At 40.6% G+C, this 72,089-nt stretch overlaps 3 protein-coding genes across 5 annotated transcripts; 1 reads left to right on the top strand and 2 right to left on the bottom strand.

Moving 5' to 3' along the window:
- Positions 1–17,569: 17,569 nt before the first annotated feature.
- Positions 17,570–28,327, bottom strand: igsf5a (immunoglobulin superfamily, member 5a). Its single transcript, XM_079507999.1, has 9 exons — positions 28,250–28,327; positions 27,640–27,736; positions 26,087–26,401; positions 24,268–24,558; positions 22,880–22,999; positions 20,192–20,216; positions 20,001–20,095; positions 19,475–19,530; positions 17,570–18,205 (listed from the first exon to the last, which is right to left on the bottom strand). The coding sequence occupies exons 2-9, from the start codon at positions 27,710–27,712 to the stop codon at positions 18,101–18,103; spliced, it is 1,080 nt and encodes a 359-aa protein (XP_079364125.1). The 5' UTR covers positions 27,713–27,736; positions 28,250–28,327; the 3' UTR covers positions 17,570–18,100.
- Positions 28,328–39,525: 11,198 nt separating this feature from the next.
- On the top strand, positions 39,526–42,952 carry hmgn1b (high mobility group nucleosome binding domain 1b). 2 transcript variants are annotated; one of them, XM_079508210.1, is made up of 6 exons: positions 39,526–39,719; positions 41,153–41,179; positions 41,347–41,376; positions 41,492–41,536; positions 41,679–41,786; positions 41,914–42,952. In XM_079508210.1, the coding sequence occupies exons 1-6, from the start codon at positions 39,702–39,704 to the stop codon at positions 41,968–41,970; spliced, it is 285 nt and encodes a 94-aa protein (XP_079364336.1). In that variant the 5' UTR covers positions 39,526–39,701; the 3' UTR covers positions 41,971–42,952. The 2 variants fall into 2 exon arrangements, with proteins under 2 accessions (XP_079364336.1, XP_079364337.1); XM_079508211.1 differs by having other exon boundaries at positions 39,528–39,719; positions 41,492–41,528; positions 41,677–41,786.
- Positions 42,953–45,735: 2,783 nt separating this feature from the next.
- On the bottom strand, positions 45,736–58,748 carry slc37a4b (solute carrier family 37 member 4b). 2 transcript variants are annotated; one of them, XM_079508281.1, is made up of 11 exons: positions 58,208–58,748; positions 56,915–57,408; positions 55,652–55,884; positions 51,178–51,424; positions 50,639–50,785; positions 50,470–50,555; positions 50,269–50,382; positions 49,895–49,957; positions 48,490–48,555; positions 48,226–48,364; positions 45,736–46,777 (listed from the first exon to the last, which is right to left on the bottom strand). In XM_079508281.1, exons 2-11 carry the CDS (start codon positions 57,060–57,062, stop codon positions 46,611–46,613), a joined length of 1,410 nt encoding a protein of 469 aa, XP_079364407.1. In that variant the 5' UTR covers positions 57,063–57,408; positions 58,208–58,748; the 3' UTR covers positions 45,736–46,610. The 2 variants fall into 2 exon arrangements, with proteins under 2 accessions (XP_079364407.1, XP_079364408.1); XM_079508282.1 differs by lacking the exon at positions 49,895–49,957 and having other exon boundaries at positions 58,208–58,745.
- Between the last annotated feature and the right edge of the window lie 13,341 nt (positions 58,749–72,089).

The following is a 72,089-nucleotide window of genomic DNA, read 5'->3' as shown; positions in this document are numbered from 1 at the left end:
GCCAGATTGCGGCTGTATTGAGTTCACAAGTTCCCTCCTCCTGCCAGCATCTGGTCTCTCTCAAGCAGAAACGATGAAACCGAAGCAGCGGGACAAAAATCTGATATCTCCATAATAATTTTGAGTTGTAGTCCTGTTAGGTTGTGTTTACATTTGCGCTGTGGCACAGCTACAATATGTCACCAGTCTCACGTTGATCCCGCCTCTAGCGGCCGCATACGGCCGCATAATGCTCCGATCAGCATTTGATCGTAGTGCTTCGTCTCTGCCCGAGAGAGACCAGATGGGGGCAGGAGGAGGAACTCACTGCTGCTACCAGCTGGCGGTGTTCAATTAATAAAAATGGGTCCACGACTCAAAAATTGGTACAGAGACCCACTGTTTGGGAAACACTGGGTTTGGGAACGGTCTGTACAACCAAAGGCAATAGAGGTCAGGGAACAATTCTGTATAGCGTATATCCAAAGGGGATAGAGGTTAGGGAAATAAGGTGTGGATGGGATGGAGATCAGGGGCTGTTGGCATTGATTTTTATTTAATTAGTCTCAGCCCTAATTCTTTATAAGCATTGAGAGAGAGATCCATCATTGACAGGGAAAACAAGTACATTTTCTGAGCAGTTTGAATGTAATGTCTTATTTATAAGACTCTGGCATTCCTCTCCGCACTGTGTATGAGAGTTGAAATCGGTTTTGCTCTGTGACATCCAATATGAAGCCACAAGGCTGCAATGCAGATCCATAATGATGTCTGTGATCTTGCCCCTGCTGTTGTAGACAAATACTTTATTTATTTAATCTTTTTGGTTTCACTTGGGGAGGGAGGGGGGATTTACTGATCAAGAGCTAATGTTCCATCCTGAAACAGCCTGCATTGCAGTCCCCCCCAACCCCTTTCAGTATGTTTTGCTATGCAGGATTTCCTGCAGGCTTCCCCCACCTCATAGTGAGATTGCCACACAGCCTCTTCATTGGACCACAGGCTGCAGTCGTAGGGGAATACTGCTGTAGTGCAAACTACTACTAGCAGTAGCATCCCATATCTGTCAGCCTCTCCTATTTCTCTCTCTCACGCACGCACACGCACGCATGCACGCACACGCACACACACACACACACACACAATTTTACCGAAGCACTTTGCTTAGTTGTTAAGCGATGCCGACTGAGACAGTATAGAATAAGGTCTTAGATTAGAACCTCAGTTATTTCCACTTCCCTGTGCACACAGTGATAATGTGTTTATTCTCTGGGTCAGCAGCAGCAGCATACTTTGAATAATTCATTGTCTATGCTATTAGGATGTGCTCTTTACTAATACAGTTCTACAGAATTGATTCAGCCTGTGCTACATAATGTTTCTAATCTCAACTATGACAATGCGTAAGGGCACATACACACACAATGATTTAACTCTATTATGATGTTCTCAATGTGGGGTCCTTGAAGGGTTCCAAGGGGTCCCTGAGTACCTAAATAATTCCCATTACTAAATGTAAAAAGAAAACACACACACACACACCCGTGCCGTGTGAAGTGAGGGGCGCTCTTATCATCATCTCATTCCGGCCAATCACATCCTATGTCCAGCTTTTAATGTTTGTGTTTACACAAACACTCAAAACTGGCCATTCATTATCAATGGCATTTAATGTTTGTGTTAAGACAAAGTTTGTGTTTACACTTACACGCACACTTACACGTTACCAGACAGTGGCCTTGTGGTTAGAGTGTCCGGCCTGAAACTGGGAGGTCGGGGGTTCGATCCCCAGCCAGGTCATACCAAAGACGGTAAAAATGGGACCCAATGCCTCCCTGCTTGGCACTCAGCATCAATGGGTTGGATTGGGGGTCAAATCAACTAATGATTCCCAAGCGCGGCGCTCGCTGCGGCTCACCGCTCCAAGAGATGGGTCAAATGCGGAGAACAAATTTCACTGCGGTAACGTGTGTGACTAATCATACGACTTTGACTAAAAGCTGGACCTGGACGGGGGGGGTTCAGTTTATACCTAGCCCCTCAAAAATACAACTAGAAAACGTACAATATTGACTATTTTGATCAGAGATTATCTCTACAGTATATTAATCTCTCAAAACATATAAAAGCACCTGGGAGCGTCTGCTAAATGCCTAAATTGTAAATTAGTAGGATAAACATATAGAAGCAACTGGGAGAAAACGTATAATATTGGCTATATAGGCTATTGTTCAGAGATTCACTGTTATATATCTAGTATAAAGACAGTTAAGGATTTTTTTACCAAATGACAAACCATCAGACAAATCATGCCTAAAAATGTTTTTCTCAGAAAGAAAATCAAATGGGTGTCCTTTAAAAATAAAAATAAATAAAAAGGTTTGATTCACTAAGCCTATGCCAAATGCATACATCAGATGCATGCATTTGGCTGGTTAATAGGTGGAGTTTATTGTCTAGTCAAATAAGTCAATAATGCCACCGCATATAATGCCATACATTCATGCTGGATTAAGCATTCATCTCAAATCTCTCACAATCTCACAATTGTGTTTTTCAGCAACACTCGAGCAGCATTGCAATCATCATCTCGGAAATTAAGATCCTGTGCCTTTAATCGATGCAAAAGTAGAAACTTTGTCGAAACCTACATGAAGCCAGACAAACGATTAAAAAAACAAACAATTAGCCTAAACATAAAATCAAGTTCGGCAAGAAGTGACGTGGTTCTGGCACGTTCTTGTTGTTTTCTCTAATTAATGTAATTAGCTTAATATTCTGTTTAAAATGCTGCAAAATTGGTGACGGGTAATCAGTCTCAAGTCCGTTTTATAGCAGGTACAAACACCTACCTCACTCATAATTGTGATGTATAGAGTCTGTAGAATAGTCTGTGTCTGTAGACGCACAGCGCGTTGATTCTAGTGTCCGTCAGAGGCGCGCTCGGCACTCGATTGAAGTTCCAGTAGCAGGTCTGTGTGTCCTCTGTCTCCACAGCGTTCGTCCGGTCCAAACACACAGAGGCAGGGGGTGCTCAGTTTATACCTTGAGCAGTAACGCTTTGGTGTCATCACATTTCCATTAAGCCAATAGGCACGCGTTCCCATATCTCTCTATCTCAACACTAGTTTAAACCAACCTCTTTTCAATAATCTGCCACGTGGTTGCATATATATATATATATATAATTATTTATATAACACCATTTATTGCACTTCCTTCCACTTTACAAGTGGCTCCTGAATGTCTGCAAAATGTCAATAGTCAAGTGTATGCATTTGCAGACTGCTCAGAGCACCAGCATTATGTTTATGGACTTTCTGATCAAGTGTCTCCCAGTGAGGAACATATGCGGCACACAGCCTATAGGTTATAGGCCTATGTAACTTTGTCCTGTGTTACATACTTTTTGGGGGTGTTTTCACTATTTGTTTTGGTTACCCCAAAACAGTGAAAACACCAAAATAGGACATTGGGCAATGTGTTTCTGCAAGAAAACAGTGGTGTGCCGTCAGGGCCAGCAAGGCCTTCTCTGCTGGCCCTGCACTTGCCTGATGCAGAAATTTATATTTTATAACAAATATTATTTTTTCGAAAATATTGTATTTATTTTGCTGCCATCATTGCACTGTCTCTCATTCAGACAGGCTAGATGCGCTGCTTCCATTCTGTGCAGGTACAACAGCGCTTGTTTTTTTTTAACCAATGAGATTTTTTCCTTGTGTTGTCTCCGGGTAAAAATCTCCACCGTGAGGCTTGCAGGATTTCCACTGAGGGCCCTTGCTGTTGAATTGAATGGGAGCGATATAGATACAGTATATATATATTGACAGGTTCCTTAGCCAATCAGATTTCGAGTTTGCCCTGCTGGGCGTTTTCTTCAAGTGCCAGGGTACTCTAGCTGGCCTTTGATGACGTTAGCGTCTTGCCTGTATCCCATCGCTGGGGAAAAATATTGTCCAATGAGAAAAGAGAACTGGTGTTTAAACGTTTCTGCGCGAGTTCCCATCTGGGTTGACTTAGGAGCTAAATTAACAGATTTAACATGGATTTAACTCACAAACCAACGTGGAAAACGGCTGAAGGAGGAGAAGAAGCAGATTTAGTGGTGGATTTACAGTCAAAGTCTTTTTTGAGAAGGAAGGACTTTTTAAGAAAAGCTTGGAGGGTCGACCATGGTATGATGCAGGCAGCCATGGTAAGGATCTTTATATAATATTTATATACATGCGATCGCGATGCGACGCAGCTTATTGATGATTGATCGTTTTATAGGCTATGGTTGTGGACTTGTGGTTGTTGTTCGTGCTGACAGTGTGTGGCCGAGGCTGTGCGCTGCGGAGCTTTGTGTGTGTGTATATAGTCCCCGCCGGTGCAGCATGGCTGGGATATGTGACAGAGACTGGCTGAGTGTGGTTCAGTTCCACTTATTTTTTGCATGCTTTCGTGTTGTATAAGAACACATGACACTAAGGTTGTCGTTATGTAACGCCGTTGCCATTGTGTGTGTGTGTGTGTGTGTGGGGGGGGGGGGGTGTTGAAGGCCTGGTTCATTTCGACACCGCCCGCCACTGCAAGAAAATAACACCACCATACTAATAACTGCTGGTATGAGGGAAATAATTGGTCAAACTTAAATTTATTTATTGTTTTTTTTAGTTACATACACAATGTGACCATCAACACAAGTAATATTTAACATGCACTGCAGGGAGAAGAGAAGCTGATCTCTGATTCATCACAAATGTGTTCCCCATGTCCTTATTGACCAGTGACCACCTTGTTCACAGCACAGCAGCAGCTCCTTCATAAGTGCCTGTCACTGCATGTTTACATGAGATCATGGTAGAATCACTGCCCAAAACATAATAATATGATGATGTTTGCCCCAGAACTGTTGACATGCACTTAAGCCTGGAGGACCTGGAAGCTCCACCTGTGGTTTGGCAGTCAATAAGAAAATGCAGTGCTCTTGTGAAAATATCTCTGTCTTAAAGGGTGACAGGTTGGCAAAACCCCCACAAGCTAAGCTAGTGTTGAATTATATGGTCTAATTTATAACTTTCAATGCTCCCGTGACCTTTATTGATTTACCTGAGACATTTGTATTGTGTGTGTGTGTGTGTGTGTGTGTGTGTGTGTGTGTGTGTGTGTGTGTGTGTGTGTGTGCGCGCGTGCGTGCGTACACAGGTACATGTGTGTTGGTTTATGGCCACATGGATGTAGTATCTAAATATATCTGCATGCATATGCACATGTGTGTGCGTGCATGGGTGCGAGAGAAAGAGCACATTAATCAGACTGCAATTGGCATACTTTAAAGTCACAGATTCATCAGAGCTATACTGGCTGCCTGCAAAATCAGCAGGGCCAGTGTCCCCCAGGAAGCCACGTTTGGGAGCCAGTGCTATATGCCTCAAATTGATCACCAGTCACTCCAAGCATGGATTTATCTGGGTTGCTTATGGATACAGAATACCCAATCTCACCAACTTTGAATTCAACCTTAAACCAGAGAAAGTCCCTATAGGACTTCATTTATCACAGAATGGTATATACTTATATTATATTATAAATATTTATATTGCAATTCCTCACATATAGTTTTGAATGCTTTTTTCTTGGTTTTATTTATCCGCACATAAAAAGGTTAAAAACAGGAGAAAATTACATAGATATTAATATTGTGCAGGAGAAGTTTAAAGCCAGAAGGCTTATCGAGAACTTCCCCTAATTTGAAGAATCAAACATTAAAAATAAACACAAAAATACAAGTAATACATACAAATAGATATGCTTAAATACAAAATGACATGCAGTACAAATACACAGTACACATTATATGTGCATAAGTTATATATATTACAAACAATATTATATATTACAAGCATAATAACAACCTGTCTGCAGATCTACTCAAATATGTAACCAACTGTAAATGAAACTACTGCGTTTTGGAGTATTCTTCTCACAACATGCATGCATGCTAGTTAACCAATCTAAAATGGTATTTTGTCTACATAATTATTTGGAACATTATTTCCACGAACAGCTCTTAATAAGAGGTTTGCCTGTTTAAACTTGGAAAGCCAATGATGGCCACTGGATGTGAGATTAATTAATGTTACAATTTGCACTGACTTGCCAGGATTAACAGTGTATCTGCAGCACATGGATGCGAAGTAATGCTGGTTGTGCATTCTAAGCATGTAGGCTACACAATCCCCTCTGCAGAAATACAAGCAGAAAATGTATTTTTCCCCCTTTGTATTACAAATGTATGTATGTAAAATAAGTCTGTGTTTTCAAGTAATAGTGAATAACTGTTTATGTCAAGCTACCAAACGGCATTTCAGAGAATCAATGATGAATTGAACATGGTGGACCCTCTTGTAGACAAGTGTAATGCTTAATTGGGTCGTCCACTCACAGTTAACAGCCTTTGTATTGAGTTTGTGCTTGTACTGTAATTCTGCAAACTGTTAATAAATATTTCAATCAATCAATCAATTCAATCAATCAATAGGCCAGTGGTTCGTGGGTTCCTTGGAGAGGGGTTCCAAAAACTCTGGGTTCCTTCCAGTTTTTAGAACCCTATTATTGAGGATTACTTTAACATCTTTGGTCAAGATATAGTCATACAGTTGTTTCTGAAAATATCTGCCAGCTCTTTCATTCGTAGCATACCGGTATTTTATTAAAAAAAGCATGTTCATTCAGTTGTTTCTGAAAATAGAATATTTTATAAACAAAAACCTTTTCAGTGGGTATTTCCTGGGGATGTCTACAAGTGTTTATGAAACAACAAAGCCATGCCCATGCAGTTTATATTGATATTGAGTTTATATTGTCCCTGAAATAATATCAATAATAATTTATTCCCCATGCACTACTTTGGGGTTTGCTACTTTGGGGTTTGCTATAGGCACATCCTATAGCTTAATGGGATCATGTAAGTTCTTAATACGCCCAAACATGGAATGTGTTGTCTATCACCTCAATGTGTCATTTATGGCATCAGGTGCAAATAAAACTACTTTGCCAAATTGTGGATTGAAAACCTACAGTATAGTCACACATGTGGAAATATATGCAAACGAGCAACCACAATTAACCTTCAGTTATTGTAAAGTAATCATTAAAATGTTTTAAACTTATTCGATATGATTATTTCAGGTAATATGAAGGAAGATTACAATACCGGCCAAATGAACAACAGTCATGTAATTCAACAGGGGGTTTGGTGTCTGATAGGGTAATCTAAATTGTAAATTGTAATCTATTTTAATGAGTTGGGTCTTTGGCCTGGATGATTGCAAACAACCAAAATGGGACCATATTCACTGGTTTCATCTTATTGTGGCACATTACTCATTTTAATAGAGGTTTGTTAATTAAGCAGGGAAATGAATGGCCCAATCTATAACTGCAATAATGTAACCCTTACTGAAACAGTGGCTTGCCTTGTGACTTTGGTATTGTGGTTCTGGGATGCATGTGCTAGTGTAAATAAGTGTAATGTATGACATTTAACCATGGTTTTCAAAAGCATATTAATTAAATTTTGAATTTCTTGCTGCGACTTTATATTATGTAGCACGTACTGACCCAGTGACCCTTTAAGGGTAGTGCATAAAAGGGGTGACCAGGTTTGAGGCCTCATGTTGATCGAGTGGAAGATGTCTTGAGAGTGAGGAGGAAATAGAACCTGAACCTGAGTTGGAGGAAAGACAGAGAGAAGCATAAAAAAGAAAGAAACAAATAGTGTAAAAAGTGACGAAGAAGTTGAGAGTTTTGTGGTTGGGATGGTAGCGGAAACAAAAAATTATGGAGCTTTTAGTGATCCACGGGTAGTGGGAAAGTCTGTGGAAAGAGTGAAATCAAATCAGTAAGGATAACGAGGAGTGGGATGGTGATCATAGAATGTAAGAACGAGGAACATGTATAGAGGAAGCCCTGAGCGTTATGGTTGTTTGCAAATGCATAGTGAATACGTTTAGACTGGGACAGAAACAAATTACGAGAGGAGTGATAAGTGGCGTGCCACTGTCAATGGATCCTGAGTTATTCTGTGAAGCTGAAGGAGTTTGTGAGGCTAGAAGTATGACACGGATTAGGGAGGAGAAACGGGAGGAAAGTACGTCCATATGCTTGAAGTTTGAAGGAGACATGCCAGAAAGAGTATGTTGATTACTCAGGCAGTATGAACAAGCACCATTAAGATGCTATTGTTGTCAGGAATATATAGGCATGTTGCGGCTGTGTGCAGGGGAAACAAAATATATGGGTGGTGCGGGAGGATACATGTAAGTAAGACTGTAAATATCAGGAGGAGAAAGCAAAGTGTTTGCATTGTGGAGAAGAGTCGGTCGGTGTGAGCTTGCCACCATTGGTGTGTGAATGTGGGAAGTGAGGACACTGGCGTTGACTGTTCGCCACTTCACCTCCCAATGTATGAATGAATGAACCATTGTAAAGCGCTTTGAGCACTTGGAAAAGCGCTATAAAAATGCCATTCATTATAAGAGCATTATACAGGGTCAGCTAAGTGTCCAAGGAACATCAAGAATGAGAGCAGATGAGAGCAGAAAGGAGGGGGATTGGCAGGACAGCAACATTAGGAGGAAAAAAGGAATGTACATTGTAACATGTATGGACAAAACAAGATTCTTAGGCCCTCATTTATCAATGGAGTGTAAAATCTGCCCCAAATTCGAGCGTCGGTTTTGGAGTACACTCACGTCGGCATGACATTTATGAAGTGATCCCAAACAGCTGATCCTTCCTTAATTTCATTCCTAGCAGTGATAAATGTGACGGCTGAAATCAATCTGGCACGCCCTATAAAATCAAGCCTCGCCCCCTCGTATTTGCGACATGAACAACTGCAATACGACCAAACAAGTATGGAAACCATAGTTACATGATGGAAAATAAAATAAAAAAAACTCCTCCGCTTGCCTTGCTGTGCCCCCCCTCTCATACACACAGACGCACGCGCAACTTACAAGCCCAACTGGTGTGTTGTATCTTAAATAAATAAGGAACGAACACCTGCATGAATTAAATAATAGCTGTAGGCCTACCCTACACATGTTTCCCTCTCGCCTCGCTTGTCTGGCTGTCATGTCCATGCATGCACGCACGCACGCACGCACGCACGCACGCACGCACGCACGCACGCACGCACGCACACACACACGCACGCACGCACCAAGGCTACATGACACATCACAGTGGAATACGTTTGGAGACTACTATATTAATTTGACCCATTCGTGTGCAGTGCCTTAAAGCAGTCATGTAGCCTAGGCGAAGGCGATCTCATGCTGCTCACTGCTGTGAGTGCATGCTGTAGTGTGGGTGGGTGAGTGTCGTGATGCCTGCAGCCCTGGACCGCACGTTAATGAGAGATAACCTGGCTGGCAAGGCGGTCATAAATAATCAACGTTTATGGAGTGAATCATAAACCTATGGATGAAGGCTGGTGTGCTGGTGTCGCTGTTTAAACGGCGCCTGCCACGGTCCCATCCCGTCTCGCATAAGCACTCATCCTGACCCAGATGACCAGATCTGCCGTTTATCTGAATGACTGTTAAAGCACTTATTTAAATGGGTGAATGATTAAGCCCCTTACACATATAGGCCTATAACCTACTACAATTGCAAATAGGCAAGCTATAGACCTATGCTTGTCATTGTCACTTGGAAATTAAGGCGTGCAGTCCATTTATGCCTAAATATATTTTTTAAATATCACAGGGATTATAGGCATCTAATGTCACGCTGCGCTCCCGAATCATCTCACAAGTGCGCTCGCATATATATGTTTAACAAGGCCAGTAAAGCACTGTTTGATTAAGCATAAACGTGTACATTGTAAACATGTTATATTGTTTTTAATTGCGCGATTTTAATTGCTTGTATGTAAAGTTGGAAATCTCTCTTTTTCTTTTCTTTTTTACATGTATATAGTATACATAATACAGTTTTATATTAACATTTTAGGAGTGAATATGTTTAGATGCCTGTGACAGCCTGTCAGCTGGTCAAACAATGCTGCTCCGCTTTTCTAAGACAGAAAAACAGGTGAGGACAAAGCCTACGACAGCTCCCGACCTGACGTGATTTTTGTCTTGGCGCACGTTCAAGTTCAAGGTTTTGCGGAAATGATAAATGCCGAAAATTGCTGTAATTCCGGCGTGCACCCATATTTTGGCGTACGCTGTGTTGATAAATGAGGGCCTAGCATTTATTGCAATGGAAGGTGATACTGGAAGAAGCTAGAAAGTATTTAGATGTTGTGGACGTCACTGGGGAGGATCTGGACAATGTACTGAGGGAAGTATGCAAGTCAATCCAGACTCAGGGTCTGGATGATTTAAGGGACTGATTGGGAATCACATTGGGATGGCCACTATAAATAGTTTGCACAGATATGATTGCTGATATACAGCAGAAACACTTCATACAGTAGGTGGCGGTATGCACCTTAACGTTGGTTGTGATCCTCCAATAAACAGAGAGAAGAAGAAGAGGCCCCTCCTATATACAGGTTTAATGTTTGTCTTTAGTTCAATGTTTGTTTTAAAAACGCCATTGACAATGAAGGGATTTACGCCATCTTGTCCCTAACACAAACATTAAATGCCATTGGCAACAACACTTCTTACACCATGGTGTAAGAAGTGTTGTTTGGGAAACCCAGCCAATAACAATTTTTTCACTGTTTGTTTTACATCACCATTACATCACCTAATCAACATGAGTTAGACTTTAATATATTAGCGCCCCTCACTTCACACAGGTGTGATTTTTATCTCACGATTTCATTTAAAAAAAGATCACCCAGTGTCAATTATCTAATTATGTAATCCTGGGCTCTGCACTCCCTCTGCCAATATAACTGGGGAGAGCAACGGACTGACTTCATACTTCATTCAGTCCTTTACTGTCAGACAGTGGTTCCCAAAGTGAGAACCACTCCCTTGAGAGAGTTCCAGGGGGTCCCCAGCTAAATGATAGTTAGGAACCAAGTGGACTCAGCCATCTCTATAGCTCCAATCATCACCCACATAGTAAACCTCTCCATCAAACAGGGACAGGTCCCCCAAGATTTCAAACTGGCCAAAGTAACCCCCTTGCACAAGAAAGGGAGTAAATTAGACCCCGGCAACTACCGCCCTATTTCTATTCTTAGTTCCATCTCGAAAGTGATGGAAAAAATAGTCTATGAACAGGTTGAAAAGTATCTTGCCACTAATAAATGATTGTACGAGTTCCAATCTGGCTTCAGAACATCCCACTCCACTGACACATGCCTTCTCTATTTGAGCGACCACATCAAACAAGAGGTGGACGCTGGCAAATACTGCGGCATGGTCATGCTGGACCTCCAAAAGGCTTTTGACACCGTGAACCACTCCATACTGGTTAACAAGCTAAAAGCAATTGGTTTCGATAGCACATCAGTGAGCTGGATGCAATCCTACCTGGAGGGGAGAGAACAGATGGTGGAAGTGAACGGAACACTGTCCCCCCCCCTCCCAGTGAGCTGTGGCGTTCCACAAGGAAGCATACTAGGGCCTCTACTGTTCCTAATATATGTAAACGACATGACTTCAGCCTGTGACTGCAACTTGTTCCTGTTCGCAGATGACTCAGCACTGCTGGTCTCGGACAGGGACAAACTGCAGGTTGAAAATGCCCTCAGCTCTGAACTCGGTAGAATCTGCACCTGGCTCGCTGATAACAAACTATCTTTACACCTGGGAAAAACTGAATCCATTCTCTTTGGCTCTATTAGTAATCTCAGCAAGGCAAATGGCTTCTTGGTTAGAGTGGGTGACAATGTTATCACACGTAAAGATGAAATTACCTACCTAGGTTCCATCCTGGAGGCTAATCTTTCCGGTGATAAAATGGCCACCAACGTAATCAAAAAAGTCAACCATAGAACAAGATTCCTCTACAGGATCTCCTCACTGGTCAACAAAAACACCTTGAAGACCTTAACAGGAGCCCTTGTACAGGGTTTCTTTGACTATGCATGCACCTCCTGGTACCACAGCACCTCAAAGGCCCTTAAAACCAGGCTCCAGACTTCCCAAAACAAACTGGTCAGGCTCCTACTTGATCTAGCCCCCCGAACCCACCTCACCCCTGCCCACTTCGACAGGCTGGAATGGCTTAGGGTCGACGACAGAGTACAGCAACTTGCAATGGGTCTGGTCCACAAGATTCGATACACCACCAAGATACCCATGTACCTGTCTAGATACTTCCTTAATGTTAACGAAGTCCACACCCACAACACCAGAGGGAGTGCAACGAACCATGTACAACCCAGATTCGGCACAAACAAGGGACTAAATTCTTTTCGCTCCTATGCCACCAAAATGTGGAACGCCCTACCAACTGTCATTAAGACATGCGAATCCCTTGACTCCTTCAAAACCGCTCTCAAAGGGCACCTACGGATGGCTGCAAAACTTTGATTTTACAATATACATTGGGGTCCCAGAGATAGAAATGCCATTAAATGGGGGACTGTAGCCTAATTCAGGTCAAACCTGGGGGTCCTTGGACTGAAAATGGTTGAAAGTCACTGCTAGAGCCGTAGAAATCTTCTCTTATGGGGTGTCCCTGGCATCTTTTCAAATGGGGGGTCTGCGGGCTAATTAGTGTCAATTTGGGGGTCCTTGACATGAAAAAGTTTGGGAACCACTGGTCTATGGGCAGTATATGGTCATCATACATCTTTGGGTGGGCAATATGGAAAAATATATCACGATTACGATCCACAATATCACGATTCTTTTTCATGTTGGTTTACTTTTTAAGAGTACAACCAACTACAACAAGGTAACAAAAACTAAAAGGAAAAGGTGTAATAGACCATTTAGACCAAAATACTTGACGATCGAAAACGTTCTACAGAAGTATAAATTAAGGTATAGAACTTCAAATCACAGAATGTGCATTCACTGTATCACAATACGATAGTTCTGAAAAGGCATATCGTGGAGACATTGAATCGTCTCGATGATATTTATCACCATATCGCCCACTCCTAATTCAATGACATGATTATATAAAGCCATCATCATTTACATTTATAGATTCCTAGCATTGTGTTATGGAGACATATCTTTCAAATCCTGATATTTTGGAAAGTGCTTCTATATTTAGGAGCACATTAACATTAGAAAAGTTCATTGTATTGTTGATTTTTATGCTTACATAACCATGCAGCTTGACAACCATCATCATGAAATGAAAACATAATTGAATCTGAAAATGATGAAAAAAAATCTGTTGTATTTGACTACATCACATGCAACATCACAGGAATAACATTACACTCCTCAAATGGTGTTAAAAAACACTAAACGTATCTGTCAACACTCAATTTAATTAGTAATCATTGCTAGTCAAAATAATGTAAACCTTAATTTTGGTCTTTCAGGTAAGCCTGGTTGTCAAAATGTATATCAACAAATTAAAACAACAATATTCATGTAGCCTACTCAGTGAAAACACTGGTATATTAATGTCAAGAGTCAAGACTGTCTTTCATATTTCATACAGTAGCTCACATTTATAGACATGAAATGATGATGAAATGATTACTATATTTACCCAGGGTATCTGGGCTAAGCTCAAGAACTTGTTTCAGCCATCAAAGGCTGGTATTCTATTTGTTTTTGTTCTACTTGAATACACATTAATCTGTTGCTAGCATCCAGTTCACTCAACAGCAGATTCTGTCTGTCCCTGTGATGTCCCTGATGCTGTGTCTAGCTCCTGGTGTGTGCCAGGAGCTAGACACAGCATCCCTGCTCCCTCCATGCAGCCAATTTGATGATTAAAGTCTGCTTTGGGAGATTAATTTACTAGAAATTCCTTATGTAATGGTAAAACTGCTTAGGGAAGGGCCCTGAAAGCCAGGATGAGTTGAGAAGCCACATTACAGATGGCTTATCAATAGCCATTACTAAAGCTCTTTTCATTATTTGTATTAGTTCTATTCATTAACTCTTTCAGCCAACCCCCTGCTGCCTAAGTAATTATCTATACTTAGAAGAGCCAGAGCAGTATCTTTCCCTGGATCAAGCCTTGTCCATAGAGTTAGCACATACATAAGGTGGTTCATGGAGTTATTACGTATTATAGGGCATAGCAGTGGGTGTGGTTTTCTGGCACCACTGAAACATCAGCCATTCATTTTCCCATATAGATTTACTGGTGATTCATGACCATAAAAGCCTTTGATTCTGTGAATGTCTTTTTTGAATATTTAATTATATGATATTCATTCAAGTTTTGTTTATTCTCGAAATTACACTGAGTAATCAAACTCAATTTCAGTGTCTATACTACATTGTTTCACAATATAAAAGGTTTTATGGTCATGATTCACCAGGATCCTGGATGGCTTGATTCTAAGCTTAAAATAATTGATATAAATATTTTTGTAAATCTCTATGGGAAAAAATGAATGGCAGATTTTTCAGTGGTAGCTACCAGAAAACCATGCCAACTGCTATGCCCTATACTATAGGCTTGGGGTTAGTGTCTGTTTTGAGAGAATTTAGTATAGGGCTGAGGGTACATAACTATAGGCTCCCTTATTCAGAATAAAATGACAAACCATGGCAGACAAAAATGATAGGGGATGAACAGATTCACTTCCACACTGATCTTATTGTTAGGCCATATTCCATGTGAAAGGAACCAAATAGGGTTGAGCATTACTTGCAGTAAGGTCAGTAATGTAATTTCAGCATATGTTCAGGCATTAGTCTAGTCTAGGGTTTCCCTCACGCTGGGAGTTGCTTATACTACAAGCAGAGACAGTCTGCCTGTTAGCAATGCTCCGTTGCCCATCATGCTCAGGATTTTGAGAAGGCAGCATTGAATTATTCAACTTCAAAAATGTCCTAAAGTAGATGTAACAACAGCCTAGTTTGCGATGTATTAACACAATGTTATGGTAATAGTTTGGTAAAGTACAAGGCAACTCCCACACCACTTGCAAATCAAATCAAATCCCACAGAGATCATATTCCAAAGAATAAAGTAAATTCCTACACACACTTATCACGTCTGCATTGATTTAGAAAACAAGGTTGACACTTTTTAAATAAATCAATGCAGAGGTGATAAGTGTCTGTGGGAATTGACATTATTTCTTTGCAAGTTTAATGCAAACATCTTCACCAGAGGCATTTGGTCTTAAATCATGAATGGGAATCCTGCCAAAGTGATCCCATAGATTCTCACTATGATTCAATTCCCCATGAAAGTGTGGATTATTTTCCCCACAAGCTTAATTCCTTGTGAGCTGTAGTTTCTTTCATCACCACTGAATCCATCTCATTAGAGTTTCTCTGGACAGACAACAGAACTGCTTTACATAATAAACTTTTAACAGAACAGACATGCACATTGTCAGACATTACCAGACAAACTTAGTTACATAAGTCCGGGGCGGGGGCGCCCCTCCGTGGACTTGTCTATAGCTGGAAGCCTGGAGGAGAGGGGCAGTGACTTGGCCAATCACTGCTGACCCGCCAACTGGAGAGTGTAGTGGTTGAGGGTTGAAACACTCTAAGAAGGTTGGAGACCACCTGATGACCTCTCTTCCAGGCCAAGGCTTCATCCATTAGAAATGGATTATATTCGCATCTTTGATGTATTTACAAACTGAACTCCCTGGGCAACCAGTGACCTCCAGGAAAGTCTGGATGGCAACCATGGAAGGTCGGTGACGCTGGAGAGACAGCTGACCTCCAGGAAAGACTGGCAAGGCAACAGGGGTTAGCATCTCTGTTGCAGCACTCGCAAGAGGGCACCACACAAGCTACAGACCGTACAAATGAGCAATACCCCAGAGTCTCCAGAGAGGAGGGGAGGAAGAGAGACTCGATAGGACAAATTCAACGACAACAACTACGACAGTGACACAGACGCAGAGAAGGCTCCCTTGACTCAAATACACCAGAGTAAGGCCAAGTGTGGACAAGGACGGATACATGCACACCGCACAGACGAACAGTCTGGAGGATTGAAACACTCTAAGAAGGTTGGAGACCACCTGATGAACTCTCTTCCAGGTCAAGGCTTCATCCATTAGAAATTGATTATATTTGCATCTTTGATGTATTTACAAAGTGTATTGTTATCACTATTTATCCAAACATACTAATTGGTGAGTTAAGGAAGTTGTATTTTTTCTAATGCCTGTCAAATGGTACAGGGTACCGATAGTCAATCAATGTCAGTCAATCAGATAATCAACAAGAAAAAGTACTCCTCGGAGCACAGGTCTCTGCCAGGTCAGGTAGGTTATTGTGGGTTTAGCAATGTTCGGAATTCGACAATCAGGATGGAATATGAAAAATCGGACAGATCCGTCTTGATCACATGACTATAGATTATGTGTACCGATTTGCGTAATGTTTGGACATCTGTAGGAGTAATATAAAAATAGGTGTTTTGCAAAACTCTGCCTCCTGTGGCACAATGGGAAAGGGTGGCATTTATTTATTATACCTAGTGGGAATGTGTATGCAACGTTTCATGACATTTGGACAATGCATTCATGATTTGAGGCATTTTGTTAAAAATCCTTCAAACCTTAAATGCCAATTTTATCCAATCAGGATGGAATATGAAAAATCGGACATGCTTGTTTGGTTTAATGACTATATAGTCACCGATTTGCATGATGTTTGGACAAAATCTGTAGGAGTAATATAAAAAATGTGTTTAGCAAAAATGTGAAATATTTTGTGCTAGTGAAAATGTTGGCCTTAATGTGGCACTAGACTAGAGGAAAAGCCACAAGTGAACACAATCCGTAGGGGTTTATCCTTAGTCCGAAGAGCATGAAGGTGCACTGAAAAATCTGTGACAATCCCGCTAATAACTTGTGATGATGTTGTGTTAGACCCAAGTGTTGGAAAGATTGGGTTGAACAGAAGGAACTGTTTCCGGTGCATTATACTGTATCTTATAAAACATGATACTTCCATTGCAGAGTTTGATTGAGGTACTTCATTGAACCTTTGGTAAACTATTTGTGCTTAAGTTACTCATTGCTATACAAATAACAAAAAGGAATAGTTAGCCTCATTTATGTAATGTATTTGTCTTACTTGAAATATTGAGAAGACCTATTAAATAAAATATGAATGGCAGATGTATTTAGAACAATAGTCTATTTGCTGTAGAAAAGTGCTATGTTAAATATTTACTACAGTAGTTATAATTTATATATTAATAAACAAGGCTTAGTGATTACCAGTCACTAATTCATACATATTAACAGTAGTAGATCCCATATCCTAATAGCACAGTAGGCCTAATATAACAGTTAAAGCAAACCTTTGAGATGGTGGCTTGCTTATTGGAACCTTGATCTCTTTGTTAAGGAGAAGGTGTATTACAAAGAACATCATTAAGAGGACTGAGTATAAAACTAGACAAATATAAATTCAGTAAAAAGCAACATTGCATGAGAACAAATGTAACCAAATGAACCTGTGAGGAAATTGAGGATTTTACTGTCTACTTTAGTGCTGCTCCTGTGCGGGGATGACAGCAGAGAAAAGTACTTGCAAGAGCGTGCTTAATGCTCTGTTCCACTATGAAGGGTGACTAAGAACCTTCCATAACTTGACACTTCAAAGTTCTGTGATGTTTTCTTTACGTTTCCATTAAAATCAGAACCACCCCTCAAGGGGGAGGCATGCCATTAAAAAAACATATTAAAAAGGCAAAAAAATAGCTGATCTACAAACAAGCTCACAATGTTGTGAACTTATCTGCTATTTTAGATTTACATTATATTTACAAAAAACATATATGAGTTCTCGTTAGTACTACCTCCTGAACAGAGTCCAAATTAGATTCTGAGAACCTTATCTGAAACTGAGCCGTAGCATGAGGAAACAACTCCAAAACCATGAAATACGTTTCATAGCACAGCAGTTCTCTTAGATAGTAGTTGTAGTAGAAAAATGCTAAAAGTAACCAATACCGAAGTTCCAAGGTTCAGTGCAGCAGGTTGTTCCATAAGTCTGTAGAAGATGCCTTGATCCATTAGGGGTTTTCCTTAAACAATGGTCATATGTCTGTGTTTCCTATAGCCTGGACCATCCAGGGTGTTGTGAGCTCTGCTGTAGTTCTCTGTTGTCTGGTCACTCATTACACTAGGGATCTGAATCAAAAAAGAAAAGCAAAATAATGATAAAGTGGCAAATTAATTTATCAATGCGTTAGTACATGCACATACGCGTGCACAAACATTAAGAAATGAATCAAGTCATTAATCAAGTCATTATACCTATCATATATATCATATATCATATTATTGCTAAGATTTCTCTAATGATGAAACCATGAATTATGGAAATCTCTTAACAGATGTTTTCCTTTTTATAATTAAGGATAGCAAATTCTTTCATCTGACTCAGAGTATGGTCGTGAAAATGCAAACTGCAAAGAAAATTAATATAATTAATTTCCTTTCACTTGAACGACATAAATGTTGAGGCCACACCATACTGTATTGTGAAGCCACAACTCACCAAACATTTTTATTTCTTCCCTATGTCGCCTAAGGAACTCCGTACTGTCCGTAGTACAATCCCCATCCCTATATCAGTGGTTTTCAAAGTGTGATCCTGGGACCTCCATTTGTTTTTTTTTGTATCATCATCATATTATTATATTAACAACACAAATCCTGGCACAAATTATCAGATTAAGATCCAAATAATTTGGGGGTCCTTGATATGGAAAAGTTTGAGAGCCAGTGCCCTACACTTCCCTCAGTATTAACCCATTCTGGGCGGGAACCCCTTACATACTAAATCAAATACAGTATGCTTCAATTAAACACAAAATAATATGCATGGCAAGCAATGGCTGGTTTCCATTCATTGTCCATCTGAGGCCTGACGCTTTGTAAAATGCGAAGGCTAGCAACACCATTGTGTGAATTTGTGGTTGAATCAGTGGTTGAAGAAGTAGGCTACTCCTACTTTTTATTTAAGTAAAAGTAACAATAGCCTATTTTCTTTTAAAGTGACTGCATTCAAAATTTTACTTGAATTTGAAGTAAAAAATATTAAAATGTTTAAAAATCTGTCAAACCTTTTCAAAATTAGTTCATGTACGTGTTGTGGGCTCAGGTTTAGATGGGTATAAAAGTATAAAACAGCCTAAATAGGGCTCATGTTGTTAATGCATATTGATAAATGCAGTGGATACGTACATGTTTTGTAGTTTCTGAGGTATAGGCTAGTGGGGTAGAAGTATAAAGTATCAACTCTAAATAGCTTACCTAGTAAAGTAAAAGTAAGCTACCTTGAAATTGTAGCTACTTAAGTAAATTAAGCATAATAGCATGTTAATGTTTGAGCTGATTGTTGTTGATCTGATGTGTCTACAAGTATAGTATAGGGGAGGAGAGGGGATTTGTTACCTCACTCGTGTTTGAGCCATTTGCCCCACTAAAGCCACTGTCACTGGGACTTATACCTGTTTGTACAGATGAGAGAGATGATTAGAAATAAGAAGGAAGGCAGGATGCATGAGAATATCACTTATACTGTAAAACCAGATTCATACTTCATTACCAAAAATAGTAGACCTACAAGCTCACATCGCATCGCCGATACAACGCGTTGTGAGTTTGTAGGTCTACTATATTATAACTTTTGTCAGCATATGACACACAATTGTGCAATGGATCATAAAAGGCTTAAGCATGACAATTTTAATGTTATCACAATTGCGCATGTGTGTGTGTGTGTGTGTTTGTGTGTGTATGTGTGTGTGTGTGTGTGTGTGTGTGTGTGTGTGTGTGTGTGTGTGTTTGTGTGTGCGCGCACGCGCGCATGCGTGCGTGTGTGTGTGTGCGACTGTGCGTGTGTGTGTGTGTGTGTGTGTGTGTGTGTGTGTGTGTGTGTAGTTGTGTACGTGTGTGCGTGTGTAAATCGCTTTTTTACTTATTCTGCCATCTGTCGCGTATCCCTCGTTAACTTGACCCAGTCTCTGTGCAGATGCGCTAACAGTACTTATCTGGCTCTGTGTTCTTGCTCTCCTGCACATAAACAGGGACATTGTTTGATTATGTGGGACATTTAAACATACAGATGAGGAGAGTGGACTATTTATTCTGGTAATAGATTTCTCCTACCTCGTTTCATCTTGGTAGTTGGACTCTGGAACGGATCATAGGCAGACAATAACGTCATGATTAATGAACAGTTCATTTCTTGTGCAGTGTGCAATGTGTTGATACAGCGAGGATGGCCTTCATGTAGTGCAGTGGTGTCCAATTTATGAATTTATTTATTTTGAAGGGGGCCATATTTGAAAATGTGAAAATACCGTAGGCCCAACTGTATCTCCTGACACAAATACCTCACATAACAGCAATTGTATTACTACAGTGCAATATCAATAGTATTTTGTTGGGAGTATAGCCAAATGCAAACCAGTACCACTCATCTACAGTGGAATTCAGCTGGGTTATTTTATTTTATTTCATTCATTCATTCATTCATTCATTCATTCATTCATTCATTCATTCGTTCGTTCGTTCGTTCGTTCGTTCGTTCGTTCGTTCGTTCATTCATTCATTCATTCATTCATTATTCTCTGTAAACCACGCATCCATCAGCATTTGCTCCAAATTTGTATTAGTTTAAGAGCACTCTTGCGCAGATGCGAAGATCCTTCATCAAAATCTGAGGCATGCCGATAATAGAAGTCTTTCTTATTTTGGGCATTGGACGTGGAACGATCTGCACACCAGATTCAAATTGGCTTCATTGATTCCTCTAATCTGTAACTGCTACTGCTTTGATGTATAGCCTTTTTTTTTTTGCTCCCTAGTAGTTGGTTGTCATTTGTATTTACCTGTATTTGTCATTTTGACAAAGCCATGTAATATCCCTGCAGTTCAAAGAGATTTTAGTCTCAATGGGTTGGTAATAAAGGTTATAATAATAATAATAATAATAATAATAATAATAATAATAATAATAATAATAATAATAATAATAATAATAATAATAATAATAATAAATATAGCAGCAAGCAGATATAAGACGGGGTCAAGCCCAAAAAGAAACAACAAATGATGACTGTCAGGTGAAACAAGCGCTGTCTCCGTTGTCTGTCCCTCTTTTTTCCTTTTCCTGCTCTCCAGTTAGCTCATAACATTAGCCGGTGTTATCAGGCGATCCGCACCGCGCTGCAGCGTTTATAAGTCTATGGTTGCAGAGTGTGGTCTGGGTGCAGACTTCCGCGGTGCGCGTGTCATAGCCAGAGCCGTAGAAGAAGCGAGACGCTTTGATCTCACCGCAAAGCGGGGTGCTATGGGCTATAGTTCCAAACATTATAACTATCATTATAACATTGAGAAAGAATGAGCACTTCCGCATTGCATTATTACAATGGGAGTCAACGCTAGTATAATAGTATAATAAATAAAAATCACACCCGTGTGAAGTGAGGGGTGTCTTATCATCTTACAACATCGAGGAGGGAATTCGGTATAGCTTGGAGCAGCTATAAATGTTCCTTTACAATTCTTTTTTCAGGATAGAAACTTATGAAATAAAGAACAATGTCAATATTAATACAGGTATGTTTTACGTGTAACCTCTATTAATCTAACTCTAATATATTAAAGTCTAACTCATGTTGCTATGATTAGGTGATGTAATGATGATGTAAAACAAACGGTGTCAAAACAAACATAAAATTCTCTTTATTGTTAATGGGATTTAATGTTTGTGTTAGTGACTAAACAAACATTAATTTCTCTTCATTGTCAATGGCGTTTTTAAAACAAACATTGACCTAAAAACAAACATTAAACCTGTATATAGGAGGGGCTAGCGCCCCTCAAAAATCACACTTATGTGAAGTGAGGGGCACCTCAGCCAATCAAATCATCACAAATGGGCTTGCCCGTGTGGGTTTTAATTAGATTCTACCCAGGCTCTAGGTCAGCCCGAACCTGCTCATTTCTGTGTGGTTGACATGGCGTAGGTAGACTGGAGATGATGTGAGTTTCTTTTGGTTATGCTGATTGGCTGAAAGGGTTGTGTGTCAACGCTGTAGTGCCGTAACCAGAGTCAGACTCCATTCGTATCATCGTATGTATGGAAATCCAATTTCTGTGCCAAAAAAAGGCCGAAAAGTGGTCAAAGGTCTTTTGACGAATGAGTGTGAGCTTCAGTTCCTGAGGGATCCTCACGGCCCTCTACCATTTTGCCGTATAGGACGATAGCACAGAACTGCCAAAACTGCTAAAATGGCGAACAAAATAATAATAAATATAGCTGCAAGCAGCAATAAGACAGGGTCCAGCCATAAAGGCCTCTCTTCACAGTGAGTAGCGGAGACTGGTGTTGATTTTTTTTGTTTACGATGATTGGCTTAAGGGGCCGTTTGTCCTTTGTTTTGCCAATGGGTACCCATATTGGCAGGGTCCAGAGTCCCAGACTCCACACAAATGAATGGAAATGAGATTTCAAGGGGGAGTGGTAAACCAGGCTACGAAAATCTTTGACAAAGCTTTTTTGACGTAAAAAAAAAGTGGATAGAGCAGATCATATAATTCATTCATTGGGAGATCTAAAGGTCAGGGGTCTTTTGACGAATGACTGAGCTTCAGTTCTTGAGAGATTCTCACAAACCTCGACAGCACAGAACTGCCAAAACTGCGAAAAATGGCAGAACCCATACAAAAACAATAATAATTTCTGCCTGCTGGCATACGCAATATGATATAGTTATAGCTCTCCACATGTCACTGTACTTCTCCAAAGAGAAATAACAACACAAACATCCAGTGCAGGCAAAGGCATACCTTTTTCTTTCCTGCGCTTGTAGCAGAAGATGATCCCAATGATTAGCAACACCAGCAGAGCAAAGCCTCCAATGGACACAACCACAGCTATCAGTACAGTCCAGTCAGTGGGTTTGGGAACTATGAGGAGGGAGAAACCATTAGAATGAAGACGATGGACATTTTTAAGACTCAGAGATTCCCTTCCCTCCCTCTTTGTTAAAGTTAAAGTGATGCTGATGGTTGCTGAAGGTCATTATACTCCACAGATGATAATACTAATCCATAATCCACAATATTACCCTCAGCAGGAGTGATGTGCGAAAATGAAACAAAATCACAGAGATACGATTGCGGGCCATTAAGTGTAATAATAAAGTATTGTAGGTCTCATATAGGTTTATTAAGATGACTGTAGAACTCCTGTGCTGGCCAACTTGATTGATGTTCTTGTGTGAGACGTGCTTCCTGTGAGTCATGATGGGAAGTTGTATTTATACAATGCAGTTTCGGGAGAAGAGACCTCCTTCCGCTTGACCTTAACCACTCCTCCCTCATTATCAACAACTCCTCCCTCCTTATCAAACTCACCTGCCTTTCATTATCACCCGGCCAATCCCCGGTGCAATCACCACAGTATAAATACACCTGCGATCTCTCAACCAAGTTGTTCTGCTCCACAACAGACCAAACATGGGTTGTGAGTACTGCACTTGTAGATCGGCTATTTTCACTATTCTTCAAAATCGCCATCCTCCTCCACCCCAACCTCCTCCTTCCCCCTCGATTCTCTAGGAATCCAGGGGGGGCAGTGACGGAGCAGAGACGACCAACCGCTCATTCCGAGTAGAGACTCCAGAGACTACGCCCCCACCCTGAGTCTCGCCCTACATTGGGTTCCTCACTCCACTCCGCATTCATCTCATTCTGTTTCAATAAACTGTTAATCTTGAGCGAAGGTGTGGTCTCTTACTAGTGAAATGTACAGTAGACTGAGCATAATTATGTTTTCTAAAACCATAGGTAAATTGCATTGCCTTCCCCTATTCTATCCTGACTTATCTTGCCCTATCCTGACTTCTTGTCGGATCAAATAATGATGTATCTAGTCCAATACTATCCCGACTTACTTACCAATTATATCCTAAATTACCGTGTCCAATCCAATCCTTACCTTATCTTGTCTTATTCAATCCTGAGTAAACTGGCCCTATCCAATGCTGACTTATCTTGTCATATCATATTCATATTATATCCCAATGTATCATATCTCTTTGAATGGGATTATTCTTTTCAATACACTTTGCTACAGTACATAAATCACCATTATACTCATATTGGCTATTCCTCATTCCTCAAGAGGCCTTCATGGAGGTGTCATAAAGTAGAAAGTAGTAGGGGACTCTTACCAACCACCAAATAGACAGAGCTTGATAGTGGGCTTGATAGGGCTGGAACAGTCGCCAGACATTCTACTGTGGTGTTTTTGGCAGCTGTGAATTTCAGGACAGTGGTGGAATTGAACCAGTCACCGTGGGGTTGGGTGGTGGTGGTATAGAGGCTGGCATTCACAACCAATCCATTCTTCTCCCAGATGACTGTCGGTACTGGGAACCAACCAGTTGTTGCACAATGGAACTCCACTTCATGATCCTGGACCACTGATTTGTTCCCACCCAGGATGTCCACTGTACCGCTCTCTGGAGGACAAGGTTTGGATTTACTAAGGAATGCCAAAGCAATATCAATGACCTTGAATGATGATAATGAAGAATATAATTAGGATTGGGAAAACTATGAATTTATACTATGTAGTTTATTGTAGTATGTACTGCAGTATATAGTATATGGTGTCAGACATTTGCTCTGTATTCTTTATTTAGTTTACATATGAGGTTACTTTGGACAATGTTGTTGCTATTCAATTGTCAGGATCCTTACAAATGTTTTGGTTAATAGTCAGCAGTGAAAACAATCAATGTAATGACTCTATGTATGACTCTAGTGTAGACTAGAGCTTTGCTACATGAAGGAGAGTATGCTTGCAGACCCATATCAGTGGAATGAGATGTGTGTCCAGCACCTTAGAACTAAGAAATGCAATACAAGATAACACTTGGAGCCAGCAGATTTCTCAACATGATTTCAACAGGATTGCTGTGAAAATGTGTGCGTTATAATGTAGTTATAGCTTAAAAGTCTGACGATTTTAAAATGTTCATGAGGAGAGGGATAGTAATTGGTCAGTGTTCAGTGACTGATGTGTAATGATACACCCAGGTCAAAGCCATTGATATGGGGAAGGCACTGTTCAATTAATGAAATTAAGTGCTCCTCTGGAACTTGTTGGCAGATTAACTCTCAAAAAATATAAAACATGTTCAGTCAGATAACGTGTGCATATAATATTTTATCTTGGCATTTTTCTCCCTGCTCAACACAATTAAACACCATCATTAAACATTAAGAGCAGAGAGATAGATAACAACCCCCCATGGGGAACATAAATAACAGAGCCCACCGGTGGTGCTGGGGTGGTGGTGGGAGCAAACATCACATAACAACAACCAGGAACCCTAAGCAGAAGGAAGGCAGGAAGAAGCATGCAGTCTAGTGGCTACATACTAATTCCTACACGGGTTGTGTTTATAACCACGCCCCTGGGCAAGTTAAGTTTACTGAGGTTAAGGTTAGGGTTAGGTTTAGGTATAGTTTTCTTGAGGTTAAGGTTAGGGTTAGGGTTAGGTTTAGGTATAGTTTTACTGAGGTTAAGGTTAGGGTTGGGTTTAGGCTGTCAATCACAGCGACTGGCCAATCACAGCGTGTCGACTGCACAACCCGTGTAGGCTTTGGTATATGTCGCAGTCTAGTGAGCTTAATTGGGCTCTAGTGAGCCCAATTGGTCAGCTGACTGCCACATCAGCAAATTACATGTGAGTCTTGCACACACTGAATACACCCACATAGTAATGCAGCATATTAACCCCTTGAGTATATATGTATGCGCCCTTGAGCACAGCATGATACCCCTCGAGTATATCTGACTGAACTAACTCCGCAAGCTACGTATCATTTGTCTTGCATTAACTTTATTTCTTGGTTTATTTAGAAATCCACCATATTTTATTTAAAGGAACCCTGAACGTATATACTGTGAATTAAACGATTGTGGGACGTGTCTTTGTTAGCAGTTAAAGCAGGGCAGGGTTTGTTAGTAAAGTCCCCTACCTTGTACAAAAAGCTGGGCATGCATTGCCCCAACTTCTCCCAGCACAGCGCAGGTTACTGGCCCAGATTCGTTGCGGCTCACATTATGGATTGTAAACTGCCAGCGGCTAGTTGCACTACTGGAGTAGTTGAAGGCAGAAAAGCGATCTGCGGATGGTATAGGACCAGTCTTTGCATCGATGGCCAGTGCAAACAGTCCATTTACATGCCAGGTCATGATATCCCATTTCCCTTCCAAAGTGGCATTGAAGTGAGCATCAGAGCCTTGTAGCACTGTAGCATTCTGGGGCTCCAGCTGAGACTGTGCTGACAACCCTGAAAAACATACAGTACAGTTACAGTATGATCAAATATAGGATCCTTTGATTCCTTTCTTTGCCAGCAATGAATCTGACTAAATCATCCTTTATCCTCTAATTTTGAGGTGCTAAGTTTGATTTGGGTTTAAATTAGTTTTCCTTTCAATTGAGTTGCCATTTACTGTAGGCTAGGTCTGCATGACATACTTTGCAGAGGGAAATGTTGCCATTCAAATTCCAATCTTGGCTTTCATTCAGTATGCCATTTAGTTTAGAAATATTATTGCAGTCATTACCTACTGCAAAATGCAAAATAAATACAATAAAAGCCCCCAGTGGGTGTGAAATATATATATTACAGGTAACACTGCTATTACCTTACCTGGGAGATTTTGACAAGATTGAAACTCAACCAGAACATTAATATGACATAAAAACTACAGAACCGGTTTCTGCATTGACTGCAATTGGTCATTACAAACAGTCCATGTATGTTCCACGTCATGATGTGCCATTTTCAAGCAAACTGGCATTGAAGTGAGAGTCAGATCCTTGAAACACTGTGCCATTCTGGGGCTTCAGGTGGAACTGTGCAGAGAGCTTAAGCGTTTGCTCAGTGAAATATTACAGGTAACAGTGATGTTACCTTACCTTGTAGTTTTTGACAAGACGGAAACACACACACACAACCATTAATCTGACAGGTCAAAAGCATGCCAGAGATTCTCAATGTTCTTTTGGGTTTCTTTCTTTGCTTTGGTTGTTTTATTGCTGCACCCTCAGAAGAGTAAAGAGAGTCAAAACTCTCAAACATTCACTAGTGTTTACATTTTCATGACAAGACTGATGCATACATTTGACTTTGAAACGCCTTGTGCATTGCTCCCCCAAGCTTCACCAAATGGTATAGCAGTTTCTTATGTTCGGAATATGTTTCTAAAAAACAGTTCACATTGGAAATGTAGCTAATAGTATTGAATTATTTATAAATATAAATGACTTCGTAAGGGTAGTTACAGATAAAACCAGCAAAACTCTAAAATATTTGTTCATGTGTTTGATCAATTAACCCAAACCCAAAAGCAGTATAAGTTTGTTTAGTCACAATTTGCATCACAATACCATTGTTTCATTGGATGTTTAAATCTGATACATTGATTTTAAACTGGGACATACAAAATATAAGAGCTTATTTCTGTCAAAGACATTGACTGAATTTAATTAAATCCTGTCATATTTATATAAATGACTTACTTCCTGTTGCACACATTAATAAGAAAATGAGGAAGAGTCTGGTCAAGTCTTCATTGTAACGGTGTCTTTCCATAACAGTCACGCTCTAGTCTTCTCTCTGAGACAGAAATCAATGGTGAGACGGATGACTACTGGTGTGGTGACAACATGCTTAGGCATAATACAGTTTACAGTTTAATAATACAAGTCTGATGAGTTTAAAAGTCACCGTTAAACTTAGAAGGTTGTCTGTGGTTTGGAAATGGGTTCTAACTTTTAATTATCCAGGCTTTGATTTCACAAGGGGAACTTTTCCAGAGCTATGCTACTAGCAAATTTATAAGCCTCTCTGACTAATACACGTTAACAAGTGATCTTGCTCTTTTGAATGATCTCATTACAGCAAGTCTCTCTATCCACTACTGCCCCACCCCTAAAAAAGCCCCCAAAAACACTAACCATTTTTTCATGTTCTTTGAAATCACAAAGAAAAACACTTAAACTGAATATCAGATGAAATATAGCAAAAAATAAACATTGAGAGACAAAAGAAAGAAAATAATCTAAACATATTCGAAAAGAAACATTGAGAGACAAAGGAAAGAAAATAATCAGCATTCAACAAACTTACACTATGTTGACTCTCACAGTTGGTTGTGCCTGAAATGGATGTCTGTTGTATTTCCTGAAACTACAGGTGAGCAGAGTGACTCCACCTGGGACTGTGAAACTCACACAGCTTTATGAGCTTATGACCAAGGTCCAACCAGGGCCATTATTACTCTTATCTCCCTTGTATACTACCTGTGGCATGAGTCAATAATGCCTCAAAAGGTTGACTGACTATAGTGAAGGGCAGGGTTTCAATTGTTTAAAGATAAAGAAGAAAAAAAGAAAATGTAAAGCAATGTAAGTGGTTGTTTTCTTTCTTTCATGTCAAGGGCCCCCAATTGATTGTATTTGTCCATGGACCCCCATCTGAAAAGAGTTTGTGTCGGAGGTCCCCCAGAAGCAGAGATTTTGTTTAAAGTTTTCGCTTTACAAAATAGATAATCAATGGTTTGCACAAATATAGCACAAAAATAGAAGATCTACAAGCTCATAGTATGGCACAAAGTGATGTGTTATAATATATGCTAAGTATAAAATATGCTTTAAAATATGGTTAAAATGATTGTGAAGCCATATTGACTAATTTTGCTGGGGACCCCCTGAGACCCCCCCAAGGAACCCTGGGGGTCCCCAGACCCCACTTTGAGAACCAATGATCCAGCCTCCTACACAACACAACAGAAAGCATTTAGGAAGAAAGTCATCATGCTCAAACTATTTATAAAAAGCGTATTTAGAAAACGTAATGCAATGTAATGTCCTTATGGAGATTGTTGTCCTAACCTTGGATTTGACAAATACCCTCAATGTACACACTTCAAACCATTTCCAAACATCACACCCGTGTGAAGTTATCATCGTACAGCATCCATTCATTGTCAATGGGAATTTAATCTTTGTGTAGGACAAAAAATAGCCGATTTGCTCATCCACATATGAGGTAAATTCTCCATTCATTGTCAATGGGAATTTAATGTTTGTGTAAGACAGAAATCTACACTATAGGTGCATATAGGGGGGCTAGCTCCCCTAAAAAATTACAGGTGCTAGCACCTAATATATTGAAAGAGCACGGCATCTGTGGCATGGTATAGGCTGAACCCAGGCTTTCATAAAATTACAAACAGCATTATTGGGGAGGTTAGTATAAAAAATATAAACTAGAATTTAAAATCAGTAATTCAATTACATCTGGAAGTTAGTAATTATGTCAGGCATTTAATCAAATCATAATTAACTACAAATGTTACTCCCCCAAATGCTATTACCAAGCCATAGCCTACACAAGACACCCTGCTATCCTCAGTTTGTTCGAATGAGCAAGTCTGGTCCTGGCTGTTGGAAGCTAATGACATGAATGCAGACAGGTGTGGACACAACAACACAACAATGTCATTTGTTTATCAGTGGTGTTCACACTCCTACTGTGGAGTGGCATGTGGAGCTCTGACACATTTTCTATTGACAGTCAGTGGGGCGGCTTCCACAATATCAACTGCAAGGTCACCTGTCCTGGACAGTAACGCATATGGTTCTCAACCTTTTTAGGCTATACGGACCCCCAAAATAATCATATATTAAATGCTCCCCACCCTCACAAGCACTTGGAATTGTAGACATTATATTTAGTAGTTTGACTCAGTTCCACATTTAACATTAAACAGTCTCGGCAAAGGGGTCCTTGGCCTGAAAAACAGTCTAAAATCTAGGTATTAAAAGGTCTTAAGTCCTTAATAAATTGTCACAGAAATGTGCAGATACCCTGTATACACTTATACTGTATGTTAGTTTGTTTACTGCTGAGTGAATTCTGATTGATCAAATTTGTGTTCTCTTCTCTTTCTTCTTTTTTTCTTTCTTTTTTTCCTGTATTTTGTTTGTTTGTATTTTTTTCCTATGTTTGTCTGTTTTCCCCTGTTTGTTTACTGCCCGACCCACAGGTTGAGAACCACTGCAGTACAGAACTAGAAAAAGTGCCCCTCGGGGCACAGGTCTCCACAAAGCCAGGTCAGGTAGTGGCCTCCTAGTGGCGCTATAATAGGCCAATGTGAAAAGGGTGCCATTTGTTCTTATGCCTTTGATGGCAATTGGATGATTTGAGTCATTTTTTCAAAAAATGCAAATATCCACCTGGTGGCGCTATAACAGGCCAATGTGAAAAGGGTGGATATATTCCTCAGCCTAGTAGGAAAGTGCGTGAAAGATTTCACGTAAATTGCACGCTACGTTCATGATTTGAGGCTTTTTGTTAAAAACGGGCCAATCCTAGCTGTAAACTTTGAAAGCCAATGTTAGCCAATTAGGATGGAATATGAAATATCAGACAGATCCGTCTTGAGCACATGGCTATAGAGATACTGTGTAACGATTTGCGGGATTTTTGGGCAAAATCTGGAGGAGTAATATCAAAAAATGTGTTTTACAAAAGTCGGCCTCCTTGTGGCACTATAACAGGCCGTTCAGGAAAATTTGGGGCAGAGGTTCATTGTTGGCATCCAGAGAGTGTGTGTGCAAAGTTTGGCTTTGAAAGGGTTAACGGTGGGGCACGGTGGCACAGTTGGTAGTGCTGTCGCCTCACAGCTAGGTCCTGGGTTCGATTCCCGCTCTGGACGCTGTGGGTGCTGGCGGCGTGTTTCCTCCTCTGCGTCATCAGTGCCCATACCCGAGGCGGGGTTGGCGAAAGGGCCTTTCTGTGTGGAGTTTGCATGTTCTCCCCGTGTCCCCTAGGGTAGGTACCATAACAAAAAACATGCAGTAATCCTGGTCTCTAAACTGCCTCCCCCTGGCCAGCCGGAGTGCCTGGTGGAGGGGAAAGGAACTGGTTGGAATAACGTGTTCCTTCCATGCGCTATGTCCAACCAGGGAAACTCCCCCCTGTCAGGTGTAAAGGAGCAACGTGGACACTCAGGCATGAAGGAAGCATGAGTTCAAGTCCGTTGCTCTCCCCATGTCCCCCATATATGGGGACTAGGTTGGCGGAGGGTGTGTAGAGCCCAGGATCACATTAGATAATTGACAAAGGGGTTACAAAATCGTGGGATCAAAATTATATATATTAAAAAAAAAAGGGTTAACGGTGCCAGAGATTAGCTGTACACAGACGGACGGATGCACACACTGACGGACGGAGTGTAAAACAGACTCTCTCCCCATGCCTTCGGCCTGGTGGAGACAAGTTCTGCACTGACCTATTATGGAGCTGGTCAGAGGAGAGGATAGACAGTGAAACGTGAACTACAGAGAAAGCACCTTACAACTTGTGTCTGTGAGATGCTCTATTTTGTCCACTAGAGGGCTCTGTAGGATTAGGCCAAAAACACGGCTGTGTGCCATTCATTTAGCTTTCTCAACAGGCAGACAGACTAGCAAAACGAGACAGTTAGGATTAGCCTACTTGCATTTCATTACATCTCTTAATAATAACGTTATTTATTGGATTCAAGTTCAACTACGAAATGTTATAATTGTACTTCTTTTCCACCCTGAAAAGTTTGGAAGAAAAGCTACGGACAATCCATGAAATTAAGCTTCTTTAATGGCCTTCAAATAGTTTTGTATGAAAATGCAAAAATGTGCAGTCTATTATAATATAGGGATTTTGTTTTGCCACAACATTTTGTACGTGGGATTAGTATCCCAATAAATATTTAGCAAAACGCCCAAACCACATGCACACTGACACTGCATATTGGTTTATTTGCTTTTAATATGTATTGTTATTTAGAGAGGTTATACCAGAAGAATATCCTGTTAGGATGGGCCCATGGTCATAGCTTTACACTTGGCATAGGCTACAGTAGGGGTTGGTAGGTATGTCTCCAGACACAGCCAGTATTGTAAAAGAATGGGGAAACAGGAAACACAGTGGGGGAGGGTCAATTACAACCACCCTCTGGTTCTCTGCTCTGGGGTAATAAAGAGACCCCCTGACCTTAAAGCTACTATAGGTTAGAGATCATAAGTCATCTTTCCTATAACATGTCTATGAATTGTGTCACTTACTTCACTCGCCCCTTCTGTTGGCCATTTCAGTGATTGCCACTATGGATTAGTTCCACTCAATTTCCCCTTCATTTACGGGAGGTACTGAGATATGGCCCCTCTGCATAGTACGCTTGGAAAACAAAGATTGTCCAACAAAGCACTGTGCTAATGCCTATTGTGTGATTGTTTTTGTATCATTCAATGGCTAAACCAACTGTTTGTTGGTGACCTACTGCTTTTACTGATCTTAGAGCGGTTGCCGGCCATTTTCTGGGTCCATCATTCCAGACCCCATTCATTTACCCATAGAGATTTCCAAAACTATTCATAGACATTATTTTAAGCCTAGAATCAAGCCATCCTGGTATATATATATATACAGAGACGAAATGTTTTTATAATCATCATGGGGGCCCGCCGTTCATTCTAGGCTTAAAATATTGATATTTCTGGAAATCTCTATGGGAAAAATGAATGGGGTCTGTATCGATGGAACCAGAAAATGGCCACCACTGCTATGCCCTATATAGGGGAACCTCTGTGTGTGCCACCGTCCTACATCCACCCAAGGCACAATAGAATCCCCTTACTTTACGGAGGACATGTTCCCCACTCTAGAAGAGGACATTTCCAGGCACAAGGTCACATTGTAGTTTGTGGAGACCTAAATGCCAGAACAGGACGGGTCCGACACCCTCAACACACAGGGAAACAAACACTTACCAGCAGCTCCCCAACATGTCCCCTGAGATACAATCAAGACAAAACAACAAACAAACATGGGTCACAACTGCTACAGCTCTGTTGCTCACTGGGCCTGTACATAGTTTACGGTAGACTCTGAGTGGACTCCTTCGGTAGATATACAGTACATACAACTCATCCCTGGGAAACAGTACGGTAGATTACTTTATCACTGACATCAACCTGGCATCTCTCAGAGCTTTCAGTCAGCAAACACCTTTGTCAGACCACAACAGAACCACAGCCTATCCAAACAGATCAACACACAGACACAAAGAACAAATGCCAAACAAATTACACACTCTCAGAAAACGCTACAAAGGGAAGGAACATAGCACAGAAGCTTTCCAAAATGCTATTAGGCAAAAACAAGTCCAATCACAACTGGACCAGTTCCTAGAAAAAACCTTCCAAGAAAACAGCGAAAGTATAAACAGTAGCAGGCCTCAATAATAATAATATAACAGGAAAGCCAGAAAATGTTTTGAGAATGACAAATGGTATGGTAATGACCAGAACACACGTCTCCAATATGGGGAAATGCTGAAACAACACCAAATAGGAGGGCATAATTAGGATGATATCATCCACTCATAATCAAAGTAAAAAAAATCACACCCGTGTGAAGTGATCATCGTACATCATCCAATAAAAATAATAATATACCTCCTCATGATTACATCACATCACTGAGATAAGGCATTACACAATGCCCCACACTATACCACTTCTTGGTCATGTTATACCGACACAAATAATATTAACGAGAATTATATACATAGCCGTTTAGCCGATTTGCTCAAACACATATGAAGTAAATTCTCCTTGTATTGTCAATGGCAATTAATGTTTGTTAGCACAAAAAAACGATTTGTTCTGACACATATGACATAAATTCTCCTTTTATTGTCAATGGCATTTAATGTTTGTGTTAGGACAAAAAAAAGGTTACACAAAAAGCCGATATGATGTAAATTCTCCTTTCATTGTCAATGGCAAATGTGACACGAGTTAGGACAAAAAGCTGTATAGGAGCGGACCTCAAAAAGAGAGCACTTCAATTCCACAACCACCTAAAAGAAAGTGAAGCAGATTCACTCCATAATAAGGCACTCACACACAGCGAAACTCTAAGAGAGATGCCCCCTCAGCTAACTGGTCCTGGAACTCTGTGCACAAACAGAGCCACCAGATAGAAAACCCATTGGACTAAGCCAAATTATATCAACAGCAAAAGGAAAACTACCTGACACATTGGAAAGAAGCAACACAAAAGCAGAGTAAACTATAATGCTATCTGGCCCTAAACAGAGAATACACTTTGGCAGAATACCTGAGAACCGTGACCAACCCAAAACAAAGAAAAGTCTTATACGGTAGGTACAGACTCAGTGAGCACAGTCTTGCGATCGAGAAAGGCTGTCATAGGCAGACCTGTCTCCCGAGAGAAGACAGACTATGCACCCACTGCACACAAAATTAAGTGGAAACTGAGCTACACTTCCTAACCATCTGTCCATATTGTATCAAGACATCAGAGACACATTCCCAGTTCCCACAGATTACAATCACCCACTGAGATTTTGAAAACATGACAAAAAACTCCTATATGTGCTGGGCGAAGTACAACAAACAATGTCCAAACACAGCAGCAAGATTTGTGAGCTGCTGTGATAGAAGTATATCAAATGGAACACAACCACCCTAAAGACATCATTGTGTGTATTCCTGTGGATTCTGCATCGAGTGATCTTGGCATATAGAAATTGATTTATTGGGGATTCTGACTTTCAAACATAAATACATAATACATAATTTACATAAATGTTGTTTTGATTGTTTACATTGCTTTGGCAATGTAAACGTATGTTTTCTCATGCCAATAAAGCCCTTTGAATTGAAATGAATTGTGTGCACATGGGTATTTCAATTGTACTGTATGTAGAAATACAACTGAAGTTATTGGTTGCTCTTCTCCATACAGTTTGACTGCTGAGTGGACAAATAGAACAGTATTCTATTTTTAGAAAACGGCCATCTGAAGACCAAGGCTGAGAATAGCCATGACCTTTTGATCTATATTTTGATCTTTTGACCTTTTGGTCTTTAATAGTTCCAGCATATCCTAGTTCTTATAGTTAATATTTCACAAATCATCTCTTGACTGCTTCAATGCAATTATCACACTGCATCTTCTTTTGGGTGAAAAGAATAATCTAATGCACAAAGCTACACATTTATGGGGAAATTATGAGACTTGAGAATAATGCATTTTCACATCTATTGAAACGGGCAATTATAAATGTATATCTCAAATAAGAAATCTGTTTGATTGGTCATAATTAAGATTGCAGGCCGAGCCCACTGGCTTTTTAGGACTAATGTTTTATTTTGACATTTGACGAGGCCAAAAAGGTTTTCACAAAGGATTCAGAAAGCTCTGGTCAAAGATGAGCTTGACAAACTAAATGTAAATATTGCATAGTAATGTTTGTGCTAGTGAGTAGTGACTCCTTCCTTGTTTTAATAATTATGTGGTAGGCCTAACCATTTTATTAATAAAGCAATAACTTACAGCAGGCTGTGATATCACAATTAAGAGTGGCTGACAACGCCCCTTTGACTAATATTTCTGTCCAAATCTGCCTTTATGGCTGATGTATCTGAACTCCCATGACTTCCATGAATTTCAGTTAATGGTTACAATTTTAATCCAGCAAAAATGTCATAATAATATTGATATGTGCTTTATTTCCGCATATGTACATGCAATGCATGATGGGAGTGCCATCATGTGGTGGTAGGCCTATTCAGACTGGAGTAATCTGGCTTACCTGCTACTCCAGATAGAAAGGCTACCATTTGGTCCAGAGGATAAATCCACTTAGCCTCCTGTTGGGAGCATAGCCGAGTCAGCATTATATTTACAGATCAGATCAATCATTAGAGCATGTACAGTAGGAGAAGAAAGAAGATGGAGAGAGAGCGACTCACATCCAGTTCATCCATTCTGATTCCTATTCACAATTCCCTCACATATTTGGTAGTGCACAGGTATGATAACCTTTTGTTTTATGGCCTAGAAGCTGTGTACCAATACAGGGGATGCATCCTTTGAAGGTTTGACTGATTGATTGGATAGTTTATTAGACAGAAATGTAAAATAGCAGCAGAGTACAGGGTTAGTTTGGTTTGTTTCCATTTTGGCCCTACGCAATCAATTCAGACATAACATGAAAGGGAACCGAATTCAATATCATCACAGAAAATAATAATAAAACACAGAGTGGAAGAAAAGGGAAGGGGGTGATCACCTGTTTAAGGGAGAAGTGATCATTTCCTCTTCCTTGGGCCTGCTGAAAGGTGGATTTTCAGGCCTGTTTTAAAAGATGCCAGTGATCTGGCGTTTTTTGAGGAAAAGAGTCAGGGCATTCCACACTTGGGTGGCAGTGCAGTTGCAGCCTCCAAAGGCTGCATAGTAGGCTGTGTCCTTCGAAGGATGCAGCTCCTGAATTAGAACACATATGACACACATTCAAACAAATGTACACAGCTGTAAGATAACACCTGTTCTTGTGCACCAAGAACAGGACAAAGTGAACAACAGTTTCTGGATATTTGCATTATGTGTTTGATAGAGAGAGCATTCAGAAGATAAATGAACAAGTTGGCCTTCTTCAAAGAGGCTTTAGTGGAGGTCACCTTTACCTTCATGGCCTTCCGTTGAGGATTATGAGGTCTCTATTTCCGTACCCTCCAATCAGCCGACTCAATACCCTGTTCATTTAATCACAAAGCAGTACAAGAAATGTGCTGACATTACTGAACAATATAGTATACTGTCATGTAAGGCCTGATATTTAAAACATTTTAATTGTACCTTCTTACTCTCTGCTTTCACTGCTGTAAATGGTTAACTTTGGATTTGATATTGCATACATCTCAATGTTCTTGTCAAATGGTTGAAAACAATTTTTTGGCACTAGGCACTGGTAGCTTTGTTAGCATTAGCAATGTTAATGGGAACAAACGGACACATCTTTAACGGACACGTCCGTCTTATTGATATGTATAAGTGAACCATGCACCTTATAAATAATTGCCATTACATCTGCTGCGATTTAACGGCCTCATCCCACTGCTCTGTTTTAACAATGTAGCTTGTTTACCTTATGGTCCATACAGCATTTCACACTGCTCATATGATCTGTTTTTCACCTGTTTTTCCACATTTTGTTGAAACTGCAATGATGGGAGCTTGTACAATAATGCATTTCACTCCTGTAAACCTGTAACGTGACAATAAAGTTGAGTTGTGTTGAGTTGAGTGGACTAGTGGATTGGGCCTTTAAAATACAGTGGCATATACGTTCTTACACGGTTGCTCCAGAGCAACATTAGTGACTTCCTCCTGGGGGATTCCGAGACGTTCCAAGGCCAGTGAGTCGATGTATTTCCTCCAACTGCGCCTTGGTCTGCTCCGGGGTCTCCTCCCAGTGGGACGTGCGTCGAGGACCTCCCTAGGGAGGCGCCCGAGAGGCATCCTAACCAGATGCCCGACTCCTTTCCAGGCGAAGGAGCAGCGGTTCTACTCAGAGTCTCTCGTGTGACTGAACTTCTCACCCTATCTCTAAGGGAGATGCCAGCCACCCGTCGAAGAAAACTCATTTTGGCCGCCTGTATTCGCGACCTTATTCTTTCGGTCATGACCCACGTGGACAAATTCAAATCCAACCTGTGTCGATAAGATAGGGAACAGTTCCCAAACCTTTTTGGCCATGCACCCCATGTTACCTACTGACCTAGCTGAAGCTTCATGATTTCGGCACCATAACTGAATTTGGTTAACTCTTAAGGAATTTAAACAAGATGTTAGGATTGTTATGAGTCTAATCTACTGCCTTCAGCCATCTCCTTGGGGATGGTTATGATTAGGATTCAGGAACATCACATAGCCTAACTCAAAATATTATCTTTAAATCCATGTTGGCTTAAGATTTGGGGGGGCAATAATGAAGTCAGCGATGAATAGGCCTACATGAAATCAAAAGAAAATAACACACTAAAACTTTCCATGCAAATGTCTGTGTGTAAAGTGATCTAGTCTACAGAAGAATGTTTGAGTGAAAGCAAGTGTGAGGTTAGCCTTTCCTTATAATTGCTTCTCTTCCTCAGTGACTCCAGCTACTTTTTGATGGCAGTTGCAAATTTTGCACATGTAAATGTATTTTTTTCCCTTCAGATTGTTTTCTTTGTGGCAGCTGTAGGCTACTCTTACAATTATTCTGTGTACATTTCCATATGTTATAAGTTTATGGTTTGAATTATTTGTCAAACAATAAATTGTCACCAGATGTTTGGTGTGCAAGTATATGTCAAAACAAATAAATAATGATTTAGTTGTATTTATTTATTCAGATAAATCATATCACTACGACTACTGTGCAATGTTAGAAAATCTGGAGTTGGGCCAAAATAATTGTTCCTGGAGTCAGAGTGCAGTGCTTTGATCATCCCACTGAAGGAAATTTAACTGAAACTAGGCTGAAACAACTTAAGGAATCTCGTCTTTTAGACATTAAAAGTTGCCAGCAGTTGGCCCGTTTTTGGTTTAATTTTCATTCATATTTGAAATGGTTCCTTTACAAATTGAAGAGGGAAAATACTGTAATAAGTTAACATCGACGTGGCCGCAAAAGAGCACACAATCTGGGGGTCAGCAAACACAAAAACTGTCGCCATTTTCCCAAGCCGATGTACAAAAGACTTGAGAGTACACACCCTGATCAGTCTCCTGCCTGCCTATACATGCCATGCCATCATGTCTGACTGCTCGGTGTCATTGTGACAAGCAGGAAACGCAATAATAAAATGCTATTATGTGCTGCGGACTCGGAATGCATTAGATAAACACACAAAAAATGTGGGCGACCCCGGCGACGTGTGAGCCAGAGTGGGGAATAAATAATCTCTTTTTGCAGCAAGTTCTGCTTCTGCAGCTGCCTGCCTGGCTTGCGGCTGCCATCTCCTCATGGCCGCATAGTCATAGAAAAGGACAGTCAGATACGAGCCTACATTATTTTGTGATTGGCGTTTGAATACATCCACACAGGTGATGGCTCAGATTTGAAATCTTGCTGTTGACGAATACTGAGCCAATCAATTGCTCCCGTGGGCGGAGCGTGGCCCGTCCATCAGGTTGAAACGATAATGATTTGAAAGGGATAAACACACCAGGGTATAGATCAGTGACGTCACAGACAATCGGTGTGTGCCAGGCCAAGTAAGCCTGTGACCGAGGCTAGTGCCAGGCTATTGCTCTGGTGTGTGCGGCCCGTGGTTTAACGGGGCCTTTGGGTTTTGCCCAAATGTAGCGCCCGTGCTAAGACGTAGACACGTTTAACGTGCACGAACAATGCATCCGCCAATTTCCACACTGTAAAACACGTTGTGTTGATCCAAATGTACAGATGGATAGCTTTAGCTTAAGTGTCCCGATGCGAAATACTTCCGCCTCGACGTGACGTCACTTACTCATCCGTGTTGTCTTTGTTCCAGGAGGGAGGGGGAGAATCCAATCCGGTTTCAGCTAGTTTTGCCTCCAATGGAACATTAACGTCTCGCTTGGCTGTTATCAGACGCTACTGCTAGACTCGTCTAAAGAATATATATACACGGCATTTTATCCTGTTATTTAGACAGGCTTCGCGTTTTTTTTCTTTTCAAAACCACACAAACCAACCATGCCTAAAAGGAGCAAAGTGAGTAGAAGCATAGTTTCCCATGCATTTGATAGCACACCGTTTCTAAACAGTTGTGATTTGCAGTTGTGCTGGCTTACCCACCAGTTTTCACAGAGTTGTTCAAATGTTTCCTCTAATTATCCAAATGTTTGGTATTTGCTTCGTCGAATGCAGGCGTTGCGTTTCGAGTTTAGAACGTTATATATTCTTTGTTTTGATTGGAGCCATAAGTGTTTGTTTCGCGGTCTTCTGTTCGTCGTGCAGTGATTATGATTATCTTTGTGCGAATTGATTTACATTTACTGTGATATCCCACGTCTTACTGGGACGGTGTGATAATTATGGTCAACTACATTTCAAACAAATGCAGTGTTTAAAGTAACGAACAAATGGCATCTTTACGCAAAAATTGCATTTCTGCAGATACAAGTTGTGGGTATATTGTTTTCCCTCTAGTGGGTGACGTTGATTCTTACGTGTATTTACATTTTTGAAACATCGCCTTTAAATTCCACAAGATAGATGCTTTATTGCTTAATGTGAATATGCTTTGCACAAGTCGGCTTATAGCTTCATGTTTTGTTATTCGGAGCGGGCACGGAGACTTGATTATGGCTTCCATGTTTGCCTTCCCCTTTTAAGAAGACGATTTTCTTCAATAATGGCCACAACAACAGGCTCGTCTGGTTATTGTTATTGCATCATGGACGCCATTGCGTTGGTTAAAAAAAAATTCAACATTCGTCGTGTCGTTTCGATTTATTGTCGGCTCATGCCTTGTGGTGCAGGTTATGCAATGCAATGGCGTTTCTCCGTCACATCTCTCTTGTTGCTGGGGGTTCTGGTAGATTCTGTGAGACTGACCATTCGGAGAATCGCTGAGCATCTCGGAGAGTTTAGGATTTCGAACGGATGGCGGGAACACACATAGTAGATGGGTCGGCACAGAGGACGACTCGAATCAAACCAACCCCCCACCCCCACATGTCCCGTTTATCACACACGCTGAATGAATGTGTGGAGAGGGGGCGGGGTCCGCTTTTCCCTCCTCTCACAGCAGTGATTACTTCGTCGCGCGGCGGTGTCGCGCGCCGAAGATAGCCAACCTACAAGCTCACAACGCGGCGCCTGACGATCGGCTATTTTCGACGCGCTGCACTGTTGTACTACGGAGTATACGCCCGGGAAGACCGCGGAAGCATGACGTCAGCAGATTTATACTTAGCAGTATGACGGTGTCCTGTGTTTGCCAAAAAGGACAGATCCACAAGCTAACAGTTTGTTGATCAGTTTTGGCAGGTGACAACCCCTGCGGCTGCGTGATGGAGAATACATTAAGCAAAACAAATATTGATGTGTTGACCTGTATGAAACTACCAATGCCCACAGCCAACTCATAATAGGTGTGCTTGCAGGATGTCCTAACATTTGTCTTTTGTTTTGTCTCATAGGCAGGCGCTGATGGTGAGGTAGCAGAGGTAAGGAGTAATCAATTTAACATGGGGTTTGTTTGATCAGGGGTGCATTATTCTTTATTAAATTATTATCTGACAGTTGGTCTGTATATCCACCAGGGGTCAGTATAGATCACACTCACCTGAATTATGTCAAATGATTTAATAACTATTCTCTAACCACTCTGCAGCCCAAGAGGAGATCTGATAGGTTGAAAGATGTAAGTATCCCTAATTTGACAATATTATTGCCATAGACTGCATGTGTATAATGTTGCTACATACAGAGTGAGAACAAAGGCAACGATATTGTTCTAATTTGATATCCCCCTGCAGAAACCCGTTCCAAAGGCAGAGCCCAAGGCAAAGCCAACAACAAAGGTTAGAATCATCATATTTTATTGCAAAAAGTTTATATCATTACAAAAGCTGGTAACATTTTCAAAATGTTACTAAAATTAAATAATAATAATCAAACTGACACTAAAAATGTATGTTGTCAACCAATAATCTGTATTTGTAGAAGGCACCTGCTAAGCCTAAGAAAGCTAAAGAGGTAGAGAAGGCTGCACCCGAGGAGAAAGAGGAAGAGGCTCCCGCAGAGAATGGTGAAGCCACAGCCGAGGAAGAGGTGAGTGGCTTATGTGGGGACAGTGTTATGTAATGAATACCTGACAAATAAGATGATTTTGTGAATGGTTTAAGATGTAAAACATTGCAAAGCATAAGACACCATCTTGCACTGCTTTGTTTTTCAGGCCCCCGCTACAGAAGAAACCGAACAGAAAGAAGAAGATGAGGAGGCGGCTGAATAACATCTCTCACACCACATCTTTGATCAGCGCTCCCTGTACCTCTTTTTCTTGTACAATTCAGGGGAATATTTTTATCAACTATTTTCTAAATGCAGGTTTTTTAGTAGTTTGATTGTAGAGAACACCCTTTTTTGTTTTTTGTTTTTTTTTTACAAAATAAAAGAAGTACATTTGGAGAGGTGGATTTCATCACATCCCACTTTTTTTTTCTTTTTTTTTTTTTTTTTTGCATCACCAGAACAATTGCGGTCATTGTAAATGTCAATGGCTTTTATTTTCAATGTGTGGGAGGGGGGAGGGGGGGGGGGATATGAGCAGATTACTGTATCAACATGCAAGCTTGCCGTTTAGTGGAGTTGGTGCAACAACTGAGAGCTTGCCTGAGATGCTAACATTCCATATGCTTTATGAGGGACATGATACATAATCTGTTGGGATTGGGATGGAGAGAGAACTCATGGAGCAACCCATGGTTTTATTGTTTGTAATTGGGGAAGGGGGTAAAAATGTTTGTAAGCTTTGTTCCTGTATGTTAACTCTTGTACCATGCAGTTTTTCTTAACCAAACTGTTCAATAAATCTACAGTCTCTAGTATTGGAGTTCTCCCTATCAGACCTGTGCATCGCGTGTATTGGTTGTCTCTGTAATGTGATAGCATTGCAATAAATTTGTATAGCTTCTGTGAAAAGGGTTTTCAAATTTTCTATGCGCAGTGCGTAATGGTACATTGTGAGGATGGTAAAAACGGAATGTTTTCTTAGCCAAGCTAATGGATTACAACCATACAAGACAAATGAGTTAATTGAATGCCAAGAGACAAACTACACTTACGATGTCAAATGCATACCAGCAGTAGCAATATCCATGTGGGTTTTAGGTATCTGTTTCAAGTACATGTGTACAGTTTATTTTATTTTCTTTGTTTGTAGATGTGTTGGTGTAATGATTGTTATAAACAAACCAATAAAAATTGGTTGGTAATTGTTTGCTTTCTGATTTTGTGAGCACCATAGTAGCCTACTCAAGATGATGTGCATTGGAAGCCAACTATCAGGCTAATCTAGTCAAGTTTCATCATAGTATGATTTTTACTTGTGTGAAGTATAAACCATGCAATTCATGTGATTTTAAAATCAGTAACCCAATGTGTAGCCTCGGAGACGACTGGCGTTTTGACCCAATTGAGACAATTCCCTGGAGCTTGCATACATCGAAGACTTACTGTCCACACACACTAGCTACAAAATATACAGTATATAGTTATAGTAGATAGATGGCTACCAGTGTAAAGACTAAATCAAAATCTGCTGAAAAAATGAACACTGATCTGATTGCTACAAAAGCTAAATTACATCATGCGACAACTGTTAAAGCCCAGATTTCAGCACCACGGACAGCTCAATTCTTACCTAATTTGACTCGTTGCGGTTATCGTAATGTACAGTGAAGAACGAGGCTCTTAATTACACCATTTTTGGCCATATAGTGCGGGCAACTTCTCTTTTGCTGTAACATGTCATCGCGTGCTGTTTCGGATTCGGCCTGGCCGGGGGTTTGTTGTTTTACGGCTGGACCAACTACCCTAATGACATGGTAGCCTACCCATCCGCTTCGGTATGGAGAGTGGAGACCCCGTAAGCGTAAGGGTTCATTTGGTTCCTATCAAAAACACATCATACACAACAACACTACGGATGCAATACACATACAGACAATAGTTCACTTACAATAGTTAAGAAATACATTTTTACAAATACAAATTTACAATATGATTATGATGTATAATGTATATATTTAATTCTGTTTCTTCAACATACTCAAATCAAATTAACAAAAAATAATTATAAAATACTAATAATTAAAAAAAAATAAACAAGTCGATACAATTATAATGGTTAAACATCAGCCAAGTTCCTGCAATATTGGAAGATACTGTTTTACCATAATTGGCTATATGACTTGTATAATATAACCTGGTAAATGATTCCCTTGGGGAAAATTAAACCTTCCTTCTATTGCATGTCTTGTTTGATGATGAGACCAATGTTCTAATAACTTTTTTTTTAGATGGGTCCCAGGGACATTTTATGAGTCAACAGCGTTAGAGTACAGTACTGAGTACAGTATTGCATCCCAGGACCCCTGGAGGGTGACATGATTGGGTCCTTTCTCAATTTAGTGAGTCTAACCTGACCCTTTGGTCAAACCACACCAAAGGGTCAGGTTTGAGTTGCATTGGTGTTGACTACCTTAAAAACCGTTTTGTCCCAACCCGACCCTTTGGTGTGGTTTAAACCACACCAAAGGGTTTAAGGATGCAGGCTATTTGCATCACTGCCTGTTTAATTACATCATGGTTGCAGACCCTTAGAAATTCTTCTAGTAACAGCCAAATAGGAAAGAGCACTTCCCATTTTGCTCACAATATTATCAACATGATGGAACCATGATAGTGTGGTTGAAGATAATACCTAAAGGTTTGTCTGTTGTACTTGGTTTATATTCAATGTGGGTTCAGGCACCATCTCATACTTAGTTCTAATTACACCACAAAGCAGGTCTACCATATTTCTGTAGCCTAAATGAAGATCCTCAATAACATATCCATATTAACTTATCAGGGGCGTATCCACGGGTGGGCCAAGGTAGGCCTGGTGAGTCGTCAAGCCTGATGCCACTATTGTGTTTCTAGAATGTGGCAGATTTGTTTTTCTTCACTCTGGAAACTCGCGTCTTTGTTTATGATTAAATACAAACGAGAAGCCTCTCTGAGAGTAGCCTAAATGTTAGCCTCACAATGCCAAACATTTATTGCCAAGTTTTTGGAAGGAAGCAGCAGTCCCTGGAGGAGAGCAACAGTTGTATCCTGCAGAGTTCATCTTTACTGGGCCGGCAAACTCCACAACAGTGTCCGCCCTTGATTATGGATTACTACGTGATTGAAGACATCAAAGGTCATAATTGTAAAGGATTTTCATTGATTGGGCCCCATGTTGTCTGCTAGTACGCTATGGGGTGCTATCTTGCTTAATTTGGAATTTGGAAGCGATTTGAAACTAGCTGTTGGTGTGCACTCTGCAATATACTGTGAAGTGTGTGTGCACATGCGTGCATGTGCACTGCACTCACTTAAACACTGTATTATGGAATAATGGTGCTAGTAGTAGGCTGCCTGGGGGGTGTTGTAACTTAGCCTACTGTTGTTTTACGGTCATTTGAATTATAGTTTATATTTGGGAAGTGTTGGGATAAAGTGTCTTCTAGCAGTTGTTTCTCACCCCTCCCGTTTGTATGCCAGAGCTGGCGTGAACTTCTGGGAAGTGGGAACTGATTATGTAGCCGACTAGCCGTCTACTAACGGAACTATTGGCATTTGCGACACATGCCAATCTCAAAGACACCTGACTTCATATTTTGAGGAAATTGAAAGGAAAAATAAGTATCAATTAATTTAAAAAAGGGGGGAGCACACGATTCACATGTGCGCAACTGCGCAAGTGTGCCCACCCACCCATTTGATGCCAGGTCAGTAATTAATTCTTGTATACGCCACTGACATATCTTGTATGTATTGTTATATCTTTATTATGTTGATGTTAGCACAGTAATAGTGAACATTGCCAGCCACAATGGCAGAGTAAGGACAAATAAGTTAGGACAAATAAACCATACACATATACAAAATAAATATTGACCCCATATCACTTTAGAATGTCTTTGCACACATTTTGGGAGTTCATCTGACTTGAATAGCATATGTCCACTGCAACTAAGAAATGTACATCATTATTCCTTCTTACAGGTCAATATAAAAATTCCAGTAAGTTTAAAAATATGCCAAATGGCACTGAGCAGACATAATTGTTATTAATAAAGTATAGTTTATACAAGAGTAATGCATTATAGAGATTGAAAAGGTTAATGCTGTATAACAGCTTCAGGGAGCATTCCTGCTGTATAATTACAATGGCAGTGACAGAACCTCTATTCTGTACCAAAGACCAGACCATAAACTCCTGCTTCAAAATACATCACCATTCACAAGTTGTGTCCCATGAAAAACAAATCTGTTTGGGTCATATACTGTAGCACAATGTGATCTAGAAAAATATAGCATTGCCTTTCTTCAGTGAAATATGAGGTATCATAAAAGGGAAGAGTGAACACAGACCTGTCAATATCTCCATATAATTAACCAAGAATAATTATGTGCAAACCTGTAAACATTCATGATTTGCATTCAAGATTCTTGGCTTCACTGAAGTTTTGTAATGAAGAACTTTCAAGTGTTTTGGTCTAGTGAGTGAAGTCAAGAAATTCAAGCACAACCAAAATAACTATTGCCTGCCCACATGATATTCAGTATGACAAAAGTGTATTATGTACATGCATGGTGACTGTAGCTCATTGTGCATCATTCAGAGTTAAGTGTTATGATTTATTCCAGTTCAGCAACCTTTTTTTTAAAAGTGAGTGCATCCATCTAATTTGTGTATAATACCTTAAGATGAATCACTTATAGACAAAATGGTTATCCTTGGTGGAACTGAATGTGCAGTGCTCTGTATGTATGTATAGACTGTCCATCAAGTCACATACTGAAACAGGGCATCAACAACTGGCACAGTTGAAGAGGATATCAATCAATTTTCTCTGAAATTCGTCCCATTTTGGTACGCATGTTGCACACCAAGAAGTAGCATACAGTGGTAACGGCCATTGACACCTCAGCTATCCAGAATGCCATGTCCCAGCTGTATTCTTTTGCAACACTGCTGAATGGGAGTCCAGCTATAAACGCCCCAACTGTAACAGAAAAAGATGGTGGTGTAAGTGATGTGTTTTGTTAAAAAGTTAAAACTTTATATCCTGATAATAATCATTGCTATATTAGAGTGTTCAATAATATGGGTCTCCTTGTCTCTCCAGCTTTTTAGTAAACAGTAAATACATTTTCACGTTGGGGTACAAATTTTATCCAATCAGGAGAGAGATTATTTATCAAGATTCAATTCAAGTACATAAATGCATTGTGAAAAACTTTGGTTGGGGTGTGCTCCACAAGTAATGTGTAATATAATCAGAATTTAGCAACAATTTTATAGTTGCAATTCGCCTGCTCATTGTTTCATCCCTAGTTACTTGCGCAAGCAGAGCGTGCAAGTAATGTTATCAGTCAGGTGCTATGTCCCTTAGCAGCATATGATATGACGTCATATGCTTGCACGGTACATACGGAAGCAGACCGTGCAGGTATGTTTTCCGTCATGCTACGAAGCGTATGTCCCATGACGTGATGAAGATATGTACCAATGTCCCTTAGCAGCATATGATATGACGTCATATGCTGGCACGGGACATACGGAAGCAGACCATGCAGGTATGTTTTCCGTCATGCTACGAAGCGTATGTCCCATGACGTGATGAAGATATGTACCAATGCCAGGGTATAATTGGTTTACGATGGTGACGTAATGATATGTTTCAGTGTCGGGTGGACTAAAGGTAATGCCCCTATGTATACATGTATGTAATCTGACACCACTGCCATAACAGGCGTAAGTAATCATTACCATACTTTTCCTCCAAAAGCAAGGTACGTAGCAAATAGCTAAACCTAATAATTCAATATTGCAAACGTTCTTTCACAGAGAGGCTGAGATTTGAAAGTTTGTAGCGGTCTACAGTACTTGCTTGCTTGCGCACTAGTAAGCCATTTATGGCCTACTTGTGTGCAACAAGCATGTAGGCACTTGACAGAGTGCAGTTCTAGTTTATTCTGTGTCTTGTATGAGTTGGATAAAATTAGTAACACCACCTGAACATTGTTTACTAAAGGGTTGGAGAGACTAGAATAATCTATACTATAGATCAGGGGTCTTCAAGCGATCTACAAGTTGAGCTTGTAAGTCTCCCATTTCCAGCTAATGTTCCCCCATAATAGTGATGCGAAGGTTCAAGTGGTTAATGTAAAAATTACAAAAATAAAGTCCTTAATACACAAAGATTTGGCGGGCCCCCTGCAGTATCTCCGAGGACCCCCTAGGGGTCACAGGCCCCCTATTGAATACCCCTGCTATAGATTGTTCAGTAACGGGTCTCCTATACATTGAAGCAATGATTGATATCAGAATATAGTTTTAACCCTTAAACAAAAAAAACAAATAAATATTCATTCAGGAATATTTTGGTGAAAAAAAACGAAAAAAAACCTTGTGTTTGGTAGATAAAGTTAGTATTAGTAAGCCATTTACCATTGGCCATTAAAGCTACAATGGCATGGGAGGTTCCACAGAAGTTTGATGGGGCACATTCATTGGCTATCACTCCAAACAAGGCAATTGGTCCATAGCAACAGAAACCAAACACAGCACCAAGGAAGAGGATCCAGATCTGTGAAGGAAGGGGGGGGGGAGATAGAGAGAGAGTGTGAGTATAGGAACAGGATGCTCTTGAATGTCTTATTAAAAGCCCAGGCCACAAACAGGTAAAGCCATCAAATTAATGAATAAGCAAACCTCCTGCTCTGAAACCCCGGTGAGGACGGACACAGGATGAAGGACTTGGACCCAAAGAGGAGCCACCTGAGGAATGAGCATACAACATTTTTAAACATTTTTAAATTATCTTTTAGTCTACCAGCGGAATGAATGTGGCATAAAGATTCACCAAGGCAAGTCTAAGTGCAAAGAGCAACTACAGCAACACAAAGCACCTGCTATGACTCAGAAAGCCATGTCTGAGATCACTAGCATTGCTTGTCAGTCGACGGATGACCAGGGCCAGCAGGCAAAACACAGTGCCCCCGACCTCTCTGCTGAACCAGTTCAGAGCACAAGAGGGGGTGAATTCAAGAGTTTGGAGGGCATCGAGAGGAAACCTCGGGTGAATTTACCACCAGCAGCAGACCGTTACAGATGGCGGCAATTGGATGAGCAGGCATGCAAACAGGCCACAAACAGGTAAAGCCAATTCATAAGCAAACCTCCTGCTCTGAAACCCTGATGAGGACGGACACAGGATGAAGGGCTTGGACTGCCAAGAACCCACCTTCCATTTTATACCGAGTGTCTGGCTGGGGGATGCAAGTGGACCTGAAAAGGAAACTTGTTTTTCCAAAAGAGTCTCTCAAACCAGACATGATCCTACTATCCAGGAGCACGAAAACCATCTTGGTCAGAATCAGCAGCCTTTATTGCCATACATGTAAAACATGTTAGGAATTTGTTTCGGTGAACAGCACAGTACAGTTACAAATGCAGTTACCACAGCTGCCATAGACGGTGCTAGAATTAACAGTGCCCTGAGAGGACAGGCTAGCCATCTCTCACCAACTGAAGAAAGCCAAGTACCAGGATTTGATTGATGAGGCTCTTGTCAAAGGATGGTACGCAGCCGCTGCCTTATTCCCCATCGAAGTTGGCTGCTGTGGTTTCTCAGCAACATTAGTGCGCTACTTCTTGCAGAAGATCGATTTGGACCTAAGAAAGCCACTGGGGAGATAGCCACGGTAGCCGAGACCACATCAAGATGGATATGGCTGACAAGAGCCCGCAGTTGGAACCCTGGAGCAGGCGAATCTTAGCCTCACTGACAGCTCCCAGTCAAGAAGCAGAAGGTATGCAGCCAGGTTCAGACTTGGCTCAGGGAGTAGGACCCACTGCAGGGAGACATCCCTGACCGCAGGTCCTACCATCCAGAGATGTTCTGGGATGAAAGGGGAGAAACATCAAGGAAGGATGGCTCGCAACTGATGACCCTGACAGCTGGTACTCGTAATGCTCAGACCATCCTGCCACCAAGGATTACCAGCAAGAGGTGGAACTTGCAACACCTGTAAATAGCTCTAGCAGATTCTGCTTGTAGCAAAGCATCTTTGATGTTTATTTCAACTCACAAATTACTGCCAATGAATTATCAAACCTCCTGCTCTGAAACCCCGATGAGGATGTACACAGAGTGAAGGGCTTGGACCCAACGAGGAGCCTGAAGAATGAGCATATACAACAGTTTTAAATTCTATTTTAGTCTACCTTCTTGCTACAGTGTAAAATCCTCACTGTTAATGTATCCATTGGTAACCCTGAGTTTACAAATGTAACTGAATGGACCTGTAATTTGTGGGAAAATAAGGCCATTTGTATGTGATAAATTATAGCCTGACATTCATCAAGCATCTATTTGGTTACATTTGTGAAACACGGGGTTAAATTAACACAGAGGATTTAACAGTGCAGTGGGGTAAACAGATGACAGCACCTAACTGATCTTCACAGATATAAGAAAACCATCCTCACCTCAGGGACTTGGGGTGTGACGGTGACTCTGAAGAGGTGCATGGAGATACACATACCAGACATCATGAGGAGGAGCAGGCCATGGCGAGGGTTGCCATGTGTACCTAGTCCTCGCTGGAGTGAAACAGGAGACATAAAAATGTGACATCAAATACAGAGTTTTGTAAAAAGTTGTGTTAAACTCTGACCGTCTTAACTTACCCGAGCCACAGCTCTGTCTGAGAGGAATCCTGATGCAAGGCTGCCCATTAGGCCTCCCAACTCCAGGGCACTCATATAGGAGCTACCTGTTAGCAACATGGTTGCGGTAAGAAGCTGTGGTCCATTTAGTAAATCAACAACAACAAGAGTTTTAGTTGGAAAACCATACTCATTAGAGCTGTTTGTCCTTTCTCCTGGATGAGAAAGAGTTGTCCCCAGTCAGTGGCAGCTGTTTTCACCCCAAACACCACCAAGTAGGCCAGGGACAGGACCCACAGGAAAGGCGACGTGAGAAACTCACAGAACGTGCTGTTACCTGGTGTAGGAAACAGAAGAAAGCGTAAAATCCTACCTAGCTAAATAAGTCACTTCAGCAGCGAGGTTGCTTGCCTATGATAAGAGCTTTTGCTTACTTTATAATAATGATGCTGTAGCTTCTTTTGTGTCCTATGACTCCTATCTACAGTACATCTTTTTCTGTTATTGGCTGCTATAGCCACCACAGTTATGTCTTGAGAAGTTGAGGGTGTCTAAAGATTTACCTATCTTATTATACATTGATACCATGTACAGCAACCAAAAGTAGTAAAAGTAATAAAATGTGTTCCTCATACACACAATTAACCTGCAATTGAAATCAATAGAAAGGTCATTCATATTGTACTGTTACTACTGTACATAACTGGAATTTGTTTCACTGTACAGTACCTCCAGCTGTCCCTTTCTTAGCCACAGCTGCAATGCAGGGCAGCCCCACGTCTTTTGGTTCATTCTTCACAAACACCAGACAGACGAATGAGAAGGATGCACAGACAAGTCCTGATACGGCTATGATGGTCCTCCAGCCGTAGTACTGAAGAAGGACTGTGGCCATGAGTGGACCCAGAGTTCCAGCCAGGTTCATGCTGCAGGAAAGCACAGACCACCATGTTCCAAACTGGGATGGCTCGAACCACTGGGGGGGAAAGGGACATATACAGTACATAAGGATCTAGTATGTGACCGTTATTTACTAGTAACCGGCCGCACATGCAACAGAATAATATGCAAAACAATAAAACAAATCTGATTCATAGGTTGTTTGGGTTGTTACTTATTTTCAACAGATCATGGAATTACAAATATTTGTACACTCAGAGTAAAATTAACACTGAGGATTTTACTCTGTAGTATACAGGGTACAGTATATGCACATTTTTAATGCACAAATGTAAGGACTACACTACAGCTACAGATGGGGATCACATCGCAACGTGCCGTTAGCTTGTAGGAGCTTTGCATTTTCCATGCATAGATGGATTGTAGTGTTTGTTTTTCCTTCACCGAGCTGCAGCCCCATCGGAAGTTACTTTCGGGCGTACCGCCACCTGCCAAAGCAGAGTGTACCCAGTAATGTATTGTTGGTTTGCATTCCGTATCTGCTCAAGTCGGGAATTAAATAACGGAGTGAAACAACTCCTCTTTCTGCAAAACGCTCATTAATTCTACCCCAGATCAAATTGAATGCCCTAACTCCTACAATTCAAGATATTTTTAAAGACATTTTTAGGCCTTGAATTTCACATTTCTGATTAAATCCAAGACATTTTAAATGTAATACTTTATAAGTATGCAAGTTACACTGTCTATACGACTGTGGGTGACATGTAAGGGCAAGACAAAAGCACTTATATAATAATATTGCCATCTCAGAAAGGCTCTGCAGAGTGCAGTAGCACACCATCTTAGCAGTGTTTGGATTCTTCTTACATACAGATACCGCTCAATAGAGTATTCTGACAATGACATAATGGCACACCTAAAGCAACATCAACTCAAATCCTATATACAAAAACAAAGTGTGCAAACTGAGAAACTCCCTTAATTTCAATAGTTTAAAAATAATTTGATGTGGTGTTTCAAGGTGTGCAGTACTTCTTCAGACTAACACTCACAGATAGATCAGCTGACACCAGTAACATGAGAATCCCCAGGCTAATTACAGAAAGCCATACATAGGTTCAGGTTGCTTTAATAAACTGATGAGCCACAGTGGCTAGGGGTTAACCCATTTTGACCTGAGATCAGATTCAAAAAATGTCTTCTACATCCTGACAGTTTTCTGAAAAAGCTGTTTCTATGTCAGTCGTTCTTCGATTTTTCAAAAATAGCAGACCTACAAGCTCGTAGCGCGCCACTCGGTGGCGCGCTATGAGCTTGTAGATCTGATATTTTTCAATAACTAAAGCATAACATAATGCTAACACCAAAAGGGGTTCCCGCCCAAAATGGGTGGTAAACACTGACCCAGAGAAAATGCAGCCTTCTGTACTGTGCCAAGACAGAATGTGGTGCTATAAAGTTACTGCTTTTACTGCAGTAAAAATAGAATAAATAGCTTTGCATTACATACTGGGCATATAGGCAGTCTCAAATGGCAGAGTATGAAGACGTTTTGCATTATGCCTTTGTAAAAGCTCTGTTAAAGCAGCGCTCAAAATGTAGTCTCTTGTAATATAATCCTGTTCCTTCACTGTTGGCACACACACCTGCCAATGACTATTTATTCCTCGCCCTTTGAACAGTACTGCTTTTATAGCAGTCTAAGGTCAGGACCCCCAGACGCCTCTGCACAAGCAAGATGTTGCAGTGGACAGTAAGTGTATACTAAAAAATAACAATGTGTGATATTTGATTAGTAAAGGATAAGTGCTGTGGAAGAAGAGAAATAATTATAGTTAATTGCTCAATGTATCTGCATTCAAACTAGCACAAATGAACTGATGCAGCTTGACCAAATAAGATATGTCAAACATCTATCAACTTGGAAGTCATTCTTTTATGTGACGACTTGAGGTTTTAAAATGCAAACGGTAGACAAAACAAGGCAAATATTTACTGGTTAATATGGACACGCTCCAGTCATCCATCTCCTAGAGCGGTGCTTTAGAAGTTATAGCAAGCCAGATTGACATGAGAGAACAATGTTTTCAATGTGAATGTGTACTTAGTAATAATGATGTCAAACATCATTAGCTAGCTAGTCAACCTTTCAGCAACACTGTAAAATGTAAAATGACTCACAAAATGTACAGATAAAGGGCCGCATCTTGCTCGCCGCCTTATTACCCCTTATGCCTAAAGCTTTTAACCGAAAGAGCCTCCCAATCATTTACGATGTTACTTTGTGTCATATACAGTATACCTTTTTTCAAGTTCTTTGATCACATATCTTTTAATCAGGGGAAGGAAGTGCCAATGGTTACCACTTACCAGCAGGAGAGACATGTAGTCCATTGACACTCCCATGTGTTCAATACTAAACCTAAAAAGTAGTTTCCTATGACGTTTTTTTAGTTGATTTGAATTAATATGGTGTCCTTTTTGGCTTGCCATGGTTTCCCAAATTTTGCATTATCCAAGATTGCCACTAAATGCCATGGCGAAAACCGCTTGTGTGTAGAATCCATTTCTGATGTTCTATTTTCAATTGCATGTAAAACTCATGTGCTTAAGGTTAGGTCAAGGTTAAATTGTTATATTTTTAACTGCAGATAAATCTCACGTGTTAAAGGTCAGGTCAATGTCTATCTCACACTTTCTCCTCCAAGCAGAAATGTAACAAAGCAGATATGCTGTAACTAGCCGGTGCAGCTCTACAACATACAACCCAGCGGTGGGATGTATATCATAGTCATACCTCAGCTGCATGACAAAACTGATGCAGGGATCATCATTGAAATGCATGTGGTTGCAGCACATGGGGGGCTGACAGTTGAACAGATACCAGTACCTGGACACTGCTCATCTCCATCGTACTTGCTGACAAAGGGTAGACTCCATCATTCTTCACTCTCATACACCGGTTTGAATGTGCAGCGAAAGTGTGAGATAGACTTTGACCTAACCTTTGATTGAGCTGCAGTTGAAAATATAACAATTTAACCTTGACCCAACATTTAGCAGTCGAGTTTGACCTGAAATTGAAAATAGAACATCAGAATTTGATTCTACACATATGAAACCCCCCGAAGAGGTATTTCAATGAGATAGAAGTGTGCGCGCGTACATACGTGCGTGCGTGCGTGTGTGTCTGTCTGCACCATTTCTTTCTTTTCCGGAATGACATTACATAAACCTACACCCACACATGCATGAGCATACTCACAAACAGATAGCCAGTCAGAGAGAAGAATGTGATGTATTTATAGCTTGTAGATCGGCTATTTTGGGCAGAAAAAGAGGGCCCCTCAAGGGGGTCAACAAAGTATATAGGGATAAGTGGTTAATGATGAGTCTAACAAACTAAGTCAATTAGGTTGTGATGCAACTAACCCTCCTCATTCCTGACATATAAGTACCTATGTTGAAACAAATTCCAGTTCAATGGAAAATAGGTTGACAGTGGTAATATGGTGCTTATGATTATCAAATGACAACCATCCTGCTATATATAACAGTTAAATACATTCCTAAAACAAGATGAATGAATCATCTATTAACAAGTAATAAGATATCCTTTTCCGTTTAGCTGCATGTCCTGTCACTCATCACTTGACATGAGATGAGTGTCTGAAACAGATGAGTGTGAGTATTCTCTAACCTAAGACGTCAGGCGAGTCTGAGGGCAAGAGATAGAATTCCTCACTAGTCACTACGCTTGCAACAGTGCCAGCCACTGACTGGCATACTTTCATGTAACTAACCACAAACACAAGCTCAAGAGGTGGGAACAACTTATACCTCAGAAAGTTCCGCTCTTATGAGGTGTCACTACCTGTCCAGAACAATGTTGAGGACTCACTATATGTTTTATTTTACATCTCTAGGAGCCCAATCTAGACTGTAGAATCCTCAGTGTTAACGTATGGGTCCATTTGGTTCCATTTATTTTGTACACTCTTAGTCCCAAACGGCACCAATGATTCGCCATGCAACTCCTTGCAACCAAACGGTTGTGAGTAGTTGCATGAAACTATTGCCCGATGGCATTAGCATTGGTGTTACATGTCTTTAAAACTGTTTTGTTGCAATGAGTTGCATTGGTGTGGTTTGGGCCTTAGTCTTGGGATTAGACCCATAACTGTCCATTTGGCTCCTAACTATCAATCATTTAGCTGGGGATACCCAGGAACCACATCAAGGATATGGGGTCCCCACTCCCCTCACACAGTAAAGACAAGTGTCGAGTGGATAGCATTACCTTGCGTAGAACCTTCCCACAGGGAGGCCAGCCACAGCCTTGGCCCAAGCCGTTGATAAACCAGAGAAGTGCGAACATGCGCACAGTGGAACAGCAGGAGAATGCCACATTGATGCCCCCCACCAGGAACAGACCGATGGCAAAAAGCCAACGGGCACTAATCCGATCTGACAGCACTCCACTGACAAACTTACTAACAGCATAGGCCATGGTCTGGCTGCTGGTGATCAGACCTGCAGAGACAAATAGGAACTTAAGTTTAGGGGTAAAACAACAATGTAGAGATTGTACTACACCATTCCTTGTCTGTTACTTTCTACGTCGGGTATTCATTATCATAGTTGAAGTTAAGGTAGGGTAAGCGTAATATGTTAAGGTAGGGTAGGGTAATATGTTTTGGTTGAAGTTTTTTTCAACCAAGGTTCATGTTTTAGGTTGTTGTTATTAGAGAAAGTAAAAGATGTGTCAAACTGACATATTGAGCCTATGACCCAGTAGGCCTCCTTCACATTCAGTAGATCCTGTGATCTTCTGTGGCCAGGTGTAATTTTCTGAGGTCTATTAGGACTATAGTAAATAATACAAAAAATAAATCACCATATTTTGTAAAAATAAATATATATATATTTAACCCCATGCTCCAATGACCCCGCCCCCCTGTCAAAAACAGCTAAAATCCCTAAAACGAAAAAAAAGCAGAAAATGAAAAAGAATCTCATCTTATACTTTCTCTAATAACAACCTAAAACATGAACCTTGGTTGAAAAAAACTAAAGTTGTCCTTTAAAGTTAAAGCAATATATCCTGATAGTAATTATGTTTGTTCAGTAACAGGAGTGTCCCTATGTCTCTCCAGCGCTTTGATAAACATAAAATAAAATTTCGGGTAGTAACAATCAGGAGAGACTACCCATTTATAAGTTTCATTTTTATAGTGTTCCAGTTCCAATTTTGTCTGCTCTTTAATCTGTATCCTATTTGAGTTCTCTATCCTGATTGGATATAATTGGTATCCCGACCTGAACATGCATTTTCTGTTTACTTAAGAGCCCTGGAGACTGTTACTCAACAAACACTATAGCAATGATTAGTATCAGAATATAGAGCTATACACTTATTTTAACCAAATACAATCACTTACCATACATTTAATGTTCACAACTATTTGACGAGAACCATGAGATGTGCAATATCAAATACAAATATAATGGTACTTTCACTTCAAGCCATGCAGGTAGAAAGATATGCAATGTATTGTCTTACCTAAGTCACCCTTGTCCAGTTCAATTTCCTCCATCACAGAGGGCATGACAAAGGCAAAGGTCTTCCTGTTAAAGAAGTATAGTGCATAGCCAAAGAACATGCACAGGAAAATGACTGTGCGATAGTAGCCGTAGCCTGTGGCCCCCATGATTCCAGAAGTGAAAATACAACTGACAATCAAAACTGGAAAGATTCAGCGCTTGATGGAAAATATATATATATATTTATGATACTTTCCAAAAATGTCTCCGTTTAGATTTGTAGTGTCATTCCTTTGCATGTAGTATGGGATTAATCACACTGGATGTAATATTATTGTTTGCAGATGTAGTTGAACTGTTCTCAGTAGAATATCAACACTTTCAAGTTGATGTTTAATAATTATGTAGATATGGCTCAGCAGTGCAGAGGAAAACACTTTTCCAAGTTGGCACTCCTCAGAAACTGTCTGGTTTCGGCTTGAAGGATTGAGCCAAAGAGGCCATCACATTTACCTAGAAAAATTAAGAAACAACATAACAATCATCAGAATGAAATAATAGCAGCAGTTGCAACATGCCAATGTAAACACCAGTATATTAGCCACTCTTTACACTTTCAATATCAACAGGACAAATGAAGGTTAAAGATAGCAGCAGCACCCTAATTCAATGGATGTCAATAATAATATGTGTGTCAGATGGAAATAATGTCCACCCAAAATTTCCACATTAACATTAATTGTCTTGGGTAGTTTAGTTTTACAACCCTATGGTACATAGTAATCGCCACCACAGGTCTCACTCAGAACAGAAACACTTTAACTCTGTTCAGAAACTGGAGTTGAGCTTGTAGCCTTTTAACTATATGAGAGGTGTAATAGTTTATTGGATAAGGATTGATGTCTTTAACCACTCAACCCAAACCTGCAGTAGTTATTGAAGCTACGTACGTTACATGCCAATGTTACTTATGCATTGATAGCTAAATTACGGAAGCCTACATTTCGCAATATGTACAGTGCATGTGTACTGTACATCAGGTTACATATGGCGACCAGTTTGTTAGCCCCTCTTGGAACCCTCGTAAAAGGTTTTTGACATTTGGATGTTTACCTTTTTCCAAATGTCAGAAACCTTTTACGAGGGTTCCGAGAGGGGCTACCAGTTTGTGTACACTCTACTCTTCGAAGGATTGACTAAATAAATCATATCATATCGCAATCATCCATGCAGCTTTACTCGGCTGATTTGTGCACAACAACACCCCACACCTCACTGTTCATTGATCAAAACAACATAATGAACCAGTTACCTCTGCTGTTCACTGCCGACTGACTGGACTGACTGGACTCCACATCATCATTCATCCACAGCGGCAGGACATGCTGCGCGTGCGTGACCGGTGTTCCTGCCCACTGCTGAATGACTCGGGGGCGTGTCTGTCACAAATACCAAAGCTTTATTTTCACTTCTATCAGTGGTGGATCAATATTCGAAGAGCAACATACGGGGCGGTCATAAGATATTTGCTGCGTGCGAATCTGATGATCGGTGTTTACGTGCTGTGGATTGCTGTGGAAGTTATACGACTATTACGACACCAAACACCTAGTTGACATTCCAGAATCAGAATGAATCCCGATTTACACACACGCCTCCCCGGGACGGTCAATCTGAATTAGCATATAATGAACGTCAATTCCACATAGATCAGGCGTCACGTAACCACTGAAGTAAGTTTCAATGTTTCAAGCAGCTTCGCTACAAATGTTTAACCATAGAAGAACGCTTTTAATCTATGCATGCCTGATGCACCAGTCTTGTCCGGGTAATCCTGCGTTTAGCACATGCGCAAGCGAGGTCTGCCAACTGCCATTCGGCACTAGTCGGCAGCAGGCAGTAGAGCCATAGCCATAGAGTAAAACAGAAAACGACATTGTGGGGGCAGAAAACAGCCCGGTCACGTGGTTCATGTACTCGTTCATCACTGTAAAATATGCCTATATCTGAGTCAAGCCTAATCTATGCTAGTATGCTTGGGACGGCAGCGCTGAGCCTCGATGCCAGTGTTTCTCAAGGTGGGGTCCGGCTGAAGGTTCATTATAATTCATTAATTAGAATGGACTGGACAGATACAGGACAGGTCTGTAACTATGAGAGTTAGGGGTTCTTGAAATTAAAATATTTGAGAACTACTGCTGCTAGTGCTACTGCTCTACTGTTATTGTATGTCATATTGTTATATGTATGCTGTCTGAGCTGATTCAGCTGAATGATTTTTTTTCTCTCTTTCAAAAGGTAGGTCAGGCCTAGAGGGATAATATAGAGGGTATGCGCATGCATAAAGTGAATCATGGCAGATCGAGTGGCAAATAAAGTGGCGAGTGAGAATGTTGTTTAAAGTCATTTAATGCAATCAAATAGGACTTTTCTGTTTGGATGTAATGGCTGTCAAGGCCAGAAAGTAGTTACTCAGTAGCCAGTAGGCATTCCCGCATAACTTCCAGGTAACCGGTATGATGATGAATGATGTCACGCGCATGTCAAAACAAGTAGCCCTAGAATCATTCGATGCAGAGTCTTGATCACACCAATAGATGGGGCTAAAACAATGCAGCTGAGTTGGTCTTTTTGATACATTTCATGTAGGCCTATTTGCAGTCAGTGATTTGGCTGTGATATTTTACAAAGTAGGTACAGGTGGTTTGCCAATTGCCATAGTACGCACATTTTCAATGAAAATAACAAGGGAAAGGAAAATAACCCAACCCAACCCAATCCAATCCAACCAATTATATAAAGAGACGTTTTCATGGTCATGCAGCTAAATACAAGCTGTAATAGCCTTTACAAGTTTAAAATGCTCAGAAAAAGTAACAAGCTTGTTAAGTACGTTTTCTACTCTAAATTAATTTGCAATCAGGGTTTAAATAATAATAAGAATGAATCGTTGCAAAGGCAATATTTCAATTTTATTGTCACAGATGCACTTACAATTCAGCTATGGCAACATTGCAGGCAGTGACATTCTTGTACTTAGAGAGCCTAACAGTGGAGAGATCAAAATATTCATAGTAGGCCTACCTATAGGAAAAAAGCAGTGCAAATACTAGGCTATAGCATATTGCAAAATAGAAATACCGGTAAGAAAATATGCACAACTGTAGATTTGTGTATTCCTGTACGGTCTATATTGCATGATATAACAAGCAGAGAAGACCACATTATCAGCTTCCTCTGCCTTGATTCAGCGCGTTCAGGTTTCAGTATTAGTCCAGCAGCCGGAGGGATGTAGTGGGAAATTTGGTAGGTAGGCCTATAGTTTTTTTTATTGGCCTAAAATATTGTCTATATACATACATTCATGAATCCACTTGTTGACAGTATTGAGCAATTGTTTAATAGGGGGTTTATATGCCCATATAGGCTAAGGCAAAAATGTCAAACATTTCATTATGCTTTAAAGGGATAGTTCAGACTTTTTTAACTTAAGCTGTATGAAATACTTGCTAATAATATAGTGGTTGCAACTGTAATAATTGATTGCCCGAGTCCCGTGGTGGGAGTTCTTCTCTGGTTTTGGTGAAATATTATGTAGTTCCGGTCATTTTGTAGGGGGCACAGGGGGCCACGCATTAAAAGTAAATTAATTCACATAACTGGGTCATTTGTATTGTTGACCTATTTCTAAAATATTAGTGCAACTTTCGTTCATGTTTGACCCCTCTATCACACAGAACTGTGTCCATATCACTACGCCCAAAAAATAGTTCCATGTGATTGAGGGGTCAAAGTTGAACGAAAGTTGCACTAATATTTTAGAAATAGGTCAACAATACAAATTACGTTAGTTTTGTGAATTAATTTACTTTTAATGCATGGCCCCAGTGCCCCCCACAAAATGACCGGAACTACTTAATATTCACCAAAACCAGAACAGAACTCCCACCACGGGACTTGGGCAATCAATTAACTATATTAATGGCAAGTATTTCATACAACTTAAGTTAAAAAATTGTGAACTATCCCTTTAAATGTGACATGAATTACAAATTATTTTTTATGGCAAGGTTATTGTTGATGATGTTAGATATATAATCATCATGAAGGAATCATGCAGTGTAGGCTATGTGTGTGTAATCTGTGTATATTAAAGCTTGGGGCATGGTTTAGTCATTAAGGTACTTGTGTTTTCTGTGAATTAAGGCAGAATCTATGCATCATAAACTCTGCCTTGGTAGCAACATGTCAAATAAGTGAACATAATGTGAATAGTGAATCAGAAACCATCATTCCTGAAATGATAAGGTGCCCAGAAAAAACAACTCCACTTGTTCACCCTACTTCACTTGTGCCAAAGAGGCAATAGTGCCACCACATACCACATAGACAGACAGGGCACAGTGAAATTAACTCCATAATATTCTAATTAATGCATGATCAACTCAAACAGCTGCTACTAGAAACTTGGCAGGCCATTACGACTCCTCCATCCCCTTTACATCCCTTGTTTGAAGGAGACTGCCCTCTGGGGTTAGACACTTTTCCGGCAGATCTAATTTCACCTGTGCAGAGCACTGTGTCATGCTGTCAGAAAATACCACTCTTTTTTTACCTCTGTTTTAATCAGTTCATTCAGTCCAATGGGGAAGGTGGATGAAGCATTTGTGCAATACCTATATGAAAAGCTATGAATATTTGTGCATATTGAGGATATATTTGTGTGTGTGTGTGTGTGTGTGTGTGTGTGTGTGTGTGTGTGTGTGTGTGTGTGTGTGTGTGTGTGTGTGTGTGTGTGCGTGTGTGCGTGTGTGCGTGCGTGCGTGCGTGCGTGCGTGCGTGCGTGCGTGCGTGCGTGCGTATGTGTGCATATGTGTGCAAATGTGTGCATGTGTGTGCGTGCATGTGTGTGTGTGCGTCTGTGCGTGCGTGCTAGACCCTAACCTAGAGGAAGCCTTTATGACCAAGGTCATTAAATACCAACCACTTCTACATACCATCTCAGAGCTGGACTATAGGTGCATACTATTTGTCTTTATATTTGGCAGCCTAGGGCATACGACTGGTTGTTAGAGGGTTCCAACAACTTCGGATGCCCAAAAAGGAGGCAAAAAGGCTGGAAAAGTATTGTGGTGTCTCCGCTATAATTGGCAGCCGTCATGGCGGAGATGCTGTTACTTATACCCATAGAGTAGTGAGTGACATATTGTATCTTTAAAACACATGCCATGATTTTGTAAATGTAACTCTAATGCACCTATATTTGTGTCCTTGTATGCATCTCCTTTGTGTGGACATAAATACATGGTTAAAGTGTGTGTGTGTGTGTGTGTGTGTGTGTGTGTGTGTGTGTGTGTGTGTGTGTGTGTGTGTGTGTGTGTGTGTGTGTGTGTGTGTGTGTGTGTGTGTGTGTGTGTGTGTGTGTGTGTGTGTGTGTGTGTGAGAAAACACTATATCATCTTTAAAATAAAATCTCTCTCAGAAACAGATGGAGTCACATGCTATTAGCACATTATATGATTCTCATCTCATCTCAAAGACAGGTCTTCTGCCACTTTACTACCTAAAGCCATGAATCACAGACGGCAGAGGCCTAACAATCACGATTACAGGTGCAAACTCAAAGATAGATAAATAAACAGGGTGATTCAATAAATATGTAAATTTCCCAAGAGTTATGACAACGAATGTGATGATCTGAACAACATAGGAATTAATTGGATTGTGTTTGCATAGGCATGGAAGGTTTTTTTATCCTTTACCAAATGGTGGCAGCAGAGGGGAACCAAGGCCTTTGGCTTCCAACACTATTAAACTCTGCTGTGTTTATGAACATGTAATTGCCCACCAGCGATAGAGACAACGTATAGAGATGGATGGTCATATAAGTGGATCACTGACTTTCATTAACAAGGGGTGGCCAAGCATTCACTGAGGCACCTGGCATTTATAGCAACCACACTGCACAGTAAAATCCAGAGTGTGAATGTAATTCCAAAAGTGTACAAATGGAACCAAATGTACCCATAAGAGTCTATGAGCAGGGTTCCTACGCAAGTATGGAAAGTATGGAAAAGTATGGAATTTCATTTCATACTTTATCAGGTCTGGAAAAGTATGGAAAATATAAAATAATACTATTACTGCTGTTCTGTTCTGTCCCTCAGTGATTCCAGCTCGTGCTGTCGCCCTAACCTGGGGTGTCCATACTCCCAAGGCGGCCAGTACATTCTGGCACGTGGCAGCCACGGGGGGAAGTTTCGCCCCCATGGCCACCCTGGCAGTACACCTAAGGCACCTAAGGCGACAGCACGAGCTGGAATCACAGAACGGGCAGGGACCAGGAGCCTCCCCCTGAGTCCCCTGCCCGGGAAAGAGCACCTCCTGGCTCTATGACACTGAACCGTCCACTTTTTGTCTCCGGCATCTCAATTTTTCGGCCACAACTTGCCTGGGGAACGACCCACGGGCCCGACATTAGAGTCTGGAAAAAGTGTGTAAATTGAAATTAGTGTGAATTGAAGAAGGAAAAAAAAGTCAAACATGAATTAATTCATTTTGCATGATGCATCTATTAACCACTTAACCTTTGCAGGATTGTCAATCAACTATTTCCTATGAAAGCCTATAATAACAGAAAACAGAAAATAGAGCCCTAGGGACTCCCACGCATGCACTTGCAAATGCACTGCACATGCACACACACAGGCTGTGATATATTCTGTGACTGACGACCCAAAGAAATGTCTCATCTTCATGAATTAGTTATCACATGCAAGTCATGGACGAGTCAATCATCCATTTTCTTTATCTATAGTTGTTGTTATTAACTAGGGCTGGAATGCATTTGAGAATAGCTACCATGACATCAAACAATAATTTCAAGGCATCTAAGGAGATGAGGATATCATAAAACATGAAATAACGTCAATCATGTGTGTAGCCAATAGAATAGAATATTTCTATACCATTTTGGGTGAATGTTTTCAACAAAAAGTAAGAATTATCCTTGAAGAGATAACATTTTATTGTTTTGAATTCTCATATGTATTATGCTTTTATGCTCCTGATTGCAAATATCATGCTTTGATGTTGATCTGGTAACCAAGCGGGTAACCAAGCGGGTGGGGCGAGTGTTCCGGGCGATATTGTTTCCCTATGAGTTGTTTCCCTATGAGTTTCCCTATGTGCATGGGAGCGCTTGTTTTTGGGCAGCGTTGACGGATGTGAAACAGACTTCAGCCACAAAGCACCGCCGATGCGAGCTTAAGTGAGTGAGTCGCCGACTCGCCGTGCCGAACGTTGTGAAGTCCACTTCAGCCGACTCAGCGGCGTTCGAGTTATGTCCCAAATCCTGATAGTGACAGAATCGTAAATCACTTTTTTTCACTTTCTCCCAATGCCCTCCAAATTAGTTTACACTGTTATTTGTCATGTTCAGACAACTGACAGGCGGACAGAGAAGGATGGATCATACAGTATGTGAGCACTGAAGATAATCGAATGCCTGCAGGCACTCTGAAATAAATATGTATATGTGTATAATATATTTCTTTACCTGAAGGACATTACGTCCTTGCCAATAGAGTCAATGTACGGTAAAGATTTAGCGTTTACAAACTAAGAATTCTTATGTTGTAAATATAGTTACTTGGAACTCATGGCTGTTTAGTTAGCTTGTGTTCTTTGCCTTTGAGTACTGATATAGGAAAATGTAACTAGAGGCCTTTGAAAGTGCTTTTTGTGTTTGGAACTAGAGGGAACTAAGGAGGACACAGGACAGAGAGGAGATAATGTTAGGGTGCTAGCCATGCCATAAATAAGGCCTACTCACTTTGCTTTTTCTATCTTCTACCTTCACTTTGAGTGAATAATATAATTTGTCAGTGCGCTAGGTTTTCCAACCAAGGGCTGGCATAGCCCAAGCTGTGGGTGAGGGCTGAGGCAGTCATGAACAATGTTGAATAGCAAGGCAACAACAAATGATGAATAGATGACGAGAAAATGTAAAACAGTAACCCGCTAGGCAGGGCCGCTGCTGATAATTTGGGTTCCCTACGCATAATATCTTTTTGGTGAGGTTTACTTTCATGTCAGGGTTGTCAGATTCAATAGTCAGAATACACAGAACAATTATTTATCTGAAATTAAATTTGAGGATAAGCCCCTTGAGATGTAGCATCATGTTTTCATGGAGGCCTTCAAGTTGAATTTACTGAGCTAACCTGTAATGTTGAAGGACACATTGGGGACACATTGGGGATGTTGTGGCAGCCAGCTATGCAGGCTCAGCAGTGATAGTTATGCTGTATCAGCCCTATAGGGCTCATACAATCAATGCAAGTTTGTTACCCTCTCTGTCCTTTTAACACACCCTCCCACTACCCAGGGCAAATAATTGCTAAGTATGTGATAAAGTGTACACTCCCTGTGTTTACATGGTGTCCAGTCAGTGGTATGCATATGAGCTTCATTTTAAACAGAGAGGAGGAGATGGGAGATGTCCCTACCCTAGTCTCCACCCAACATAAAGGTCTTCATTATTAAATGTGGGAGCCACTGGGCGGACATGGAAAACAGGCGGAGGTTTTTCTTTTGTTAATAACCTGTGTTAATAACCTGTGTTATTAATAACAGACACTCCACAATCAGGTGGGCTGCGCCAGAGGAAGTCTGTACGGCCCCATACAAGATACTATACGTCTCAGAGGCAAATATTGTACTTCAACTACAATTATCTGAAAACTTTAGTTACTAGTTACTTTGTCGATTTTGACGGAGATAATTATTACAAAACATACATTTAACACTTAAGCCCGATTTAAACTACAAGCTCACAGCGCATCACGATGCAACTCATTGTGAGCTTGTAGATCTGCTATTTTCAAAAGATGTTTATACATTTTATACACATTATAACTTGTTTCTCAATGTATATTTCGATGCCAATACTTATGTACTTTTATTCAATTACATTTTGATTACGGGACTTTTCACTTGTAACAGTATTTCTACATTGCCTACTTTTAAAATATGTGAGTAGGCTACCTTTTCCACCACTGGAGTGGATACATCTGACTGAAGCTAGAATATGAGGTCTCTACACTGAGTTACCGGTAGTCAAACCTATTGACAGTAGACAAGGAGTTCAGAATCATAACACAGGGTCAGCATGCAGGATTAAGTGTGTTCTCCACAGAGATGTTCAGCGCAGTCTTAAGATCCTCTGTAACTAAAGATATTCATTATGCATGGATGACTGACATGGTATGGACGCATGTCAACAACTTAGTACACATGCAGGACTCATGAGAAATGACCACCCATGCATGCATACAAGGGCAAACATTGTTCTTTCATTCAACAACAAAATGTATTTTATGGTGTACATATCAGCAAATTGCCAAATATTCCTTCCTTGTATATCCCTGACAATGGAATAAATATAATAATAAACTAGAAAGATTGCACACTACACCTCATTGATACCCATGTACTTGTCTAACTACTTCATAAACATCAATCAAGTCCACAATCAGAACACCAGAGGGAGCTTCACAAATCACGTTCAACCCAGATTTGGCACAAACAAGCATTTCAATTCGTTCTCCTGCTATGCCACCGACATGTGGAATGCACCAACAGCCATAAAGACGTGTGAATCCCTACATTCCCTATACCCTCATTCAAAACCACTCTAAAAGAACACTTACAGGTGGCTGCAATTCGGAACTGGCCCCAGTAAAAAGGTCAAACCGCAGGAGCACTGCGAGTCTACAACAGATCCCTGCTCCCACAACACTGGGGATAGATTGTTTATGTACTATGTTGTTTAGTTGACAATCTACTTAAACTGCTAGTTAAAACATTAATATTTGCTACAGTACATCCATATCGTTGTTAGTTTTTGTCAAGTGCTGTTGTGTGTGACTAGTCCACAGCCACACTGTGCTTGGGGAGAGCCTGCTCTGTCCCGTTCATGGCACCAGCCCTGAGCTGCAAAATGCCTCTAGCGCCCTTTATAATAAATAAACAAACCGCTATCTTATATTGTTACCATGTTTTTCACCTTTGCCGCTTACGATATGTATTATGTTCTGCACATTATCAGAGTCAAGATGCAGAACTACTTTACCACCGACACTTGTGTCTTATATGTACTTCAGCCCATGATATCATATATTAAAGCACAACCACCACTATACCACCTTGAAATAAGTGTTGGTGTAGGTGTAAAGCTGAAGAAAAGTGTTTGTGTGCGCGTCATCATTTTGTAGTATTCTGTGAGGAGAGAGAGGATAGAGGTAGAGTGACATCAAAGGGAAAGAGATAGACAACAGGTTAAGTAGAAAAAAATCACACCCGTGTGAAGTAAGTGGTGCAACTCCGTGTGGGGGTCCCTGGGGGGTCCCCAGAACCTCCAGACCTGCTGGTCCCCCAGGGTGCCGGCCCGTTTCCGGCGAGCCGCCCCGTGTCCGAAACGGTCGAGAAATGACAGTTACCGTGTGGGGATCCCCGGGGGTCCCCGGAACATCCAGACCCCCAGGAACGCGCCCAGGGGGGCAGGCCGGTTCCGGCAAGCCACCCCGCGTCCGAAGCGGTTGAGAAATGACAGAGTTACTGTGTTGGGGTCCCCAGGGGGTCCCTGTACTGTACTGTACTGTACTGTACTGTACTGTACTGTACTGTACTGTACTGTACTGTACTGTACTGTACTGTACTGTACTGATACACTTGAAATCATATATACATAATACAGTTAATATGTATGTGTGTGTTAGGCTGCACAACAGTGACACTTGGTTTTGAAAACCAACCAAATGCTTTTTAGGTTTTATGGTTTTAAAGAACAATGTGTGCATATTGGAAAGGTAAATTACAATTACTGATTGATCCTGATTTGCTCGACAATTCTCTCAATGAAGTCTAATATACACAGATTTACAACTAAAAAGAAGAAAATCTTAGATATTTACGGGTTGTTTTTTGCAGTGCAGTCCGTTCTCCTGATGGTCGGGGGGAAAGATATTCTGGGAAAAAAGAGGGGCTCTATGACTATGTAGTTTTTAATTAGACTTTGCATTGAAACTAGCCTCGGAGACCGCAGGCATTATTGAAACTGGCTACTCTATCATAACATACTGGTGTGAAATTTGCTTTAGAACCCTGCTGTTTACTGGTCAAGTATATACCTGGGGCTCCATTTTCGTCACCGCTAAACCCCTTATCCCTAAACTTCTTTGCCTTTTTTTTTTTTACTATTTCGCAAAACATTGAATAGTTAAAATGGCCAGTCTACAAGCTCACAACGTGTCAATGTAGATTGGCTAGTTGAACTATTCAAAAATGTTTTTTAAAATAGTAAAAAAAGGCAAAGAAGTTTAGGGATAAGGGCTTTAGCGGTGACGAAAATGGAGCCCCTGCTATACAATATTGCCTGAAACCAATGTGCACTTTAGAGGCATAAGAATATAACCCAGAATAATACTTTTATAAATTATACTTGATATATTATATCCTTCCATAAATCTTAGTTTCCAGCCTTCTTTAGTGTTAATGGTCAAAGCAAATGCACTGCATTATGCTTTCCATTGTTTGTAGTATAGTATAGGCATTGGGGCTTCAGGAATTTGCGTGTGTAACCGTTTGTTCAATATTGTTCATAGCTCTACAATGATACCGGTATTTGATTGGCTTTCGTCACATGTATGCACTTCAACACTGAAGGCCATATAATACCAAACCAAATGTGTTCTCTGTGACATACTTTCAAATAAAAAATTAAAGAAGGGAAGTAACCTTGCCTTCTTGAGTGTACGTAATTGTGTAAACTATTGAAATGAGCTTTATAATTACGGTCTTTATTAAAGGAGCATTCAGTTATTTGGAAAAATACCCGGTCCACCCGGTAACAAGATGTGCACATGCACACGCTCTACAGTGGGGGAAGTACAACAGACCAACAGCATGTGCACCAAGGCCCGCCCCACTCGATCATGATTGGAGGAAGGCCCCTCTCATCCTGATTGGATGAAGGCTTTGCCACCCAAAGCCCAAACCGAAACTAGGGTTTTTTGACCCCAGGGGCTCACTGGGGACAGGGAGGAACTCCTTATATGGTCAGCACACTTTATAGTAGGGAGGATTATCCAAAAAATAAGAAAAAATAAGTGATATTTGAATTAAGTGAAATCACTGAATATACCTTTAAATATTAATCCCCCCCTTTAATCCCACCCCATTGTGAACTACAAGACTACAAGACCCCTGAAACCTCTGCATAAAGTAACATGGACCACTGACAGACTGCTTCCCCTTGCCATTTGTCTTTCAATAATGAAGTGAGGCCATTTGGTTAGTTAATAATTCATTCCATGTTACAACAACAACTTTGGGACACCATCACCATGACTCAAAACATGAAGTCTGATGGATTTTCATGGAATGGGGCATAAAAGACAAAAGTCCTCATTTGGATTTGGCCTCTATCCTGGTATTTGGTGTCTTTGCCTGTGTCCCGTCACAGACTCTGTGACGGGACACAGGCAAACTCTGTGTTCTGGAGTAAGGCTGCACAATATATCATTATTATCGTATCGTTATCGAGGTATGAACATGCGCAATATCAGTATCACAAAAGGGCAATGGTATCGTGATATATCAATATATCGTTGATATATCGTCCACTTCTAAAGCCAGCAACAATGCTAGTTTTCATTGTTGCTACACTTAGAATATCACTTATATATAGCACTTAAATATTAAGAGTGATATTGACTTGTTGATGATATAGTTTTTGAGTGGTGCAACCACTCCTATAGACAGCTATGTGTGTTGTCCCTGGCTGTGTCCCTGGATCCGAGCATATTGTCACCACCAAGTGTAACTGTTGTGTAGCCTAACACACAGACACAGGCACATACACAGAGGCCAGGGAGGAGAGCGTGTACAGTACAGTACAGTACGGTACGGTACGGTACGGTGCGGTACGGTACGGTACGGTACGGTACGGTACAGTACAGTACAGTACAGTACAGTACAGTACAGTACAGTACAGTACAGTACAGTACAGTACAGTACAGTACAGTACAGCAACACTCACTTCAGACGGGTCTGATTTTTTTGAATAATGTTTAGTTTTCAATGTTGCAACGTTTAAAATATAGAATATGACATTTTAACGGTAATATCGTATATATATATAATATCGATATCACAATATCTGGCATAAATACAGAGATATGACATTTTGTCTATATCGTGCAGCCCTATTCTGGAGTCCCATCTTTGGGATCTGTTCTACCTGCATGCCTCACCTATGTTTTTTGACCATTGCATTCACTGTACTTTGGATTTCTGCTCCCTATTTGGATTCCTTGCCTGTTTTGGACTGTCTTCCTGCCGGTTTTGACCTTTGCCTGCCTCACCACTCCATAAGCATTGTACTGAACCTCCTGCTGTGTGTGAATAAATCCTTTGTATCGCACCTGCTCAACCTCCGTTCTGCATTTAGTTCCTTCCCCTGTGTTCCTATACCCCGCTAGCATTCCCCTGACACATCCTGACATGGTTTTGTGATTTGAAGGGAATTTTAGGATCACATAGGGGGTTGTATTGAATGACCTCATTCACAAGTACTCATTAGCACATAGAACATGATACATTTCTCTTTCCATTATCTTGCATCAGCAGTGTTTCTTTTTTTTTTTAATTATTTTTTATCCCACAATTTTGTAACCCATTTTTTCATCAGCAGTGTTTCATCATAAAGATACAATATTGTGGACTACTTAAATACATTCAAAATTGTAAGTATTTGTGTGTAATATTTGATTATATATTTAGTTTATGATACTTTATTTACATTCCTTTTATTTGTATTGAGGCAGCTTTTAGTCTTGCTTCAAGGCTCTTTGTGCAGGATGAATTAACACAGATTGTAGACTGCCCACTGAGACAAAACACCACAGCATTCAGCTCGGCTCAACCACTTTTCTCTTTCCAACTTTCTGTGCCTTGATCTCATGTCTCCGGTTCTTTTAACCATGGTATGTGATGTTTCCACCACCGTTCCCATGGTAACACGTACAGTATGTGACGAGGTGCATGACAGTTTACATTATTTGCAGCTGCAATTAACATACAGTACTGTATATAATTGTCATAATATATATTATTGTCATAATACTGTATAGGATTGACCTGTATCCGTTTGACCTAGGTTTGACCTTTATCTGCTTGACTGGTATACTGTTCTGATTCACTCTCTTCTTCAGCATACAGAAAGCTTGATCGGGACAATGTAAGCCCAATGATGCAGAATGGACATAACATAACGGTTGAAGTTGTGTACATATTGATTGGTCTCATGGTCGCAGCTTACGTATTTCCTGTAGGCGGACTCGACTTAGCTGCGGGGTTTAAACCCTCACCAGGCGCACCTCTTCTACTACAGTGAACGGTAAAGTGACTGATGTTAGTCTGCCTGAGCCGTGGGTTACTTATTGCAGCCCTGTGTTGCTTATTACAGCCGTGGGATACTTATTGCAGCCCTGTGTTGCTTATTACGGCCGTAGGTTGCTTATTACAGTCGTGGGTTGCGTATTACAGCCCTGTGTTGCTTATTACAGCCGTGGGTTGCTTATTGCTGCTGTATCTTGCTTATTACAGCCGTAGGTTGCTTATTACAGCCGTAGGTTGCTTATTGCAGCCATAGGTTGCTTATCACAGCCGTGGGGTGCTTATCACAGCCGTGGGTTGCTTATTACAGCCGTAGGTTGCTTATTGCAGCCATAGGTGGCTTATCACAGCCGTGGGTTGCTTATTACAGCCGTGGGGTGCTTATCACAGCCGTGGGTTACTTATTGCAGCCCTGTGTTGCTTATTACATCCGTAGGTTGCTAATTACAGCCGTAGGTTGCTTATTACAGCCGTAGGTTGCTTATTACAGCCGTAGGTTTATATAATTTTTTATGTTATATATATATATATATTCAAATATAAAATATATAAAAAAATCATATAAATCATATAAAAATATTTGTATATGATTTTGTATGTTGCTTATTTTTATTGATGAAAAAAAGCAGTTGTGGGTTGCTTATTACAGCCGCGCGTTGGTTATTGCAATCGTAGGTTGTTTATTGCAAACGTTACTCTTTTACCTGCTTTTTACTAACACTAACATTACAAAG

The sequence above is a fragment of the Electrona antarctica genome (genome assembly GCF_951216825.1).
Source record: "Electrona antarctica genome assembly, chromosome: 8".
In the NCBI taxonomy this organism is placed as follows: Eukaryota; Metazoa; Chordata; class Actinopteri; order Myctophiformes; family Myctophidae; genus Electrona; species Electrona antarctica.
Note: the sequence above shows the minus strand (reverse complement) of the source record. Positions and strands in the feature narration are given on the sequence as shown.

Excerpts from the sequence above, each read along its gene's own strand:
- igsf5a (XM_079507999.1), bottom strand. The coding sequence starts at position 27,712 with ATGGAAAGACACCGTTACAATGAAGACTTGACCAGACTCTTCCTCATT. Across the intron at positions 26,402-27,639 it reads ATTAATGTGTGCAACAGGAA|GGTTGTCAGCACAGTCTCAG; the intron begins GTAAGTCATTTA and ends TATGTTTTTCAG. Across the intron at positions 20,217-22,879 it reads CAAGCGCAGGAAAGAAAAAG|AGTCCAACTACCAAGATGAA; the intron begins GTATGCCTTTGC and ends GATCCGTTCCAG.
- hmgn1b (XM_079508210.1), top strand. Across the intron at positions 41,180-41,346 it reads CTGATGGTGAGGTAGCAGAG|CCCAAGAGGAGATCTGATAG; the intron begins GTAAGGAGTAAT and ends ACCACTCTGCAG. Across the intron at positions 41,787-41,913 it reads AAGCCACAGCCGAGGAAGAG|GCCCCCGCTACAGAAGAAAC; the intron begins GTGAGTGGCTTA and ends TTTGTTTTTCAG.
- slc37a4b (XM_079508281.1), bottom strand. The coding sequence starts at position 57,062 with ATGGGGGCCACAGGCTACGGCTACTATCGCACAGTCATTTTCCTGTGC. Across the intron at positions 48,556-49,894 it reads TCGGGGTTTCAGAGCAGGAG|GTGGCTCCTCTTTGGGTCCA; the intron begins GTTTGATAATTC and ends CTCATTCCTCAG. Across the intron at positions 46,778-48,225 it reads TGTAGCTTTAATGGCCAATG|TTGGGGCGTTTATAGCTGGA; the intron begins GTAAATGGCTTA and ends TTTCTGTTACAG.